At 44.5% G+C, this 71,716-nt stretch overlaps 2 protein-coding genes across 2 annotated transcripts; both read right to left on the bottom strand.

The window, feature by feature from the left end:
* Nucleotides 1-30,510: 30,510 nt before the first annotated feature.
* Nucleotides 30,511-40,247, bottom strand: RSPH3 (radial spoke head 3). Its single transcript, XM_075707704.1, has 8 exons — nt 40,120-40,247; nt 39,527-39,614; nt 38,219-38,351; nt 36,164-36,309; nt 35,385-35,588; nt 34,231-34,393; nt 33,056-33,142; nt 30,511-30,773 (listed from the first exon to the last, which is right to left on the bottom strand). Exons 1-8 carry the CDS (start codon nt 40,245-40,247, stop codon nt 30,511-30,513), a joined length of 1,212 nt encoding a protein of 403 aa, XP_075563819.1.
* A 12,466-nt stretch (nt 40,248-52,713) lies between these two features.
* Nucleotides 52,714-60,845, bottom strand: TAGAP (T cell activation RhoGTPase activating protein). Its single transcript, XM_075707417.1, has 10 exons — nt 60,804-60,845; nt 60,280-60,364; nt 60,117-60,170; nt 59,461-59,527; nt 57,818-57,990; nt 56,864-57,025; nt 56,275-56,384; nt 55,368-55,560; nt 54,652-54,769; nt 52,714-54,450 (listed from the first exon to the last, which is right to left on the bottom strand). The coding sequence occupies exons 2-10, from the start codon at nt 60,304-60,306 to the stop codon at nt 53,273-53,275; spliced, it is 2,082 nt and encodes a 693-aa protein (XP_075563532.1). The 5' UTR covers nt 60,307-60,364; nt 60,804-60,845; the 3' UTR covers nt 52,714-53,272.
* Between the last annotated feature and the right edge of the window lie 10,871 nt (nt 60,846-71,716).

The raw sequence follows: 71,716 nt of genomic DNA, 5'->3' as shown, positions 1-71,716 counted from the left end.
TCGTTAAGTTGGCCACACCTGAAAGTTGTAGCTACTTGAGCTCAGAAACCTTTTTTTTTTTTTCAGTCACCACAGAAACTAATATAGAAACTCCGGCGATTTGTTCTCCTGTTTTCAGTAGAAAATTTACATATGAATTACACACCAAATTCCTTTGGTCTGATAAACTGTTCTGGACTCGCATGAAGAAAATACTGATTCTTCATTATCATCCTCCTCTAGCTATTCTTTGCTGTCTTTACAAAAAAAATGTACATCTAAAACCAGCAAGCGTAGTGTAAGTCCATCTCTCACCTTGAGTCTATGCATAGAAACAGAGGTTTGGAAAGATATCGTTACATTTCAAGGGCTTTTAGATTCCCAGATTTTGTGCCAGACAGGCCCGCTTGTTAGTCACTGCCTTGTGCATATTAGCACAGCAATTTGTACCAGTCAAGAAATCATCTGATGCAATTCGGCTGATTCTCAAAGACATAAAGAACTGCATATTATAGCCTACATAAATGACTGATGTTCAGGACCTGACTGCAAGACCCAAATACCAAATTATTTGCTATTACTTTTCATATTAATTAATCACCACTAGATAAAGAACAAATGAACACACACAGAGGCTAGAAACAGGACAAGAGTCACTTAGGTGTTTCCCATGACATAATACAATTCAAACATTGTTTTTGCACTCGAGAACACAAGTGCAAACATTTCATAATCACACTACGTATGTGAAATCAAAACAATCCTTACCTTATTTAAAATGGCACTTTTAGTAAAAACTCAGGCTATGCTAGTACAAGGTGGCAGGAACCATGCCATCTTCCTTCTGCAGACTTTTCCAAATGCCCCTGTGTTCAACTAAGTCTAACTCCACTTTGTTTTGTTTCCCCAGGAGGACCCATTCAGCACCATGTGCTCCTTTTCAGCTGTCAATAAACAGAAGCGGTGAATTCCCGGCGCTTCACAAAGCTAGTTAGGCATAGCCATTCATTTCTTCAGGAAAACAGGGCATTGATTTCAGCAAATTCCCAGGGAGCAGCTACAACAAAGAGATCAAAGACCCACCTCCTTTCCTGCTCGGCTTTGGCTGGTCGGGCCGAGAAGAGCAGCGACAGGTTTCCCGAAGAGCGGGCTCGAGCCCCGCCGACCACCGCGTGCTCCATTCACGCCCGTTGCCTTCCTATGTTCCCGGGACAGCCCCTGGCACTAACCGTGACAAACCCCTACATTCAGGCAGCATAATATACTGCACGCTAGTTCATCCAAGGATAAAAAGAAAAACAAGCTCCAAAGGAAGTCCGTTGCTTCCCTGAGCGGCCGAGCCTCAGTAGCCGCCAGACATTTTATAAACTTCTCTTTTTTTTCCCTTAGCTTCTCCATCTAAAACAGAGAAACACTTGCTACCTCAAATTCATCATGCCAAAACTTCACTGGGATGTTGGCTTTTTTGGTTTATTTCCACAGGTTTGAAGACTTAACTGCTGGAGTTTGAGGTCTAGCTGCAGCAGCCCTTGTATTGTGCAGCCATGACATTTTCTTTGTGCAATATGCCCCAGACTACAGCATTTTTTTTCCTAGGAATCTAAGGGGTTTTGTGATTGTTTGGTTAGATTTTTTTCTTTTTAATTATACATCTAGTCTTCATTAAGTGACCTGGAACAAGATGCTTAATCCTACAATGTGACCTTGTATTGAACCGAGCGTTAGTGAAAGACGATGCTGTGGTCAGGCTTAGGGACTGGGTGGTTAGGCTATATGTCTACTACTAAACAGCAAGAGCCAGAGACTGTTTCCTGGTGCTGAGATCACCCGGCATCAGCTCCATTTGTCTAAACACTCCTCACCTCCTTCCTTTCCCCCCCCACAAACAGTTTGGTTACATCCAAATAGCTTACCTGGAACAGAGCCTGGTAGATGTTATCCCCAAAAGATGCCTTGGTGTTGCTTGTTAGCATAGGCCAGTACTAAGCTCATGGGCTGGCTCTATACTATTTATTTATATAAAAACAGACATAAAGATCTAGAGTCACTTCACATCTGCACAGATTTGCCATGTTATTCTTTAGCGTTCTCCTGTGCGCTGACATTTTTCCAAGGCACCACCTGGCTGTCACAAACCCCACATGCATGTGTACTCCCACCAGCTGGAACCTGGAAAGTCCCTCAGCACTGGTACTGCCTCAAGGCTATTCACACGTCTCCATGTGAGAAAACAATGTCTATCCCTCTAGCATGACTGCGTATCACAGGACCTGCCACAGCACAAGCGGTACAATACTGGGAAGATCAGGGACAGGTGGTAGGGATGACTGATCATTACACAGAAGACAGCTGAGGACACAAGGAAATACAGAACTGCAGAATTACCAAAGTTGCAAAAGACCTGTGGAGATCAACAAGTCCAGCCTCTTGTTGAAAGCAGGCTGTTAGATTAGCGTTACCCAGGGTCTTGTCAAGCCATATCTCAAATATTTCCAGTGTGGGAAATTCCACCACTTCCCTAGGCAGCTCCAATATTTAATCGATCCCACGGTGAAAATGCCCCTTACACCCAGGAGCATCTCCCCTGAAGCAACTTGTGGCCATCGCCTCTTGCCTGTCACAGTGCATGCTTGGGGAAAGAGTGCTTCTACCACCTTCTCCATAACCACCATTTTTGTACTGGAAGACCATGACTAGATCCCCTTGAGCCTTCTATTCTCCAGGCTGAACACACCCAACTCCTTCAACCTCTACTCAGGTGACAACTTCTCTAACCCACTGACTATTAGGAAAAGCGTGAGAGAGATGTTGACGCTGAGCTGAAGAGAGAAAAATGAAACTGCCACGGCATAAATTAGTTAAAACAGTCAAACCAGCTTAAACATCTGAGTAGAGTTGAGGAGTCTTAAGTGATTTTGACCAGGACCACTGTGCAGTCACCCTGCCCTCTCTCCAGTATTTCACTCCTGACAGTAGTTTTCCCTGTTGTATACAATACAGTCAGGCATATTACATTCCTCATTTTAGAGTTCTCCCTGTATCTAAATGGCACTTAAGCATGCCCCAAAATTGCCCATTAGCAGATAAAGCTCAAAAAATGCACTTTCACAAATAACTTGATCTTGTAGTACAGATATCGCTGGCACAGATAGCTGCTATCTGCCAGCAAGCCACTGATGTTTTTATATTTATTAACTGATTACAGTTATTGACAAAAAAAAAATAATTTTCTTTGTTCCTCTGAGGAAGTATTGGAGACTGATAAAACGGGTTTCTGAAACTCCCCTCTCTTATACTGCACAGTGTGCAGCTGGGCAGCCCTCGGAGGCAACGATAAAAAATGGCAGCTGAGGCACTGGAGGGACTCCAAAAGAAAGCATGTAGATTAGATCAACAAGCACAGAAAATGTCCTTAATACTGCAGATAGCTTAGGCTGGAGCGAGAGAGTGCGAGTACCAGGGAGACCCAAGCAGTAGCTTTTTGTGGTAGTTACGACAGCAAAATATAAGGATATGCCACTCGTATATTCTTTGCTGTTGAAAAAGAAGGATAGGTAACAGTGATGAGGCAAGAGATTTGGATGTGACTTGGATAATGATGCCTCGAAAACACAGGAGTTAAATTCACAAAGTGATTAAAAAATCCCAAGCACATCACTCAGTAGTAATCTGGGATGGTATTTGTGCCAAAGATAGATAAAACATTTTAGACAGAATTGTAATTTTAAGTCTCAATGAACTAGTCTGTTCTTATACATGGGCCAGATTTTTACAATTTTACTCATATTAAGTCATGCTTTGCTCGAAGAATAATCCCATTGATTATAATGGCAATATTGTTCCACAGATGTCTCAGAAGAAACGCAAATGTAAAAGCAGACTTTATACTTAAGATAAAAGACATCAATCATGAGCACATCTGGGAATCTGACAAAAACATACGGTACAAAAAAATCACTGTGGGATGACGGAAATGTACTTACATAGCAGGTCTGTGGACATGTTTACAGATCAGGCAAAGGAAACCTACATAAAATAAATGAAAAAAGAATGATCAGTTTTCTGAACTAGCACTATTCATGTTTAAGCCTCATGCTAGTTATCACATGCATAGATTTTTAGTTCTTTAGGAAATGAGGAGAACGTGTCTAGGGAAATCTAACAAGGAAGAATTTCAATTTGTAGAGGAAAAGAGTAAATCCATCTGTTTTTTACTCCTTAATAAATGATTCTTCTTCATTTCACAAACAACGTGAACTGACAATATTAATGTAATGCATTTTAATTAAGAGCAGTTCACTGTATCCCACATCTTCATTAACATTTATTATTAAAACAAAATTTTCAGGCAACATACATTTTACCCCATTGCATGCCATTCTGTGTTTAAGCCTGCTATTTCTGGTATTCATCTTAAGAGTCCTCACCCTTGCAAAATCAAAGGGAATATTAACTAGGTATAGGACAAGACATTTTATTTGCTCTCTTGAAAGACTTCTGGAGACTTTTAGCTTTCTGTTGAACTCTGTTCATCTTGTTCCCTTCCCATTCATCTGCTGGTTTTTGACTGAAATTTTACTATAAGCACACAGGAGCAGAGTCTGAGTTTTCCGTAGCTGTCTGAGCAGTCTCCAACACAGTGGGATCCCAATGTGTGCATAAGGCTACTTGGAGCAACAGAAATAATAAGGCACATAATAATACAGAGGCATGCAAATAGCAGTACGAATCACATCAGCTTATGCCATTTTTTTGTGTCCTGTACCAATCTTGAAAACTTCAGGCGTGTTTGAAGGTGTAGGTATATGATTTAGGGTGAAAACGTGACTCTGATGAAGACAACAGTATTTTGTTGCTGACTGAAATGGGTCAAAGAAAACATCTTCATTAGTAAGACACTTTCAAATTAATTTGAGCTGGTTGGGAGAACTGAGGGAAGAGGAGTATGGAAGAAGGCAATAAATATGACAGGAAAAATGGATGGCAAAGAATAATGAGAACTGAGGAGGTAACAGACTCAAGGAGAGTAAAGAAGTGGTAAGATAAGGTGAATGCAGAGCACGATGAGGCAGAGAGGAGTCAGTGGCCTGCTGATGAGAATTTGCCAAGGAAGAAGCTGTGACTCCACCAGGTTGTCCATAAGCAGGATGAGGTAGCTGAGATCCAACTATCTGCTGAAATCTATGAGCACACTGTAGTGCCATTTTCAAGTTTGAGAAGATTAAGATAACACTTCTAGTGATCCACTGGAAACACTTAAGTTGCCATATTAGCTTGAGGACATGCCATTTATCTCTGCATACAAAACCAGCCATGCTGAGCATTCCCCCCAGCATTTACTCAACAATGATATACATACAGACCATCATTACTGGGCAACATAACAAGAATGCTGATTACATTAGCAAGTTAACAACTGATAAACTTACAGAGTTCAAAGAGTGTCTGCACAACGCTCTTAGTCATATGGTTTAGTTTTAGGTAGTCCTGCGAGGAGCAGGGAGTTGGACTCGATGATCCTTATGGGTCCCTTCCAACTTGAGACATTCTATGATTCTATATCCTCATTTAAGTGCTCACAGACCAAGACCAAGACACGCAAAGTTAGTAAATCAGACTTGCTATCTCACCATGTGTCTCATTACAATCAAACCCCCAAGGATTTAAATTGTCAATCCTAGCATAAAAGACAATATGTAAAGAAAATACCTTTTATAGATGCTCTGCACTCTGGAATTTGGAAGAGTTCTGATGTCGAAATATAAAGAGCTGCCTGGTCTTTCCGTCCCACATGCTTAAACATGTCTTTCAAGCCTATGCTGCCTTCACCAAACAAGATAAATACAAGCTTTGTGTTTTAAAGACTGATTTGCAGTGGTGGGTGGTGAGAGGTAATTGACAGGTATACTGTAGCCTTTATTACAGAAAATTCATATTTTCAACACAAAACCAAAAAGACTCCTCCCACCTTTGGGCTGCACTCATTCCCTAACATCAGTGGGATAAAACTGACAGGGAGCAGCTCAGAGACCTTCAGCAGGGAAGACGCTACACAGAAAGGCGCTTCAATTGCCCACACACAAGCATCCTGTGTCTTTTGAGGTGCCCTAGGACATGTGAAGCACCCACATGAGGCTGACAGCTATAACATTGGTTATACAGGAAAGAGAGTCCCTCCTGGACCAGGAGCTAGAAGCCAGGCACGGCTACCCAGGGCATCTCAGACAGCACTAGACACTTACATTTCAGCAAATTAATCAAGTCCTACAGTATCGCAGTTTGTCTGGTTTTACAAGAAGCCAGGCAGAGAACAGGCAGGCTTCGGGTACATCACTTCTGTCTGAGATCAAGGGGACTGTGGATGAGGCACAAAACAAGTGCCAGCACATCAACTTCTTTTCTGTAACCTCTGTCCTCTGCCAAAAAAGCTGCCTCTGGCGAACATACAGCTTATAAACTGGCTTTTGTCTCTGACTGGGACTGTGTGTACATGTGAGAGAGAAGCAGTAAAGGGGCCCACAGGCTAAAAGGACATCAGCGAGTCCTCTTTCCAGGTGAAAACAGCCATGCTAGGAGCAGGCTTTCTAAGCAGCAAGTGTCCTAGCCTGACTTCCATCATCCAGAAAACACTTGCTTCCTGCAAAAAAACTACTCTGCAGTTTGACTCCATTCTGAGAGCAAGGCACTTGTCTGTAGTGTTAATTTCTAAGAATTTAGGCCTTGCAGAGGGAACAGCAGACTTTAATGGCATCCATATGTGACTGTACACATGCCAACCTTTGTCATCCCCAGAAACAGCAGGCTACATGTTGTCACTGTCAAAGCAGTGCCACCAACTAATAAAGATTTCATCCCCCCACTGAATTACTAGGCAAAATGTTTTAATTTTGCTGGCATTCAATCAGCAGGGCAATTACCTGGTAAACCACCACAACACAACAAGCTCTCCCCTTCCATACGGTTTGAGTCAGTAGTGTACCTTCATCCTCCCACATCTGGTCTGCAGCAGTCTCCTGTCATGAGAAAGTCCAGCCTCAGTCCATCCTCGCCCCGTCCCCCGCACCTCTGCCATCCAGCCATGTTCCAGTGACACTGGTCCATGAACACCCCAGTTAAGGTTTGGTTGAATTGTTCTGTGGTGTCACTTTGGTGGTAGGGGAGGGGGCATGGAGAAGAAGGAGCATATACACTAGCTGGGACAGAAGACCATGCCTCTTGACACAGAGACTGTGACAGGTCAGAATGACATCAGAGGGACTCAGACGAAGAGTAGCATGGTCCAAAGCAACACAAACACCTAGGAGACACTTCTGCTGCAATCAAAAGGCTAATCTGCTGCTGGGGTGTGGGGAGCTATCAGAAGCATGAGGAGGTTCTCCATTCACTCAGAAGCAGCTACAAAAACCACAGCACAGAAGTACTATTGCACAGGTTGGCTCTTCCCTCCCATCCCTTTTGCCCATGCCAACAGGGCCACCTTCTCCTGCGGTCTGGAGCCAGGAAGGAATCAGTCCTGTGTTTTCCTCCACAGGCCATCAAATCCTGGGAAACTTTATCTTTTTTTCCCCCTGTACAGTCCTCTGAGGAAGCAGCATTAGCAGCAGCAACCCTGTAGTGGCCAAGTCCAGCCCTTGGGGAGGACACAGATACACCTCCTCACAGGGAACACCTCCGTGAGGGCATCCCAGTCACTGCAACACAAGCCACTTGCAGAACAGAGCAGAGGTGCACCAACACAAGGAACTGCTCCTCTTCTAGAAGTCCGTCAGGATGTTATCTCTGACAGGGTGAGGATAAGCACAGCAAGGTGTTTTTGCAGAGGCAAGGGAGAGTAAGCAGAACTACAAGTTCCTTCATAAGCTGTGCCAGCTCCTCCCCAGTCACCTTCAACATGGACCCAGAACTGCCTGTCCTCCTAGTTGCAGAAAACCACCACCATAAATCCCTCTCCTGCTTCAAGGTCAGCTCTCTGGTGCATGAGGGCAGCTCTTGCCCAGTGTACTGCCCCCAACCAAGGGGGCTCCGACATGAGCAGAGTCATGGCAGCCACTCACACTGTGCCAACCAGGCACAGGGCCTGGTGGTTTCTGGCCACAACAGTCACTTGTCAATCTAAACCTGGGTGGCTGGCCAGTGGCCACGCTGGCCTCAGTTTAACAGACCCATTGGCCAATCTTCTGTGTTTTTACTCCTTGTAAACCACACTGATGTACCACATTGACCTTTATAAGAAGCGTTGCAGGTGTATTGGCCAAATTTGCTGTGCTGCCCACATAGCCAAAAGAGACGTTGTTTGCAGATTGCTCTTAAATACTGTCCTTTCTCATCAATGAATGGGCAGAATAGGAGGAGGAGCAGAGTGGGGGATGTTTTCCATGCATGAAAATTGCAGCCTTGAAAACTTGAGGCAAAGCCTTATGAGGTTCTTACAGGCTTTCAGGTATCAGAAAATTAGCTTGTGCATTTAGGTTGAATAGGACTTGATGGGTTAAGTATAATAGATGGTTAACAGTCTACAGATAGCAAGACAGTGATTACAAGGCACACTGGATGATTAAAAGTTCAATGCTTTGTCGTGGTGAAAAGTGGTTATGCAGTAGTTAGAGGAAGTGAGGATGGATTCTGCGCTCCCTATCAAGGAGAAGGATGTGTTGCAGAGTACATTTGTGTAGGAGCCAGGATTTTAGGGTTTATTTTTCTTAGTTTTTCCACCATTGCCACAATTTTACAGACTATGCTTTTTGTGTTTCAGAAGTGACTGTAGTGCGCACACTGTGGGCATGTGTGACTTGGGATGGGTACACATTATGGTGGTGGGATTGCCCTGGGACATCCAGGGTCCACAGTGGGAAAGGCAATGCCTGTTACCCCTTCTGTTCTGATGCAGAGGATGTGGGAGTAATGAAATCAGACAGCCAGTTTCCAGATATGGCCCATGAGGAGGGCCTACATGAGGATCGGGGTCACTGCTGCACCAAAGGAAAGGTGACTCCCACAAGGAAATGCACAGCAAGGGAAACCAGCCCTCACAGGACCTCTGTGGCTGTTCATGATGCACGTGAGACATCCGTGAAGGCTGCCAACAACGGCCTTGATAACTACCTTGCCTACTAGTGGTTCACATTGAGAGGCAGCAAGAGGGGCAGCAAAGGCTCCACTTTCTCTCCTCCTATGCCTGGAAAACACTACGATGACACCTGGCTGAAGTTTCTGAATGCAGGTCTCACCCGAAGTCTTGTATTCACTGCAGGTCACTGCAGATTTCTAGGAGGATGACACACTTTTACCAACCAGTGCTTGTTTCACTGGCCCTGAGGCTCATCTTCACCAGAGACTACAAACTCCACAGCAAGAGAGGCCAGGAAACCACTCTGCGAGGGACCTTCGCAACATAAGACTACAACTAGCTGTTCAAGACAGCTGTCCTGCAGGTAACGCCACAGCATTCTCCGTGTGATGGAGCTCTTGTGCTGACCTGACTCTCTTCCAGAAGAATACATCTACCTTCCCTGGCATCATGCCCCGGAAAGCCAGAGGAAAAGCAGACACTGATGTGGGAAGAGACGTAAGTGGCAGCAACAGGAAAACCTTTCATACTGCCACACTGACGTTGTGGGTGATACCCTTATGGTTACATCATGATGCCATCTGTAGATGACAAGATAACATGCTGTCTGCAAAAGAGACCTATGCCATACAGAGATAAAGACCTGGATCGTAGCTTTTGAATTATGAACCCACTGTGAGCAGAAACACAGCTGTCCTGAACCAGTCAGCATCTGCCCCCTCAAGCCCCCAGAGGTTGTTACAGAATTCTTTACATTGCTTTCTGCACAAAAACAATGTCAAAACCCAATGACAACTGTCAACACAGGCATACTCTTTCTAATGATCTGACATTATACAACTCAAAAATGCACCTCAGTTTCATGCTGTGTGCCAAAGAGATGCATTAGTTAACCAGTCACCAGAAGACTCTTCTCCTGATGCTGTGAAAGTCATCTGTCCACCTTACTCGTGCAGCTGAAAAGGGGCTGCTGCTATACTTCAGATACTCAAAAGAACGTCTAGGACAACCCATTTAAAGATTCACAACAGCCCCACGTAGATGACATTGTTATCTAAGTACCTTTTATCACATTTTAACTGAGCAAAGGTAAAATGCAAGTAAAAGCATTTTTTCCAAGACATCTATGGTAAGTAATATGGTGGCAGATGTCTTTAAAACACACAAGCAAAGACATGACAGGAAAACCACACTTAACCTACTTACACTGAGATTAAATCAGGAAGGACTCTCTTCCTCCATTACAGAAATCCGTTGCTCAGGTTTAACTTTCAGCATACCTTACGCCTCAGGTTGCATCCATCAGAAAAAAAAAAACCCATACCTTCAGGAGACAGCACATCTATTACACAGCATTAGCATTCCACTGGTGTCTCTTCTTGTTCTCTTTTGGCTATTGCTAGTGCTTGTGCTGGGCTAACCGCATTTCTGCTGACATAGTTTCTCTTCTCCCATATTCATTAACAAGAAGGAAAATCATAATGATATAGAAATGATTTAAGTATTAACGGAGTACTAACAGGGAAAAATGGATACGCTGGGCCAAAATCTCCATTCAGAGAAATCTATGTAGATTCTTTGAAGTTTGTGTTAGTTCCACATGGGCATCCACAATCAGGATTTGGCACATGCTAAGTACAACCCAAACATGTCTAGCAGTGAAATACCATGCATTTTGTATCTACCACATGTAGAGTCTCTCACTGGAGAAAACATGAAATTATAAATCACTTTATAATTTATCATATAAAATAGCATATACTTGTACTTCTACAAAATTATTTTTTTTTTCAAATAATGGAATTATTTTGTAACTATAAAACAGAATAACTCTTTTGCCATCATAATGTTTTTCTTTACGTACAGGATTCTGCATCTTTCCCTTGATTAAGCAAAGAATTTGAGCAGTACAACACATAAACACTTGGGTCCCTGATGGAAGGAATTTTTTACAATGAAGGTGGTGAAGCACTGGAACAGGTTGCCCAGAGAGGTAGTGGAGGCCCCATCCCTGGAAACCTTCAAGGTCAGGTTGGATGGGTTCTGAGCAACCTGATCCAGTTAAAGATGTCCCTGCTCACTGCAGGGGGTTGGGCTGGGTGACCTCTAAAGGTCCCTTCCAACCCAAAGCATTCTGTGATTCTATGATTCTGTGATGCAGAAATCTGGCTCACTGATATTGCAGAAGTTGTTCAAACATAAGTCTTATTTGTGAATTTAAAAAATAATGAAACTCCAAAGTTATATATGGAACATCTCTCTCTTTTACAAGGGACTACGCAGAGGTAAAGAACGGTGCACAAATCATAAGGCAGACTGTGGGTGGATAAAGTCATGCACTCAAGGATATGTTTTCTCTAATGTGTTTACTAAGAATATTTTGTATCCCTTCATGATAATTGTTTTAAAGTGTGTATACACACACACAAATACTACACAAATATATAAACTAGCCCTGCTGCTGAAGGAAACTTTGTAACTATATACATTCTCTACAGATTAAATGCCTTGGTATACAAGCAGCCAAAAGCACTGTCAGTCTCCAGTGCCTTCAAGAAGTCACGCAGTAAGACATCCTATTGACTCTGATAATTTTTTGATCAGTTGGCTATTATTTTGCCAAAGCTATATTGAGTGTAAAATCTGGATACATAAAAATGTCCTGCCTTTCCACTCCCAGCACCAACCAATCAATACTCTAAGCTGGTTATGATCACCTCAACATGTAGCATCATCAAACACGGTCCACGTATGTACCGAATCTATCCAAGTCTATTTTCAGTTTAAAACAAAACAACAAAAAAACCCAATTTTCATTAGAAGTAAATCCATTTTATATCCTGTGTCCTGATGCCAGACCAACAAATCCCACTCCTCATTTCTAAGCAAGTTTTTCCTGTTCTGAAATAGGGCACTGGCTCTCGTCACAATTTTCCTAGCCTTGCATCACTTGATGTTGGTCTGCTTTGGTTAGCAAAAGACCTATGGCAGACAATGCATCAAGTACAAGTCTTTACCATCTCCAGTGCCCTGATAACAGAAAAAATGCTATTAAATAGTATTTTTAAGAAGCCATAGTAACAAGAGAGACAAATCCCTAGGGAATGATACCAAGTGGCATCTCATGCCAGCTGCCTTACTGAGGGCTGCTCTTGTTGTTTGGCTTTGCAAAGCACTCAGGATTTTGATTGCGATCCAGCACACCATTTCTGCATTTCCCATGTCTTTTCACCACTGACTTGCAGGGAACTATTTGTACATGTGAAGGCAAACCTGCACTTCATATTTTGCTGGGTCAGGGTCAAGACACCAATCATCTTTCTGGATCCTTGATTTGTTATGAGAATCAGTTAAAATAAGCTTTTAAAAAAAAAAAATCTTAGAAGTGTGAGTTTTAAAAAGCCTCAAGACCCAGGAACATTCCTAAAATAATTTGCATTCCACAGCAAAACCATTTCCATTTCAATGAGCCTGTGGAGAGGACTCTGGTCTACTCGCTGAAACTCAGGACTGAACTGGCACAAAGCAAACACCGAACCCACTTGTACGGTGTCACGTGAAAAAGCACTTTTTCCTGTTCTCCCTCAATACGTTGGCTAAACTCTTTTCATCGCTTCAGGCCTGCATCCTAACACTCATTTCAGGAAGGGCACTGCCACTTCTCTTCGCTGGACTGGCTGGTGGCAGGGACGTTTACTTTCCCTTCCCTGCATCCTCCTCAGGCAGCCTACCGCAAAGAGTCAACAAGTCTCCTGCGGCTTCAGAAAAGGTTTTACAAAAACTTTGGCTTTAACACTCTCTCCTTTCATAAGCTCACTACAAATAAAACTCATTAGCAGCTGCCAGCTTTCCAAATGCAGTGAGCGAAACCCACAGTGGAGACAGAGGGACCGACGAGTTCCCGCATGGTGCGACAGCCATTCCTGTGACTAGGAAAGGGGGATACATACTTAGCCAGTACTTCAGCAACACCAGTAAATTTCAGGAAATCATAAAAACAGATTGGTCACCTGGAAGCCAACACCTTACCTCACACTCCTTGCTCAGATTATGGTAATCTAAAACCTCTCAGCCTCAGATGCTCACAAACTTTGCACATACCTACAACATCAGACAGATGCGTCCTACAACGCTATTGCAATAATGTAATGCAGTGTGTAATGTTGCTGCTGTACTATGTAAATATTAATATTCAAATTATTTGGTCAAATTTCACTTTCAGAGTCTTGCTCTCACTCTTTAGCAGCTTTAAATTTCAACACTGTGAAATGACCATTTCATTCAGAAACTAGTAAAATCAAGGAAGTTTTACCTGAAAAAGGATTTCAGGTCAAGAATATTGGTATTTTTACAGGTATTTTAGATGCAACATAAGATCTTAACAGTGATTTCAACAGGTTTAGCAGCTTTGTCTCTTTAGCTGCTTCATAAAAGCTGGATGTGTCTATACATAAATTAAGTATCAAAGCATAATTAATGCTCTTCCATAATATGCCCCACTGTTTGTTAACAGCACCTTGGCTACTACAAATGTTTTCTTTCCTCTGTCCACTCCTAAAGGCCTCAGACTTAGAGAATTGCTTAAGCCATCTGAAGGAAGCAATGATAACACTAATACATCCTCAAAACTCAAACTAAAGCATAAGCAAAGAGTTTTTTCACTAAGAACTTAATACTCAAGGTAGATAGACAACAGTAGCTGATTTGTTTAATTAAACGCCATAAGCTGTGTACTGGATAACAGCTGCCTGTCACACCCCTGAATTTGTTTGCTGCAACCTGCACACTCAGATTTTCTGCCAACAGCAGCTGGATTTACCAACAGCAAACTCAGCAGCAAAACCACCCATGTCCTTTCACTCCCGTTTGCACACGTGGACTGGCTGGGGTGGGATACTGCGTGAAAAATGCAATCTACCACTTCATATGGTACAGATGCAAGGGGCAATTATTAAAACCAATTTACTGAAGCAGAGCGATTACATTAAATCATCAGGGACTAATTCTGTTGGAATTAAACTGTAACTTGAGGAGTGATTTCTTATTGCCTTTTCTTAAAGGGTATATTAGTTCTAGGGGTTGTATTTTCATAGTAATGCTTAGAATGCCTACGGTGCACAACTCTAAAAATATCCAAGGTCTCCAAATACTGCATATATTTCATTGATTAATGAAAGCTACACATGTTCCCAAATATTACTTAGCTGTTTCCTTAATTTTTCCTTTGGTTGTGAAGCCATATGACAATTCCAAAAATCCACAAATTGTGGCTCACAGGTTACTGTTGAATAAATGTAGATATAGATGCAGATTCAACACAATGAATCACCATTCATATTCAGCACAGTAACCTGTTTCTCAGATAAAGGAGAGAGAAGAAGTTCCTCCCCACTGCCAACTAAAGATCAGTTGAACCTCTTGTTCTCCCATACTGACAGTAACACAGAGTTATAATTAGACTCCTGCCTTTCCGAGGTCTGGACTGGAAGCCTTCTCAGTAATTGTACAGCATACAAACCTTCTTGGGATCCTGTGCCACTTCTTGCACATTACTCAAACAAGAAGCCAAAAAATGTGGCATTACATACACAATGTTCATGCTTGTTTAAAATTTCATCCCGTGCAGTAACGTAGTTCTACCCTTTTCTCCAGCAAAACTGAAACTTGAATAAATTAAAGGAGACTGGCTCTTGTCTACGCAAGTTTCTTTTTTCAGCGTAAGAGAATGCGAAAGGAATTACGAAACCAGAATAACAAGGCCAATGCTGAAGAGCCCTGGAGAGACTGGGAAAGGAAGAGTTCAGCCACTACCTCCACAGAATGAAAAAACCCACTTAAAAGTAAGTGACCATTAACTCCCATATCAGTACTAAACTAGGAACTTGAAATTCGGTTCACTATGGATTAATGAATGCAAAGTACAGGCAGATATAAAATATACCTAGTATTTCAGCAGTTCAGCATTTTTACTACAGTCACTTGTCTGTATGTCATTTTTTCAGAGACAGTCTTGGAATCTGTTTAACTTCTCCAAGGGCTCTAGCAACAAAGGCAAAGAACACCATTTCTTCATTTAAAAGTTATCCTGATATAGAAGAACTTGTTACAATAAGGTAGGAAAAAATCCTGTGATCTCTAACCTTTCATGAAAAGTTCACCAAGAGGTCATTTGTCCATGACCTCTTCAACTCCAACTGACATCTGAAGCATCCATTCAGTATGGTTCAGTGAGTTAATGAAAAAATAACCCCAAAAACCTCAGACGTTGGACATTTGCACCCTAAGTTACCAGAAGGTCATTGTAGTAATTTATAAAACGTACATGAACATATTCTGTCAGATGTTCATATGGGATGTGAGGGCTGCAAGTGGAAGAACTTACGGTTATCTAAAAGTGTCTGCTATCTAATACTTAGATGGTTTCAGTCAACAAACTACTGAAGTGTATTTTACTTGTTGCAGCATGACATTCTAGTCTCCAACATCTACTACAATGTTAATAAAAAAACCCAATGGATTTCTAACAAACGGTCACTGACGACATGCTAACCAGATTTGCATTGGGAGAATCAGTATTATTCAAGAGTCAGTACTCTGCTGGGACAAACTGAAGGCACAGGTCACACTTTCCACAAAGATGCTGTTTTAAGTTGTCCTGTAAACTCCATGGATTCAACTTGTGAAGAATATCCTTGCCAAAATAAATGAAATTAAAATTACAATTTAATGCAATTTAAGGTCCTGGGACCCAAATACATTATTAGAAGTATGACAGCAACCTTAGCACCTTAGCAGATGCATGACAATTTTTGCTCTCAGGTTGGAATTTAATTTTTAAAATTATAACCTGACTATAGGCTTTTCTAAATTAGATGATTAATAAAGTAATCAGTGCAAATCACTGACCATAAAGCCAATTCAGAGACTTACATAGTCTAAAAAATGAGCAAATTTGACAAGAAAAAAGTTTTAAAGTAATATATGCTGCTAATATTTTTACAGATCAAAAAAGACACTCATTCTACATTGTCTTCAACTATTTTGTGAACCGTTTTACTGATTGGGGTACAAAATATTTAAAATAACCTTATTTTCATACTCTGTTTTCCATTAGTTTAAGAAGTCTATACTCATTTTTGTAATGTCCTATTTTAAAATTATTTTTAAATGTTGGTATTTTTAATGCTGATAAAAGTGATATAAAAAACTTAAAAAAAATCAGATTTTTGCTAAAGGACTGAGACCCACAACCCCTTCTCCACCGAGTCACTTTGATGACCTCTAATATCCTCTTATACACTCTGTAACTCAGTACCTCATCTTTGCTACGGGTCCAGAGATTTGTCAGTATTTGCCCATATCGGTGCCAAGGCCTGCAAAGACTGAAGCATTCTGAGATTCAGGCTTCAACGTTGACTAATCACTGAAACTATAAGAACAACTTACAGGAGAAAGGAAAAAAAAAAAAAAAATCACTCACAGTCTTCTCTTTTCTTTTAGAATAAGATAAAGAATGAAAATCAATCTACTCTCCCGTTTATCCTTGTTTTGTTTTCTTCCTTGTCAATCTCTCTGTTTTGGTCAGGGCAGCCTCTCTTCATTTTATCCAATAAACACTTGAAAACTACGATACATTTTTATTAACCAAAAACCTCCACATACCTTAGCAGACTCCGTGAAAAAGCTGTATAACAAATTTATGCATTAAAAAGGGAGATAATTCTAGGTATCACTCACACTAAGAATATTTTAGAGAGAAGAACAGCACGTAAATGTGCACAGGTCAAGTAAAGACAATTTCCAAGCGTGAAAATTATTCTTGTCACTGGCAGCTGTTACGCGAGAAGTAATAAGGTCCAGAAGCCTTGCTGGGCACAATCAGTGATAAGAGTATCATTACAATCCATCTGCCACCTCCAAGAGACCCAAAATGCTTCTGCAACCTTTTGTTCTAAGCAAAAGTAAAAATCCAAAGCAACAGGTTTCCAAACCAGGACATTGTGAGTGTCACCACTGTGGTAAGAAACTTCTTCACAAACAACCCCCCGCAAAGTGGTTCACAGAAGGGAAAGCAGAGAATACTTTTCAGAACTACAGAATTTCAAGATCACTGATTTTATAGAAAACGTGCTTGTTTTGCCTGCTTATTTGCTTGTTTTGTGGGGAAAGGAGTATTAGGTTTGTAAAAACAAGCGAGTCATGAGCAAGTCAAAATATTTCCAGTAAAACGTATTTTTGTCTGAATACGCTGAGTTAACTGAAACCAAAACATTTTGCAGAAATGTATCAGTTTCACTGGCTTTGCCATGAATCAGTGCTACAGGCTGTGTTATATTTCACTGAAATTGTTGGTTTCATCCTCCATTTGGGATATAACAGTCTCCTCCCCCACAACCGTGGAAATCCTCACCTGACATGATTTTTCTTACTTTCATTGGCACCCACCACTGAAAACCAACCACCGAGCGATACCTTTTCCAGCGCTTGGCACCACTGGAATGAGGAAGGGCTACTTGGCTGCCAGGTTTACAATAAGCAAATGATGTATCCACTCAGGATACCTCACATGCTAGTTTTCAAATTTCTCTTCCACCAAAAGAGGGAGGAGTGGCTTTATCCTAGTGCATTTGGATTCATTCTGGCCAGCGGCCCTGGTCTTTTCTTGGATGAGAATACAAAAAGATAGTGTTTCAACAGGTATATCACCTGCTGCCATTTCACTGTGAGAGGTATTAAGTCACTTGTTCAATTAACATGCGTGATTGCTGAGATATCTAAGTGCAGTTGAAGCAGAAAAGAGTTACGTTACTTATTCTTAGCTTGTCTTAATTGCTTTAAAAGGGTTTAATGCCTTTTACTTACTCAATGATGCAAGTGAGCCATGACTCCCACCAAGATAAAGTGGGAAGAAAAAAGAAATCAGAAGCCAGAAAGCATCCTGGACCACATATGTAGAGTCTTTTTGCTTTCTAGAACATTGCAAAGGTTCCCTCTCTGCACAGAAAGTTGAGCTGGTTGCCAAGACTAAATGAAAATTGAATTAAAATAGAACTCCATATGTTGACAAAACAAACCTCTGGGTTTTTTGCACTGTTCTTCCATCTAAGAGTTTCTCTTTTGTTTCTTCAATCCAACTTCAGTTACATTTTTAGTGACTTCTCCCCTTTAGCTAATACTTTCCAGTATTTCATTATCTTTCCTTTGCCTTCCGCTTACCGCCTCTTTCCAGATCTTTGCTCAGCATCGCTGCTTCCCTTCCTTTCACACTCCCTTTGGTTCTCTGTATGCCGCATCTGTGGCGACGACTCTGGAGATAATTCCACCTGACAAAGAAGGAACATCCACCTCTGTGGAGACAAAATAAACTTTGAACTTGCTTAGCTATGTCTTTAACATGTGCTTCGCTGGTCCTTCCACTGTTTATTATTGCAGGACAATATAATGATTAGATACTTGGTGTTTCTTTGGGCACCAATCTGTCAAGGCACTGGCAAAGCACAATTTTAATGCTTTATAAATCACCTGTTTATTGCTCAGCCCTGCAGCACTTTTAATTGTAATCTTTAAAAAAGACGTATTGATTCTAACGTTACTTATTTCCGTAGGACAGGACAAACCAATGCTGTTGACCACATTATACAGCTGCAGTGATTGAAATAACATTCTAGCTGAAGCAAACCAATAAAATAGCAGTGACAGTTTACGGCCAAAAAAGCACATGGGACTTTTGCTGTTGCAGTTCTCTCTGAAAGATACACGTGACACTCCTGCAGAAGATATCCTTGCTTATCCTCAAGAGTCCCTCAACGCCACTCATAGCAACAGGAACCTGGAAACAAGAGTCCGAGTCGAGGAGCAAAGTATAATATTGCTCACTGCACTACATTTGCTTGCTATTGTATATGCTAGCACAGGTTAGATACTGCTACTCCAGCATTTTCCGAAGTGCAATTCTATCACATGCCCTGAAGAAAAGCAAAGCACACCTACACTGACTTTGTTACCTGTACCATGGTACAACACTTACAGCAAATGCTGTGCCCTGTCTTTGTCTGCTCTAGGTATCAGATGGACTGCACAGGGGCACAGTGGCTATCTCTGCACTCTCTGTGTATCTACGCTACAGGACTCCTTAGCTAACCTACACCACGCCCGTGACTTGTATGCCCAATGCACGCAGTTGACCACACTGGTGGCACCACCCTATGCACTCTACTAGCTGCTATTCTGCATTTACTGCAAACGCACTTCTTGCTACAGTTCTTCAGACAATCGTTTGAGAGGCGATGGCATCAGAAGGTTGACAGGGGAACAGTGCCTCCCAACAGGATGAACACAGCAAACTTACTAATTGTGGATGAATCTTGCCATTCTGGAGTGACTAGTGGTCCCAAACTGGCAGCACACAACTTTCCCCAACATGGTTAGCATCACTGTGAAGACAAAGCATGGTGCCATCTGCACAAAGAACACGGTGAGCCATGCCACATGGCATGTCTGGGTCATGCACATCATCTGCAACGCCCCTCAGCACACAGAGTTGGCATTTAGCACTGAAACAGCTCTGTGAGCAACGTGCAGGTCCAGGCAGCCAACAGCTGAACTACCTTAATCATGAACACAAGGTTTCCCTGTCAGGAGCCCCACTGCCCCACATAAGCCAAAAAGAATACTATCACTCGAGACATCCAGGAGATGACCGCTCTCCTATTGTATCTCAACACACAAAAGAGACAGCTCCCCTGCTCCTCCCCAAGATGCACATAAAATAGGCAATGAAGAAGCATCCTCCTAGAACAGACCCATTCCCACCTCCCTCAGAGCAGGGGAGGAGGCAGAGGAGAAAACCAGTGGGACAGGGAATCCATCCACACTACACAGAGGACTGGCTCCCAGCAGTTGGGCTGGGATGAACGTCAGCACTTACTCTGACTCCTATGGGTCAGACAAAGCTGTGAGGTCTTCTTCCCCAGCACTTAGTTGTTGGAGAGTCAGGACTAGGTACCACTCATGGCAGACCTTGGTGATATTCCTGAGATTCTCCCTACATCATCCTCTATACTCCAATAGCAGCACCTAAGTTAAGAATAACAATGAAACGCACACAGTTCTTCTGCACAGCTACTTTTTCAACCTCTTCACTGATACAGACAAGAACTAGAGTTTTCATTTATATTTGTCTTATATATTCAAGGATCTACTAGCAACTCAAAGAGCCAAATCCTTCTATACTTGAAACTTGAGGCTCTCCAGAGGAAAAAATGACAACAAACAAGGATGTTGAGTTACCAAGCCAGCATGACTGAGCTTACTTTAAACCCTTTTATGACCCAACATAAGGACTAGAAATGCATGCTTTTCTGCATTTTATTCCCACTGCAGTTTTTCACGGGTTTAAGCAAGGGAATATACAGTGTCAGTGTGTTCAGGGATGCCCTTGGAAAAAAATCACGGAAGCTGAATGGGAGAAAACACTGGGAGGTAATCAGTGTGATCAAGTTATCTCTCCAACTCATTAGAACTACAAATCAATGCCTTATGACACAATCTCCATTGTATCATCATTCCAGTTTGGAATTATGAGTAGTTAATGCTATTTGGAAAGCTTAAATTTTGTGCTCTCAAGTTGTTTGTGAAACAGCTTCTCCTAAAATAGAGCTCTAGGTGCAGGAAGGAGAAAGGTAAAAGCAGATCTACTCTGATCTCCACGACAGAATTAGTTCACTAAGGCATCCTTGATCCTGATTTAGCACTGCAACTCACACCATTTTACAGAAGATCAATCAGTACAGGTAGAAAAAGCAAGAAAAAAAAGAGGATATATGAGAAGCATACAGACAAAGACCACTGGAAAGAACTGTCGCTTCTAGATCGTCACGTCGAAGACATCCGGAACACTCTTTCACAGCAAATTCCAAATAGCCCATATTCAGAAGAATGCATGGAAGAAAGAGACAAGTCAGCAAAAAAGCAAAGCTGGAAGCAAAATACTTATTTGATTATCCTCAGAATGTGTGGAATTAAACTTTATGATCACCTTCCAAGATTCTCCCATACAGAATTCAAGTAGACTGACCTTCTTTCTGTCCTCTTGTTATTTCCTGCTAGTTATCATAAAATAGGAGTAACCTTGGCACCATTTAAAGATATTTCCTACTTCTTGCCACACACGCAAGAAAAGAACAGTTTCTTCTCGGTTTAGTGACAATTAAACGATGTGGCCAGTTGTACGGTGGCACGTGCTTCAGTAGAAGTGTGTGACCGCTGTTCCCTTGGCATTTGGAGCAGTCTCATTTGCTTCATGCTTATCTTTGAAAGCAGGAACATCTTAAAATAAAAACTCAGTGGAGCCGGTAGGGAACTAGTTGGCAACGCGTACTTTAAATATGCTTCCGTTCTGCAAACATCTTGTGAGCCAGATTGCTTTTACTGAAGAGGACTATTTAGGTTCGTAAAGTTAGGTGTAACCTCGAGAGCTCAAACACATGAAACTTACATCAAACACCAGCACAGACTGTCTTAAGTGAATACACACACACTGTACTTATGGGTAGGGTGGTGGTTGATGTTTTTTGGTTTTAATCATCAGCCAAGAAGTTAGGAGTTTGAGGGAAAGGGACAGCAGCTCAGGTCCCAGCCCCTGCAACACACTGTAGAATAAATGTGTCTCAGCAGTCGGAGGGGTGAGGAACTATCTTACGTTGTTTCCTTTCCACTGAGACCTGACAGAAGGGCAGGCAGGGAGAAATGTGTGTGCTCACAGAGCTTCACAACAAGGAGATTCCTGCTGCAGAGCAGATTATGGAATTGAAAGGAAATAGAAGTTAATGTCTTTAGTTAGAGAGCATGAATCTGTGACCTGCTGGCTTACGTGTCTGCAAAATGAATGCAAAACAAGTGCCCACGTTAAAAAGACTCAAAATGGTTTAACTCTTCATTTTTATCTTAAAAACTAAGCAATTTTAAATAAACTTGAGAATGCCAATCTAAGACTTCAACCTGGTTAAACTTAGAGAACTAGCCAGCTGATTTAATAGCTCCTTCTGCCTTTAAGAAATAATTATTTATGTGTTCAGGTGCTTTCTTGTATCAAACTCTCCAAACCTCCCAGTGCTGTTCTCACTCTGATGTGCAGGTCCAGAGAAACAGGTACAGTCCTTCTGATCTTATTTCTAGCTTTCATTCCCACTCATCCCATCTTCTACTTCTTACACAAATAATCCTATTATCAGTTTGCAGCATCTGCACGATCAGAACGATCAGGTCTTGTTTAAATGTCAGACATACACCTTGAGAGCACTCAACAATTCAAAATGCAGTGGCGATCAGCCTATTACGCAGTTATACTACTCCAGGATCTATACCGGCTCCCATTACTTTTGCAAATGAGATTTTGAGTGCTTTGACTTACAATGCAAGGCAAGTAAGTGCACACTAACGGTGGAAAATATACTGCACATATAGCAGCACCACAGCAGCAAACACACACAATATCAAATAATAATCACACAATTTGTCACTGTACCCATACTTCTGTTTAGCAGAACTATCCGTGTTCCACCCAGAGCCACCTGCCTGCCAGAGCGCCATTTCATGTTGCACAGTATGACCACTCCCTGCGCACAGAGGTTGAGCGGTGCTCCATGTTCTGCTTCTCCAAACCAACAACAGGGACCTGAAGGACTGGAGAAGGGGAATTCCCAATGACAGCAATTTTTATTTCTCCCCAGCGAAGGGTCAGAGCACAACAGAGGTGCTGCACGTGCGGGGTCAGTGGAGTACTGCAGACCTCAGAAGAAAAAGAGATGCTCTTGTCTTGCAGGAGAAGTTGCCAAGTCAGGACAGCACCGCTTGACACTTTGTGCCGCTGCACGCGATTAGATATCTCACACTTAAACAGCCAGATTTTCCGCTAAGCACCAGGACAACCAAGAATCAGGTCGCACATGTTGATGTTAATTTTACAACTGCAATACCGAGAGATGCGAGTGCTCGGATCGGGAACCTCTTCTGTCAGCTATCTGTCAGAGCTGGATTTGCTAATCTTCTGGCAATAATGCCAAGCACATCCTCTCCTACCATTTCTTGGAAAGAGAATGTATGTACCATTTGTATTTATTAAGACCTTCGTCATCAAGGCCATACAAATAATCCGATATGCCGGACAAAGTTGCCATACATGAATATGTATGTAGATATATCATGTACCCCAAAAACATAGCTTGGATTTTGTCCTATACAGTCCTTTATAAATTAAAAGTAACAGCTGAGGAGAGAAGATTATATTTAAACTCACATTTTAAAGACAGCTACTACTTTGTGCACTTCATCAAGCACTTTAAGTATCTTCTACAAAAGCAGTTCGCCTTATTGGCCCTCCTTTGTAAGGGGGAACGTACTTGTTATGCTCAAGTCACACATGGAAAGCAACAGCCCTCGGAGAAGAGTCTGGCTGTCCCAAATTCACCTTTCTAGAAAAACGAAGTCACTTCGCTACAGGACGCGGACTTTTAATGGGGAAATAAAAAACAACTGCAAGTTAAATTTTAACAAAGTTATGTACTTTAAGAAAAAATAAATCATATAATGTGGTAAATCCCTCTTCCCAACAGGAAGGAAAGGAAAAAAAAAAAAGAAGTCCCATCTCCTGCAGGAGGCAATGACAGCTCAAGCCTTGACTGCAGCAGGCTGTCACCCCGCCGAAGAGGGGCGAAATCCCGATGTAAACCCACTGCGGCCGCTTCTGCCGGCCAGGATTTTGAGGCAGGCGTCGAGACCCGTTCGCGAGTGGCGGGTGCACGTTTGGGCCCGCAGGGGAGCAAACCCCCCCCCCGGAGCACGGCCCCAGCTCCACGCCGGAGGGGTGGCCTCGCCCCACGCGCCTCGGGGCGCCGCCCGCTGCCCCACGCTCTGCCGCGGAAGCCCCGTGAGCGCCGCGGGGCTGAAGGGAGACACGAAAGAATGATGGGGAGATGTATCCCCCCCCAAAGCTGAGGCCTTCCTCTTCCCGGCGGCGAGAGGGGCCGGGGTGGGCCCGGGGGCGTTAGCGCGTCCTGGGGCGCTGGCGTGAGGCTCAGCGCGACGGACGAGCCTGCGCAGCGGCCGGGGCTCGGGCAAAGTTGAGGGGGAGAAGGGATAACTCGATAAATAACAAAACAAACTCTCCTCCTGAAGGCGGACGCATGTGGCGCAATTCCCGGTGCTCGGCGCTGCCGCCCGCCTGGCCCCCGCCCCTCAGCGCCCCGCCGCCGCCCGCCCCCCGCTCCCCGGGCGGCCCGGCCCCGCTGCGGAGCGCCCCCGGCCCGGCCCCGCACGCCGCCGCCGCCGCTCACCTGCCGCCCCCGGCGCGGCGCGGCCCTGCTCACCTCATGGCGCAGCTCGGCGGGCGCCGCCCGCTCCCCCAGCGCCGGGCCGGGGAGCGCAGCGGCAGCGGCGGCGGCGGCGGCGGCTCCTCCCGTCCCCGCGGCGGTGCCCGGCCCCGGGGAGACGCCTGGCGGCGGGGCGGCAGCGGGCGGGGCGGAGGAGGGCCGGGCCGGGCCGAGCCGAGGGGCGGGCGGGCCGCGTCCCGTCCCCTCCCCACCCCGCCGCTCCGCTGCGCTCCGGCGGGGCCGCGGCGGGACGGCCGGGGGGAGCCGTGCTCGGGGGCCGCCGCTGGGCCGGGCCGGGCCGGGCCGGGCCGGGCGGGGCGGGCCGGGGTGCAGTGCAGCCCTGTGCCGCCGGTGCCCGGGGGCTTGCTCCGCAACAACGCTGCCGGCAAACCTGTTGAAAAGGAAGCGTAAGGATCCCGGGCCGCGGCTCTCCGACCGCCGGCATTGCCGCTGCTGCGGCCGTACGGAGTTGTCCGTTCTTGCGAGGATCCACACAACCCCCCCCCCACCCGCGCTGGTGGTAGTTAATTACTTCCAAGAAGGGCACCTCACAGCATTAAGAATTTCCTGCACAGATAGCGATTTTGCTTCGTTATCTTGGGGTTTCATTGCAGACTCGCACCCTGGCAGGCTGTGGGGCACAGGAAGGGAGTGTGTGCACGTCGCCAGCCCCTGTCGCGACTTGCGGCTGTTGCTTCTTGTCCTGTCACGGGTCATCCTTGTGGAGATGCTTCCACCTTCCCCACAACCACCCTTTCGGTGCTGGAAACCACGATCAGATCCAGCTGAGCCTTCTCTGCTCCAGGCTGAACACCCAGTTCCTTCAGTCTTGCTTCCTGTGGCAAGTTCTCCACATTTAACCATCTCTGTGGTCCTCCACAGGACCCTCTCCAATTTTTGAGCGTCTCTCTTGAACTGGGGAAGACCACAGCTGGGCTTAGTCCTCCAGGTGTGGACCAACAAGTGCCAAATAGAGTGGAATAATGGCATCCCTCGATCTGTTTCCTATGCTCTTGCGGACACAAGCTGGGACATGGTTTGCCGTCACGGCCGCAAGGGGCATGGCTGCCCCACTGCTCAGCTTGCAGGCCATCAGGCCCCCCCAAATCCGTTTCAGCAGCTCTACACCCCAGCCAGTCAAAGTCCAGCCTAATCTAAGGCCCTGCTTTTAGAGAAGGTTGGACCAGATGACCAGGGATCCAGAGATCCCTGCTAATCTAGCTAGACCTTTCAGTGATCCTATGATTCAGCGTGTTGTGTTTTGGGGAACTGTAGGTAACTTTATTATGTCCCCTGTTTGAAACAAATGTATTTGTTTAAATATGCATATTTGTTTAAATATGCTTTAAATATTACCATTAATTAACACCTGCTGGTGTTTGCCCATTAAATAATCTTTTAGATGTACTCTGTAACCCATCATACATGTGAATACTTTCCAACATGATCATCTTCAAAAAAGCTATGTTTAAAGTAGATACAATTTCAATTGCCAAAGCATGATTGAATCACGATTCCTGTTGAGTCAAATCCCACTGTTAGGTCATTTTTATCAGTATACGTTGTCTCAACAGTGGCTGTTAAGATCCAGCTAGGACTCTGATAGATAAAAGTAATCTTTCTGGGGCAGCTTCAAGCATTATTGCATCATCCCAGCCAGACTTTTTCCCAGAAATCACAAACCCCATGGCAGTCAGCAGCATGGGATATGCCACTATCACGGCTGCTACAGTTTGCTGTCAAGTTTATTAACTTAAACTGCCAGTAACAATATATGTATGCTAATATTATCGTATGTATGCTAATATTATCATATGTTAATAACCAAGGCCTGGGCAACTTGAGAGGACCAAATGATCGTGGTGGGGCTGAGGGTGAGGAGTGAGGCGACGTAAGGCAGTTTATAACCATAATGATGCTGCAATAAACCCGCATCACAGCTAGACCACTGAAATGTACCCCGGGCCATGTCTAGCTTCTGGTACATCCCAGTAAAGCAACCCTGGCAGTGAGAAACCATGCTGAAATGGTTTCACTATTTCACTGTGATAGTTACTGTCCTACTGGTCTCAGGGCGTCTCCTGCAGGAGGGCGGGACAGGAGTCTTCATGGCTTTGTGAACACCACAGGGCTGTCGCTGTGTAGTGCCGTGTACTGCTGTTGTTAAACAGCTTCCATGGGCTCCCAAGGCTGTAGCCATTAACGATGGATAAGGTGAGGTTCATGTTTAACACATGCATATAAGCAAGCAAGCAAACACTTTCATAGGTGTATTCTTTTTATCCATTCTCTCCCCAGCTCTTTGAAACCCATGATTTCTGCCAGCAGCAAACCGGCCATGAATTTTAGTCTCAGCAAAATGCTCCCATTCTGTCAGTGTGCAATGGAGAAATGTGGAGAGTCCAGTTTGGTCCCTCAGTATCAAGAGGATTGCCAAACTGAATTAGGGCCAGGCAGTAAGTCTCAATGTCTTTGCCACTTCTCAAGCAGGTGTTGAAGTAAACATGGAGCTAAACTGCTGAGCTGGCTGTTGGAGTAATGCTTTGGCTCTTTGCAGAGAAATCAATAGATGGAAACCACGTGGATACAGTCGTATTTTAACCAGCTGGTTTTGATAAAAACACACAAAGATAGGAAGCCTCACTGTGCACACACGCTGCTGTTTGAGGCTTTTACTGACAGGTACCCAGCCTAGGCATGACTAGAAGGGGTAGCAGCTCAACTCCTCTGTGCTACAAGTGGTCCTTTGGACACAGTTCACTCCCAAAATGAGCTTTGTGTCCAGTTTCTGATGGTTCTGGGAGAAAATGCCTGGAAGTCTGCATCCTGGGTCCAACACACAGATGTGTTAAGAGTTGCTTATCAAATTGCTTATAATCTGAAAAAATGGTTGTATTTTTCCTCCAATCTCATTGAAAGGACAGACTGAAACAGTTCTGCTGAACTTTTTGCAATGGTTCAGCCCAGGTCTGAGACGTGACATGGAAACACTCAGCAGCTGCAGTTAGAAAGCCCTGAAACCCACGATGCCCAGAGAAGTTGTGGATGCTCCGTCCCTGGAAGCATTCAAGGTCAGGTTGGACGGGGCTTTGAGCAACCTGACTGAGTGAAAGATGTCTCTGTCCATGGCAGGGGAGTTGGACTAGGTGATCTTTAAAGATCCCTTCCTACCCAAACCATTCTGTGATTCTATGATCTTAGCGTGGACTATGTTGGGTGACCCTACATAGTAGCTCCTCATGGTATAAGATTTTGCAAAAGGTCGATGTCTTTGCAGTTTATCAAAGGACAGAAGTCCAGACGGGTGTCACTAGCGCAGGGTGTGCAATAGGTGACATCAGTGTCTTGCTACGTCTCTCCGCAGCTGGATTGCTGTGGCCTGTCCTGCCCTCTAGTGCCTGCAGTGCCATCTCCCTCTGTCCCCTCTCTGCTCCCCCTTGCACCCACAGCCACTCAAGGGGTGCTGCCCTGGTTCTGAGCAGGGAGCCGGAGCTGCAAACCCCCAGGCCTCCCCCAGCCCACTGTGGGTGCAGAGCTGGCCACCCCGCAGCCTTACCTGCCTACGGGGACAGCTGATGCTGGGGACACAGACCAGAGAAAGGGGATTTGGAGGGGAAGGGCATCAGGAGCGGGGGTCCCTGTGGGAAGGTGGTGTGAGGGATGTGGTGCTCACACCCAGAAGCGGCTCCTCCAGCCACCTGAGTAGCAGCCCCTGAGGCCCCCCACCATCAGCAAGGCCTGTGCAGCACAGCCTGCGTGTCTGCCAGCATCGCCCCAAACAGGTGACTGCTGCGCCATTACCCCATATCCCTCTTCCCCTCCTTACTGTTGCTTATGGTTTTCCGCTTCTCCAGCAGCTGACAGGATGCGAGCGGTCCCCTCCTCTGCCAACCTGCCCATGTCTGGGGCTGAATTCAGGTACCAGGCTAATAATGGAAAACTGCCAGTACAGCCAGCATAAAGCTTCATGGCCCCATAAAAGCGTAACCCATTTAAGCAAACTCTACCACAATACACAATGCTTGAGTTGTATCTATACCTTCTAATGAAGTAAAAATGCAGGGCATACAATTCATTATTTTTTTATAATTTAAGAATACATAATAATACCACAACCTATTTAAATAGGATAAATCAACACTTCAAGTAAATTTTCTAGCAATCAAACACAAAGCAGGAGTGACAAAAATGAAAACATTCCAGGTGATCACTTTCCTCTTGTAACATTCCGAAACCAAATATTCAAGTCAGCATTTATTTGAATTTTTTCAGGAATGATCTATGGCAGTCCTCTAGGTTATGCTAAGTCTCCTGTAAATACATGACAAAACAATCGTTCAGTAATGAGGAAACCTTAAAACTGACATACAGTGTTCCAAAAATGAGCTGAAACATGTACAGTTCTCACGAATCATGTCATGAAGCCTTTTTATTTCTCTAGATAAAATTAGCCTGAAGTTATTTACCTGACTTACCTGAAGTCATGATAGGAGTCTCTGTCATCATGGAAAAAAAACAATGCAAAATCTTGGTCCTACTGAAATTGATGTAAACCTCCCACTGACTTCAATGCCTAAACCAGAGTTTCATTTCAAGCCTTCAATTCCAGTCATATGCATAAAAATAAATTCTTCTTAGAAACTTACAGACAGATGTAGGTAGTGAGCACCAACTACCTTAATTTCATACATGTAACACATTTTGCTGGATGCTTTGAGGAATCAATCATAAATGAAAAAACAAGCACACCTTATTGAAATACTGTCAACTTAGCAAACAGAGGAGGAGTTTATAGGGGAATATTCCAGCTTTGAAAAGCATCCATGGGTGTGTCTGTCTACAATCTGTACTATGTGACTCCAAACACTCAGTTTTAACACATTCGTATTACATGAAACCACTGAGTGGATTTGTTGGTGGTTACATCTCATTACTTCTGATTTTCAACTACCTACAGAGAGAGGTAAATACCTGACACCTTCCCAGGGAGCTTTTCCATGTAAGCAAGAGCTGCCCTGATTATCACTGGACATCCTAGCCCAGGATGGAGGGAAGGCAGGGTCTGCCTGTGAAGCCACACACACAGGTGGTCCAGTGAAAAGTCTGGACGTCCCTTTTGAGGGTATGAGATGTGGAGCAGGTATGTGTCTCTTCAGGTGTCATTTCTGAAATCCCACTCTCAGACTGGGATCTGGCCTGCTGGGTTAGCACACATCTCCTCTGACCTGCAGAGAGGAGGTAGCACAAAGCAGTCTGGACAAGGTGGGACTTTTCCCACAGGTGCACCTAGCAAGGAAACGGGTTGCTGCGATAGAGGGCAGATGTACTTTTATGAGGGGGAATTCCCCACTTGTGGAGTTGGCCTGTGAACAGACAGATACACGTGGCATTGCAGGTGCATTTTGTCAGTCATGTCTGGTACTGCTTCCAGTGAACCAGCAGGAAAGGACAATTACAAAGAAAACTGAGGCTGGACTCAGCACATGGCTCCAGCCCCTCACCAGTGCTCTGGGAGTCAGGAGGCTGAGGAGGATTTTGCACTGGCAGAAATTCCCAGTGGCAGATAACTCTTTGAACCCGAAGAGCTTCAGGAACAACAGCCTTTGCTCTGTTACCTGTTGAGATGCCCATCCAAGTTTGTCAGGAAAGTAGAGACTACCATGAGTGAAAATAAATTTATCTAAGCGCCATAGCAGCTACCTTTCAAAATAAGGCAATTAAGGAAATTCTGTTCTGAGAACATTATCAAAGCACTTGCAAAGGTTATTAGGATGCTCTCAATGTCCTTCTCATGACCTTCTAGCACAGGGTGTGGGAGAGCGTTACTTTTCACTTGTAAATGTCCCAGGTTTTTGATGGATTGGATTGTGTAGAAGGGTATAGAATTTCACTGCTATTCATGGCACTAGTAACCTCTCGATTCTTGCAGCCTGAAATCAGCAATGTTGGCATATGGAAAACACGCTTTAATGCTCTACTATTGCTAAGGCTCATCCTTCAGCATGGCTAGGGCACAATACTTGTAAATAGATAGGAATTCATTTCTTCTTTCAGCTAAGCCACTCATCTCGGTTTACTTGGTGACTTGCCTGCCTGTTACTCAGTTTCCAAATCCTCTGTTCCTTCTCGATCTGATTCTTCTAACTGGAAAGAGATGCGACGTGAAGGCTGTTCCTCAGCGACAGGTTGATCAGTCTCTTCTTTCTCTGTGACAGGTCGGTCAGCAGCGTCTGTCTCATGGGCCACCTGGGGCACTGCATCTGTTGGCCTGGGCTCTTCAGCAGGTGCCTCTGTCAGATCAGTCAGAGGTTTATGGCTGAATGCATCTAAGCGTTTTTCAACCACTGTACAAATTAAGGCTGAAACAGAGAAAGCCACCATTAACAAACATGGAAGAAAAAAGCTATATTTGAGATTATTTTATGTATTACTGACCTATAACTTCTTAAACAGGGAAAAGGCCCCAAAATAACACTAAAAATGAAAGAATACTTGAATGAGAAAAAACATCCCTGCTGCTGTAGCCTAGTTCCAGCCAAATGAGCGGTTTACACTGAAAGCAGTGATTTGAAAGGGTTCACCTGGATTGTTTTGTTGTTTTCCTCACAGTTGTTCCTCACTTCCAGAGTGGGTCACCCCACCAGGAACAAGGACTAGCCAGGTTGCACACAGCATGATGGTTCTAGCAGTGGGAAATACTAGAACTATGGGAGTCATCAGAAGAATTTCTCTTTCCAAAAAACATCTGTAAAGCGCCTATTCTTTATTATTGTTTGCTGTTTAGCCTTCATAAATTTTTCTAAAGAGTATGCCCCTTCGAAATCAAAGAACACAACAAAAAAAAAAATCACTCACTTTGATTTTACATGTGAAAAATAAAGGCCAACAATGAAAGAAGAGAGGTTTAACACAGAAAATAGGACAATGTACAGGTACTAAAAAGAGCTTCATTGTTAATTCATGGGTTGACTTTAGCAAGTAAAAGAAGGAATGGTCATCTCTGAGAGGACAAACATAGCCCCCTTACACTGTGGGTGCTTCCCTTGTAGTTCACAGCTCTTTTATTGGACAGTGACAAAATGAATTCTTTAAGTAGCATCTTCATTCAAATAGGTTAAAAATGGATCCTTAGAGATTTTTCCTATGCTTCTCCGTAATGGGGGAAGAAGCCACAACCTATCTCAGCTGAGGCTGTGTCTGCCTCTACAAAACTTGGAGAATCTAATTTGCAGAGATCATGTTTTCTCAGCAGTGGGTGATTGGGTATAAGTCAGGAAATACAGAGGGTAAACAGCAAAACAGGGGCTGCTGGTATTACTTATTGGCCTGCTCCAGCTGTTCTGTGTATCTTAGAACTGGTGCAAGACCATGATATCTGGTTAAAAAATTAAACAGAAAGATTTAACAGGAATATGATAGATGTTTTCAGCAATAGTGTATCCTGCAGCAACATCCTCCTTGGGTTGTTTATTCAGTAGTCACATACCATACTCCTTTCTTAAAAGGAGAGAAAATTCCCTTCCTCCTGTGAGCTATATGAAGAAGTGATCCTTGAGTGCACATACCAGCACATATATCATAGGATAAAATACTTAACAAACCAGCTGTAATTATCCAAATTATACACTAACAAAAGATCCTGGTTAAACTGAAAATAAACCCAAAGGAAGGAAACAAAATTATAATTCAAACACAAAATCACAGCAGGAGGAAAACCATAGGAATGAAAGATGTAACACAAGTGTAAAAAGTGGTTTGATCTTGGACCACCACAGTGGACACGCATTCATCATAATTTTGTGTTTCTACACAAGACGGAGTTTACATTGTTCAGGTATTTCAACTACAGCCTCTGAAGGCTGACTAATAAAAGAACTTGAATACTTTGCTTGAACTAGCTCAAAAGACGACTGGTGTTTTAATCTATTTCAAAAGCAAGGACATGATTATTGACTGCTGAGGAGGTAAGCCCTTGTTTTGATGAAAAGTGTTGGTCACCTGACTTCTCACTAAACCATGGCCTACAATTATCCCTCTCTTCTCCTTTTATGAAGGATGAACATATTAGGATGAATGTCCATAGCTCAGGGAGCTTACACAAATGAGTTAAGAGACTTTTGTGGTATACACATGGCTATAGACAGGATAGGCTTTTCTGTGCCCACTGGCACAATCAGGCACACCACAGAGAACAGCACAGCAATAACGGCTGTGCAACACATGAGAAATAAAAGTTTTATAGCAAAGAAAAGAATTGGTGCTCTTTAACCATTCTGCTCCTCCTGAATGTATTCATCTCCCAGCATCAATACATCTCAAAACGTGTAAAGCCAGCAGAGAGAGGGTAGTGCAGCATGACTGACACTTCTATTATTTCAGCTGAAAATCAATTACCTAGATGTATGTAGTAGTTTCCAACATTAAAAATGTTTTAATATAGTAAAAAAAAACCCAAAAACCCAAACAACCCAAACCATAAAACACCCACAAAAAGCCACGGGTACTTGGAGTTCTTGCTAAAATGACACCTGCTACCTTAACCCACAATGACCCTGTAAATGTGATATTTGTTCTGACGGGGGGGGGGGGACACCAAGAACATCAAGCAGCCCAGATTACATTCCAGGATTTGGTAACTTACAGTCAAGCATTGTCCTCCCCAGAACCTTCTTCTCTAGTGTTTCTTCCACTTCTGTCATCAGCCATGGAAGGAATTCTGTCTCAATATCTGTAAGCATTTAGCAGGAAGAAAGAAAAAATGTCTTTTTATTAAGGATGAGCAACAGGATCTTGGGGCTGTTTTTCATTTGCTATGATCATTAAAGGATGAACATCCTTGCCAAAAGACACTTGCTTTGCAAGAGCCAGATGAAATCTCTCAGGTGTTGTTGGGTTTCTTATCTCCACCTCTCTTACTGAGGTTCCTCATTGTTATGGACCCAGACCAGAGTCCTCTCAATCCTGCAGTGATTTTCAAAGCGGTCTGGCACCCTTGAAGGGCTAGCACAGATGAGATACACAGTAATGTTCTAGTGAGATGAAAATAACTATCCTGAACAAGTCAGGAGAATAACATTTCCTGCCTTGCTTTCCAAAGACGTCTGGCTTCTGGTCTGCTGAAAGCATTTGTTCCCTCTGACTAAAGAGCTCTTGCTTACGCATTTATTTCTCAGATCATGCTCTTTGTATGCCGTGGTCCCAAAGCCTGACCTGTTTGCAAAATACACTCAGTTTCTGCATATACCACATAACTCATTCTGGAGAGAGCGTATCCACTCCCAAGCTGCGGTGTGGGCACCTGCGCAGGGCCTGGGGAAGTGAGGTGCAGCAAAGCAGCCCATAAGAAATGGTGCTGATTCTAAAAGTTTGGAAGTCACTGATGTACAACTCCGAAATTATTTTCAGGGCCTACTTATAATTGACTAATTTCTCCATTGCTCTGATAATCATTAACAAAGATTCAGAATAACATACAGATTTCTTTGCCTGTCCTATCAAAATATATTTACTTCAATTTGGATCACGCTCTCTCTCTGCTCTACCAATCCTAGCCACCCATTTATTTCTCTCCAGTTCAAAAGCAGCTCTTCTCATTGTAACACTGTCAGCTCTTGCTTAACCCTTGACTACTTGTAAACAATGTTTGTTTTAAAAATTTGAGTTTGGAAACTATCTCTTCAGCCACAAAGGTAAATTAATAAAGTCTTGTGACATTATTGTAAATCATAGGACAATAAGCTATGTTTTATGGTTGTTCTGACCTTTATATTACTCTGTTCACATATTTAAAAAAAAAAAAAAAAAACCACCACAAACCTCTTTCTATAGGGTCATAAAAAAACCCACTCTCACGAAGATTGTTGAAGACCGAGGGAATGAGATCAGCCAGGTAACGCTTAGCGAATGCCCGAGCTGCAATTTTCTCTGTGGTCTCTTTCTGTTTCTGCAGCATTTGCATGTGCTGGAGTTTGCGACGTTCCTGTCAAGACAATATTGCGTGTAAAACTTTCAAGACCTTTAGCTGTTACTCCTTTGATCTAGACTTTGAAGAATGATCGGAGTCATAAATAGCAAAGATAATCAAGCGTACTGATACTTATGGCCTCTGACTTTCACAAAAACTGCTCATGTGAACAAGTGCTTGAAAGCAAGCTTGTACTCAATCTATGGAGTAATAAAATCTACAAGGACTAGAGGGAAACACATTCCTTTGGTATACCTTTTCTGATTTTGGCAAGTCTGTAAAATAAGGGCCTTGTAGCTGGCTGAATGAAACCCTTCTCTGACACCTTAGTATGCATTGATCTCATGACTCTATGCTTTATTACTGCAGATAAAGCTGATCATTGGTCTTGGAATGAGATGAAGTTGGGTCAGGTTTTCCTGAACTTTTCATCTTTCCAATTTTATATCCCATTTGATGTAATTAAAGATTAAAACTCAAATTGGTCCAGGAAGACATGGAAAAAAAAATGAAACATATGAGGCTGGTGAATAATGTCCTTTCTATTTACTAGATAGTACTAATATAGCTTAATACTTGGAGATCTTGAGAGGTATGTGTGCACATACGGTAGGTGCATGCATTGAGTGTGAAAGACTAGGAGGTGCCTCTCTTACTTTCAAGCTCTGTGACTATTCATTTAGTGGTTATTATAATGAAAAGGCTTGAGTAACAGCTGCATCGGGTACAAAGGGTACTGTTGCGTTTGGCCTCTTGATCAGGTGTCTGAGTACACCAGGTCAGTGGAGCATGACTGCTCCGAATAAACACAACAGCATGGTGCTGGTGCATGAGAGCAGATGGCAGAGTGCAGCTGTATGGCACCAAAATGCTTTGAGGAATATAAAACTTGACAATAACCTTTTGGGCACATCCAGCTTATTTCACAACTTGTCTTTACTGGAAATGGTTTTCTCTCTTCTGTTGAGCATTCAGACAGGCCTGTTCTGCTCTTAGGAAATCCTACCTTCTCCTCTCTGTATCGCCTGTCCTGCTCTTCCAAGCGCTGTACTTCAGCAAGCTCTGCATTACGCAGCTCTGCATAGGCACGCTGATGTGCCCACAGCTGGGCCAGCTCTTCTTCTTCCATGACTTCCAGCAAAGCTTGCTCAACCGTTTTCCCAATCAACACTTCCAGGATTGGCTTGACTTCAACATCAAAGTCAAACAACTGAGGATGGGAGTCAGTGAAACAGAGATAAATGTCCCTTGATCACAATCACTCTTAGCATCTTGGCAAGGAGAAAAGGAGGATGAACAAAGCCCTTGTGCTGAAGGCAGGCCTGAGAAGGGCGGGGAGGGGGGGGGTGGGGGCGGGGGGCAGTATCAGCTAAGGCATGAAGCATGAATGCAGCTGGGGACTAAACGATGAGTGGGCTGAAGTGAGACACCACACACCCTGCCACAGCTGCTGTGGGGGCTGCCAGGGAGAAGCAGAGCACTCACCTGGACCCTATTTCTGTGTTCCCAACCCCTTCTTGGGCTGGACACTGTTTCTACAGGGAAGGGCATTTCTCAACATTGTAGTTCTTAGCTGGAAGCAGCAGAACCAGTGCACGTGGAGAAGCACCTTCCTCAATTTTGCACTTAACCTCACAGCAGACATTGGGGACTTTTTTTTTTTTTTTTTGACATTTTCTGTGAGGATAAGTTCCTTTCTGCTTCTGCCTCAATTTTGCATCAGAAATGTGTTTTGTATGGGAGACATGTTTTGACAGCACTTGCGGACCTGACTTCGCTTCATACCTCTCCTTCTTCTATTTGCGTGGCCACATCTTTTCCTGTTTTGGCTGGTATGAAGAGTGGAGTGGGTGGTCTGTCCAAAAATGCATCTGTTTGACACTCTGTATCAACCTCTATTATCCGGTCACTGATCTCTTCCAAATACAGTTCTAGAAATAAAAGCACAATGAATGCTGTAAGTTGCATTCTTTTTATTTCAACTCGCAACTATTTTTGATGACTCTACAGGGTGAATTATATCCAAAGAGTGCAATAAAATGTCTTCTATAAAGTTAAAGAAAAAAAAAAAAAGAGACCTCAACTTAAAACATAGATCAGTTTGCTGCATAGTCCATCTGATGCCACATTCTCTGTAATGTCTGGTGCACTTCCTAAAAGAGCATTTCACTTAGCAGGTTTCAAAAGAGTAAGAGTCTAGATCATTTCAGCCCACCTTGCAGAATAAACAGTTCTTGACAGCATCAACGGGGTAGGACAATTTCAAAAAGGGATAGTGACTGCCTATCTACTAACGAGTAATATTGAAAACACACATTTTTCTCCATTGTATGCAGCAAACCAGAACACTGGATCTGTTGGGTTTAAAGAATGATATTCTACTTCTGACCCCACCAGAAGTGGCTTTGAGGTTGTTGTGGTTTAGCCCCAACCAGCAACTAAGCACCACGCAGCCGCTCACTCACTCCCCCTACCTCGATGGGATGGGGGAGAGATTCGGAGGAGTAAGAGTGAGAAACACTCCTGGGTTGAGATAAGAATAGTTTAATAATGGAAATAAAGTAAAGTAGTAATGATAATAATAACAGTATAATAATGATAATAATAATAATGATACACGAAGCAAGTGATGCACAATGCAGTTGCTCACCACCTGCCGACCAATACCCAGACAGTTCCCAAGCAGCGATCGCTGCTCCCCGGCCAACCCCCACCCAGCTTATATACTGAGCATGATGTCACATGGTATGGAATAGCCCTTTGGTCAGTTTGGATCAACTATTCTGGCTGTGCCCCCTCCCAGCTTCTTGTGCACCTGGCAGAGCATGGGAAGCTGAAAAGTCCTTGACTAGCATAAGCAGGACTTAGCAACAACTAAAAACATCAGTGTGTTATCAACATTCTTCTCATACTAAGTCCAAAACACAGCACTGTGCCTGCTACTAGGAAGAAAATTGACTCTATTCCAGCCGAAACCAGGACAGAGGTAACCACACATCTGTAACAACATGTGCTTGATTTGAGTTATAACTGTCTGTCTCCTACTGCAGAGATAAATAGCATGGCTCAGATTATAAGGTCTGTGGAGTACTTAAAATTATCCACACTAGTCAGTGGGAAGGATATGAGACCAAGACTTCCACACCAGATAGCCTCCTTCTGCGTCCAACCGTATTTGAATGGTGAAAAGCCGCTGTGTGCACTGGAGGTGGTGTAGGAGGTTTGGTGGGGCTGGGGCAGAGGGAACCTTCAGAAGCCAAAGACCATGTCTGATTAGCATGTAACGCAGCTGTTTTCCCAGTTTGTAAGTCAATCCAATCTGAAATGATTTGCAGAGGGCACAGCAATACATTACACTGACCTCATGATTACCCCACTGCGAAATTTTGGTTTTCCTACAAATAAAATTGTTTTCCCACAAATAGGGCAGTTTCCTATTCTAAATTAGGGTGTGTCCCCCAATTTTTAATAGTAGTTTTATTCTTACCTATGACTGCACTCTTAAGCAAAATTTTTAAAAGCCCTCGATTTTAAGCATATACCAAACTTCTCTGATGATACTGGAAAAGGAAAGAATAAATGAAGAAGTCTTGACTAGTGTTCAAAAATGTGCACTGAAAACTGAAGAACAGAGCCTCTGGGAAAATGTCACTAATTAGCCAAGTTTATTAGATACAGCTGAAACTAAGGGATTATAATAGAAAGGATTAGAGAACCTCTGATTATGGTTCTGACTTTAACCCTATGTGATTCTACCAACTGCATCATCAATTTAGTAAGTCAATATAAATCAGCAAGTTTTTCTTTTCCAATGAATTTTAAAAAGATTCAGCCTTTTACCTGTCTGCACATGAATATGCTCTCTGCCTTCCACAGGCTCAGGTGTTCTCAGTTGCATTTGCTCTTTCGCACGCTTTCTAGCCAGGGCTCTTCTCCGTGCTTCCTTCTGCCTTTCAATGTCAAGGGGACTGGGCTGGGTACTCTGAGCAGGGATGAAGAAGAAAAAAAAACCATAAAAGAGAACACACTTTCTACTTGGAAATTATACTAATTTCTCTCTACAGGAAAAAGCAGGTGGTGGTTTGATTTTAATGCTACAAATCTAGCATTTCAGATTTACTTTTCTGGGTCCTGACCCTAAATTTTCAGTTACCTTAAAGACTGTAGGGCATGAAATTAATAAGGTATGCTAGCTGCCTACAGGCACATACTAATGGCATCTCACACTAAGAGCAATCAGTAGCTATTTGGAAGTGGATATTATCTACAGAACTTGGTTTTGCAAGATAAAGTATATTAAAATGTCACATTGTTGCTGACAAGTGAAAGTTTCTAGGTAAAGCTTTAAGAAGGTCAAATGGACTTAAATCCAGTTATCATATTATCATCAGAATTGTTTGCTAGGTAAAAATTATAGGTTCTTTATCGCTGATGCAACAAAAGAAACCCACAGTAACTTTTATATTCAGTACTGTGTTTGTGGATTGAAATGAGCATCACTTTTGAACTTCTTAAACAGAACATATGTGAAATTCTCTCTAAGAAAAAGCTACTGAACAACACGAAGTTATTTCCACAAAGTAGCTTTTAAAAATACAGGTTGCTTTAATCTCTTACATGATCAAAGTATCTGTATAGAAATATTCTCTGAAAATGAAGGATCACTAAAACATTTACTACTCTGTCAGGATAAATAAAATACTTTTGCCTCCATACAAGCAGCTTTTGTATACAGCTGGACCGACTAGCTCTGCTTCTTTAGTAGGGTAAGCTAAAGTCTGCCCCAAGACTTAATCTCCCCAAGAGCTACTAGTCTCACTGATAACACCTGTGGATGCATATGGTAACAGATGATGAAGTGATGGCTTATGCTCAGTATCATTACACTAAAGAAACGGGGGGAAAGATAATCAAGTACTTAATGGGAAAAAAAATAATCAGAACTACAGAAGTTCATGGGAAGCCAAGTGCTTTAAAGAAAGGCTGAAAACAGTCGCATGCTAGTTTAGCTGGAGAGCTTGTGACTGTGTGAAATATTTTAAGTAAAATTACAACCTCAGTAGTTAAAATTAGTACTGAGGAACAGTTTTCCTGCCGTACCTAGTACTTTCCAACAAAGCTGTAGTATGATCTACACGAAAAACGTACCGCAGGTATGACCTGAAGGGCATAAGTGTTGCCACGCACCACTCTCCTGTCATACATGAGGTTGGTGTAACGAACAGGTTCCTTCTCTCTGCAACATCAAGCACAGACAGTTGTGGCGACAGCGCTGCAAGCTGCTGCTGCACCAGGGGAGGTTTAGGTTGGAAATTAGGAAAAATTTCTTTACAGAAAGGGTGGTCAAGAATTGGAACAGGCTGCCCAGAGAGGTGGTGGAGTCCCCATCCCTGGAAGTGTTCAGAAAACGGGTAGATGTGGCACTTCAGGACATGGTTTAGTCTAGTTTACCCTTGATTGGCTTAGAGTAGACTTGGTAGTGTAGGTTAATGGTTGGACTGGATGATCTTGAAGGTCTTTTCCAACCTAAATGATTCTATGATTCTATACGCCAACGCCTCAGCAAGCCAGAAGGACTTTGAGAGGCCAGAGGTGCAAGTTCCCCCCAGGGATTCCCCTCCCCCGGGAAGGGCGGCGAGGGACCCGGGGTGAGGGCGAAGGGCAGGAGGGGCAGCGGTGCCCATTCGGGGCGCGTAGGCCGCGGGGCTGGACGGCGCGGCCCGCCGGACACCGGCACTCACGGCTCGGCGGCCTCCAGCGGCGCTCGATACTTGGGGCGGGCGGGCAGGGCGCGGGGCCGGCTGCAGTAGCTGTAGGGGACGGCGGGGGCCACCGCCGCCGCCACCTCCGTCTCTCTGGCGGGCAGCATGGCGGGGTCCGGCCGGGGCGCGGCGGGTCCGGCCCGCAGCAGCCAGGCGCCGGGTGAAGGAGCGGGAGCGGCCGCCGGCGCCGCGGCAGCCGTCTCCAGGGCAACGCGCACGCGCGGGGCGGGCGGGGTGGCGGCCGTTGGTGCCGCTCGCGCAGGTTCTCCCGGCAGGAAGGAGCTGCAGCCCGAGGGAGCGGGAAACGATCGCTTTAACTGCTCAGGGGCCTGCGCTCGGCAGCGCTGCCGGCCCCTCCCGGGCGGAGGTAATGAGGGTGGTTCACCGCGAGGTGTCACCGTCCTTCTTCCGCCTCTGCACCAGCCGCCCCGGCGCTGGGAGGTGTCCGGTTCGACTGGCGGTGCCTTAACTCCATCTGCAGTGCCGCCGGGGGTGCAAAAATTGGCTGGGGGATCGCAAAAAGCTGCCGGATGGTGTGCTGGTGGCTTAAGTACCGGTGTCCAGAAAGGCAGCCCAAACCGCGGCACTCCTAATTCTGTTTTTTCCACAGGAGTAGGGGATTTGCACACCGTAAAAGTGGTGTACAGTGGGAGATAGGAGAGTGAGGTGGGCCCTCAGTACACCATCCCGTGTCCGTAGTGTGCTGCGCTCCCTGTCATGACAAATCATGAGGATGCGTGTTCAGATTCTCTGAAAAATTTCCATTAAGAGAAACATAAAGCAATTAAGGGTTACTGATACAGTGATAGCTCTTTTTTTTTCTTTTTTTTTTACCGTATGTGGGTAGTCATACGAAGGCTTGATTACTTTGGCAAGACTGAGTATATGAAATAATCCATGCCCTTTGTTTCTGAAATCTTTGGTTCAAATGTAATTCACGGGTGAAATGCTATTTATTTCAGCTCAGTTGTGTTACTCAGCTGTGCTCCAGGACAGCCCTGTGTAGACAGTCACAGAGAAGAGAACTGGAAGTAGCGCTTGTTACTTGTGCTTCATAGGAGGCCCACAAGGCACAGGGGAAGCTGTATAGCAAGTGAAACTTTTGGAAAAAGAAGTAAAAAAAACCCACCCCAAACCAGAAAAACTCTGCCAAAACCCAAGGCCAAGTGTGTGAGGCAAGAGAAAAGAGGAATATATGGTTTTGTAATTAATTAACAGGCAGCTGGCAGAGTCAATACAGAAATGGGAGTTGTGTTGACTACATGGTTACCAGCTGGGTGGTGGGACACGAGAATATGGGGCTGCAGGAGCACAGTGCAAATGTCACTGGGGTGGGAGGGGAGAGCCATCCTTCAGTATTTGCTTGTGTCTGGGCAAGCAAAGTTAATGAATGAGCAGCTTGGCCCAGCCAAGCCAGAGCACTACAGCCCTTAAATTTGACCAGAACTTTGATTTTGGGGACCTGACTCATATTTTCTGAAAATTTTAGTTGGGCTATATGCCTATTTCTACTTTTGGCCTAGGGACTTGAAATCTGGGGAGACATTTCTGAGCTGTTAGGGACACGGAGTTTTCTGTTTGCATGAAAAAATTGCCACAGTATAGCCTTCAAAAACGTCAGTCTGTACATGTCCGGTAAGGAATTGTTTGAGTGTGCTTGCTGAACAGCCCTAGAAATCTGGCTGGAATGGACTAGGCAGGGAGGTGGTGAGAGAAGAGCCTGTAACCACCTGAGCAAGAATTCCTGAGGAGTTGCCCGTTACACACGTGCTGCCCACAAATCTTGTGAAGATGAAGGTGTTGTGTTGCAGGTTCATGCTGTTAAGATGGCCCCAGCCTGGTGTCTCACCTGTTGGGTGAATTTCTCATTCACCTAATATGTGCATTGATTGAATGGCAGCGACTCTCCTACTCACCTCTGTGAAACACTGATAACGCTGAAGTTACCAGTTTAGTGCAAAAGTGCTACAAGTACTCTGTAGGAGAGGCAAAGGTCTCTGGCTTTGCAGGTTAGCCGACCTTTGTAAGTGACAAAGTCACGTCCAGGAAAAACCTCTGCTCTTCTCCCTTGCCCCCTTTTATGTTGTCTTTTGCCAAAAATACCCCATGAGTTTTGGAACATTTTGTGTCATCACAAGACCGCCTGCAGCAGGAGCCAAAACCACGTTGATTGTAATCAGATGGCTAGGCTGCCATTAGTACCCGTAGCTGCACTCCAGATCTTACAGTCACAGTGGCTGTTTCACATAATCTTTGGAGGATTGTCTGGGACATGCACAGATCTCAGCACAGGAGGTACTGCCTGGGAAGTGGGCCTGCCTAGCGAGGAATGAATCAGCTCCCATATGGCAGCTAAGAAAGGTCTTTTGAGGTGCCTTCAGCTGACTTGAAAGCTGCAGAGCAAGGGCTTTGTCTCCTTCCAGGCTTGCTGTGGGTCTGTTAAAATGCTTTGGAGCCACAAACAGACTATGTTTTTTTTATTTTCATGAGAATTTCTTGGTATTGTACCATGCCTTATTGAATGCTCCTTGGCAGTGGGCTTTCTGGATGTGAAATGAGTTTACTGACAGCAAAGCAAGTGTGAAGGTGACAGCATCTAGTAATAAAAGATGTGCATCCACCATTTCCTCCAGCACCTGGGATGCATTCTGTAACTACTGAATGACATCTTGAAATACAATATAAGGGATCTCCAGTGCTGAGACTGGGTTTTGCTGGGGCTGTAGCTTGGATGTTACTAGCTTGGGAGACCCTGTGCCACAGTGCATTGAATAATACAATGCTGAACAGACTAGCTGTGTCCAGTTTCCACTCTTAACTTTCTGCAGCATTGCATAATTAGGAAGGGAAGGAGGTTTGGATTTGGAGTCATTTTGGGTATAGACAACGCTTAATTATCAAGAAAGGGCATGGAGGGGCATATTGCCTTCCCAGAGCATTGCCTTCTGGCTGGAGAGGACCATGGCTGCTTTTAAAATTACAGGAATGCTTCCCTGATTTAATACTGTGTAATTACCTGAAATTTGGGTTAGATTTGGCTCTCCATGGTCCTGCGACAGAATTCTAAGCTGTGGTTCTTAGCCCTCTGGGCCTGCAGATAAAGAGATGGAGCTCCCTGTCTTGGAAGTGACTTTACTTGAGGCCAAAATGCCATTGCCTTCAAGTACATATCACAGAATCACAGACCAGTCTAGGTTGAAAGGGACTCTGGAGGTCTCTAGTGTAACCCCCTTGCCTAAGTAGGGACAAATTCAAAGATAGATCAGATTGGCCAGGGCTTTCTCCTGACAGATTTTTAAAATCTCCAGGGATGGAGATGCTTGGGGTAGCCTTGAAAATCCCAGGAAGCATCATGCTGATGCTAATCAATGCCATGAGATGTCCGACAGAAATACGAAAAACACAGTACAAACATGGAGGGCCATCAGTGTGACTGCAAGGACGAAAAAATTGCAGAGCCCAAATGAGGTGCAAGTGTACGGTTTACCTCAATGCTGTTGGAAAACAAGTAATAGAAGTGCACTGAAACGTGCTTTTAACTTGCTGCAGTGACATGATCAAAGAGAATCAGCAATATTGCACCAGTATTGTATCACTGGTGTCTGCCAGCCCTCAGATGGTGTCTTTGCTCTTCCTCATAGGCACTAGGTTCAATGCATCCGTGATATACAGACATTGCCTATGTATAGGCCTGGTCCTAATAGTGAGATGATGATTTTTTAAAAATATGTGCCAGCCTGAGAGTTTTGACAGATGAGAGACATAGAATGAAAAATAAATAAATACCTGAGCTAAACTTGAGTCCCTATGGTGATATCAGTATTTTTTAAGTAGGGTTGTTAATCTTACTATGTAATTGTGAATCAAAAAAAAATGCAGATCCTATCACTCATGTCTTCAAACCAAAATTATTAAACTTCCTTTTCTCTCTAGCAGTGCAGCTTTGTCTTGACCCCAGTCCTGACCTCGTGGGGGACTGGAAAATTCCACTTCTGAAGGCCTTCATTTCTCCAACACTAGTCAAAAACCAGGTTTTATTATTCATGATTTCCAGCCAAAATTAACAATCCTGCTTCCCCCTACCACTTGATGTCTGACTCTCAGCACCATTTTCACTAGGTTCCCTTCCCTCCCTGTCCCCCACAAGCTTTGTTTTTCAGCGTGACAAGCCTGCTCTCAGGGTTGCCCTACACCACTGTGGGACTTCAAAGCCAGTGACAGGAAAGAATTGTAAAGGGGTGAGAGAGCAGCTTAGAGTGTGCAACAGTGCACACTTAATTTTGAACTACCATTCATTAAACTGCTAATTGGAAAATCAGTTGTTGGTGACCTTCCTTAAATAAGTTCAAATAGGCTGTGTGCTGCTAATCCCTCTCCATCCCCTTCTTACCTCTCCCTTCCTTGCACAGGGCTCTCCCAGTTGTCTTCCTTTGGCCCAGGATGCTCTGCCTTGTTTGCCATCACCCTGTATTGAGGGCAGTTGTTCAACTGCACTAAACTTGCAGAGTCAGAAACAAGACTGATCTGCTGCTGTTGTCCTTTCACTGTAGCTTCTGTGTTTGTCCATCTGGAAATAAATTGCCCTTCATCACATCTCTGGATCTCTGGGAGGCAGAGCAGTGTCCTCTGTGCTTTACTGGAGTTAAACTGCACAGTGCAAGAACTGCACTGGGCAGGAGGCATGTGGAGAAAGCAGATCCCAACACTGAATAACCTAACTACAAACCTCCAGTCTTTATCTCAAGACCATCCTCCCTGATCACCTATGGAGAACTAGTGACTGCTCTGGTCTTTCACACATGCAAAGACTTCTCAAATGCCTTGTCTTCTGGTGTAAATGCCTTGCCTTCTGGTGTCTGTAGCTCTTAAGATGGGTGTGCATCTGTATATCGTATCATGTAACATTATGTACTCCTCAGAGTAGAGCAGTCTGTGAAGTTCTTGAGTAATGCTGTGATTACTTTCTCACCTCATGGCCAGTTGTGCTAAAGAGAACTGATTGGTGAATTGCAGGCAAAGCTGTCCAGCTGCACTTGCTGTGTGAAGTTACAGCTTTATGACGGGGAGACAGAATTCACACCTGGAGGCATGGGGGAAAGGTGACTGCAAAACCTCTTCCTCAGTACACAGAGGAAGTAGACAGGGCTATGCCCTATATATGATGAGGTTGAATTGCACGGCCCAAGACTGTGCAGCAAGCATGTGGAAAAGCAAGACAAATCTGTAATCTTTATCATAAGAGCATCTTCTCTGATCATCTCTCTTGGAATCTGCTTGGGTTTGGCCTTAAAATTTTTCAAAAATACATTTTTATATTTTTCAGTTTGGCCTATGTGATACTGAAGGTGCAAGGTTTGAATTCGGACTGTAGCATCTGCCAAGGAAGTTGATGGGAGGCTTGTGGGTGGTAGGAAGGAAGAGTTTCAAGCAGCCGTTGGATCAGTTCTGTAAATAGCTGGTTGGCTAAAGAGCATGTTTTGTTTAGAAAGTATGAAACCCTCTGTAGAAACCTTTTCATATTATTACCCAGCAGAGGAAACAGAGCTCAATGGAGTCAAACCCTGTTTGAGATTTGTGAACCATTTGTTCAGACTTATGTGCTGGCACCTCAGGTTAGAAACAGAAAATAATCTGTGGTTTCCTCTCCCCTTGTAGAAGAACATGAAGAATTTGGAATGGGCTTCACTCAGAAGTGAGATTTAAATTGGTGTATTTATCACAACAAGTGGAAAAGACTGATTTAAAACAATAAAAGTGGTATATTCTATAGGAAAAAAAAAGGGTTCGATAATTAGCATTTCTGAGTAACAGAGAGACAGAAAAAACAATTGTTCAGCCAACATCCACGGAGACTTGCATTGGCTATGTATATGAGAGTCAGCTGTCCAAATGAGGATTATATCACTTCTCCAACAGTGCCTGCCCTTTTCCCCATGGATTTTTCTCTCTATTATCATCAGACTTTTATTTTAAAAGTTGCTTCCTCTTCTGAATTTTTAGCATTCAGAAGTTCCTCTCTTTTCACTCTGTTCTGATGACACATGCGATAAGGACTGACTGCTAACAAAATTCAGAGAAAAATGTAACCAGAGCGCCTAACCAAGGTGGATTTCCTTTTCCTGTAGTCAGAAATTGTCCTCGTGGAGACACACAATAGCCACAGTAGCTGCTATCTGGCTAATGCTAGCAGAGTAGCAGCATGTTTTAATCACCTGAATTTTGCAGCTGAACATGACCAGTTATGGACATGAAATGCTTGCAGGGTCAGCCAGACAGCCAAGCCAACTTCAAAGTGAACTTGGTTAACTTCATGGCTGAGTTTCCAAGTTAACTTGGTGAATGAGTTTCTATGCTGCTTTCCATCTGAGACAGGCATATTCTGCCATGCAGAGGGAATGCGTACCAAGGAAACAGCTTTCCACACCTGCTCCACACAGCTCTTCATGCCCCTTGAGCAAGCAGAGCAGCAGAGAAGCAGGCCTGCTGCCTTGAACATGTCTTAGTAGGCAGGTGAAATGGCTCGTGCACCCATTATCAAAGACATGATTTACATTGAACAGAAATGCAGGATTGCATGAATGACACTTGAAAACATCCTCTTTTCCTGAGAGAGAAAATAAATTAATGGATTTAAGGGAAGAAAGATAATGTTACTCTCATGGAGTTTTTGGCAGTGAGCCACTGGTGGTTTTTCTTGGCCTTTTTTATGGAGGGGTTCCCTTTGTAGGAATCCTGTGGGAAGAAGTGTCTCTGGACACATTCAGGTGGCAGAAGGATAAAATTCCTGACAACCATAATCCCATCTTCCTCTAGGGAACCCTTGAGCTTGGAGGTCCTGGAAAGGAGGCACTGGAAATCAGTGGCTCCTTAACTTGAGAAGTCTTTTATCTGCTGTAGGCTATCATTCAGGATCCTGGGCTGCCTACCTATATTTGTTCAAAGCTCACCCCTGTGATAGCCAAGTGCTGTGATCTCTTGGCCTCACTATGGCAAAAATTTTGGTCTCTGGGTCAAGAGACCTGCCTGGGTGCAATGGGAAGCTGAAATTGTCACTTGCAGTGTATGGGTGAGGAATGAGTCAGCCTGGGAATAAGCAGTGCTGGTATGGTGCTGCAACAAACCACCTGCTCTCCTGTGGTGGATCAGCACCAACACCAGAACAGGCAGTTGAGAGATAAGAACTCCCATTCCCGGACTAAAAATAACACAGACGGGATTTTTGTCTGCTGTAATACTTCTTCCTGTTGTAGTTGGAGACATTTGATAGCAGTGTTACAAGAGGGAACATTATGGTTCAATATGTAACTGAGTTATGAGGCACGAATTTTATCATTAGCTTTTAATATTAGTATTAGCTTTTTAACATTAAAGTACACATAGTCCAGTCAAGAATCCCAAAGCCATCCATTTTGGCTTTAGTGCTACAGGAAAATATAGAGATCTATTTCTAAGCAAAAGGCTGAAGAGATACAATCCCATCACAAAAAGTTTCCCAAGTTCTTGGCTTTTTTTTTAGGTGTCAGCATTGTGGAGAGCAGTCACATCCTACAGAGTGGTTCAGTCCCAACAGAAACAGAGTTCTGGGTGACAAACAGGATGCCCTACCTTCCCTAATGCTAGCTGTTGAACTCCAAGTGATGTTTGTCAAGGCAGGGCATGCAGTCTTGTCCTCCATTTACATAAGGTACAAAGAAGAAGATTGCAAATCCTGTTTCATCAAACAAGATACAGCATAAGAAACACTGAAGAGCCAAGTGCACCTGAAAAAACAAAGCCAAGTGTCTGTGTTGTAAAGAAGTAAATGCCAAACACAAAGTGTGGGCAGTAATGCTCCAAGATACTAGTTAGTATAAAGTTGGTGGAATTCCTTCCATTAGTATCTTTGCCACAGGTTTGTACCAGCAAGCTCAGTGTTGCATCTTGTGCCTGGGGTATACAGGTAGCAATCATGGGAGGAAAATACAGAAGAACTTATGTAGAGAAGTGGTTCTGTTCTGTGACTATGTCCAGTGAAGAGCTTTCTTGTGCTATGTTGCAGTAGATATTACAGAAGTTGTGCATGGTAGTAACAATTCTCTTGTGCATCATTGTTAAGTGGGCAGCTGTTGTTCTTCCTGAGGTGTGAAAGATTCATGACCTCTTTAGCTTTCACAGAAAGAGATGCCCTTCAGATAATAGCTTTGAGAGGAGGTCAGACAGGTGAGGAAGCTTCTTCCCCAACACCTTGGATGTAGAGGCAGCAAAAATTAACGCACTGACAATGCCTTTTCTCAGAGAACATAAGCAAATTACCAAAAATATCCCCGACATCATAGCTTGTGAATTGCTTTGGTGAGGCACGGGGAAAATGGCTTATTTTGACTTGTTATTTTACCTTAACCTAGCTCCAAATCTCCTTCCAAAGTAGCTGGCAGCCCATACTTCCCCACAGCAAGAGATATGCAGACACCTTCCTGAAGTCCCATAAAGTCAAGGACCTCTGTCCATGGAAGTTTCATCCTAGAGGCTTTCCATAGTTATAGCTGTGAATTGAGGTCATCACTGGACTTTATGAATTGTGTATTTTCTCCTGTAGCTTGCAGAGATGTTTCCTTCTCTTATTCTAATTCTCTGCATATGCAGAGACTAAAATGAGGGGGGCGTGTGTGTGGAACTGGGATTAGATGTGTGTTGGTGGGTCTTATCGCAATAATAACCGGTGCAGATATGAGGGAAAAATAGGGAAGAAGTGGAAGACGAAAACAAACTGGCTAACTGAGAGAAGCGGGTCTGGGGATGGAGAGCACAGAAATGAAATTGGGACTTGGACAGCAAGTCCACAGGGATAGATTGGGTTTGGTTCAATTAAAAGATGAAGAACAGGGTGAGGTGATGAATGCAGGCTGGGAATGGGGAGGCAATGAAAATGAGGCAGAGATGAGGAGTTAGGAGCAGAGAAGAGGAAGGTCTCAGTCAGGGTTGTCTGTGGTAGGATGGAGCAGAAGGACCCAAGATCTGGAGGAGGGCAAGCAGGAGGGCCTATACCTGCTCAAGAATGCTTCCTTTGAAGGCTTGGATGGAGCCCAAAATCCCAAGGTTTACTGTTACTCTGCTGTCAGTAAAGGTAAGTGTCAGCCATAGACTATAGAGATCTACATTCAAGGTATCTAAACATGGCATCAACGTGTGAGGTGGGAGTCTAAGCTCCCATCGCAGTCAGAGAAGATTTTAGGGCAGGATTCAGCTGTCTAAGTATCCAGACCTGCATCCACTTTTGATACCTTAGAAAATTCCTAAAGGTGCCCTAAGATACCCAAATGACTGTAGACACCTACTTTCAGGCAACTGTGCTTCACTTGCACTCAACTCAGTCCCAGGAGTCCAGAGAGATACTCAAATGCAGACTGTGCAGAAGATGAGACACTGGCTCACATAAATGCTTGCACATGGATAACTATATCTAAGTGTCTATGTCTGCAGCCTGCACCTGAGTGCCAGTCCAAATGTTTGTGAAACCTGCAGGCATAGTATTTCTCTCAGCCTTCACTAATGTTTGGCCATAGAGTTGATGACAATGTCCTTTTGCTGTAAGTTGCTGTCCTAATTCAAGTGGCAGAGAAAAAGAGTTTGCAACTACCTGGTGCACAACATGGGGAAGGAAGGAGAGGAGCATGTTGCTCCATGAGGGACTCCTTTGCTGCACAACCTTGGTTCCTCCCCAGAGCAGGTGCATCCTGTGGGGAAGAATAGAGTGCATCATGTGACTGAAAACAACAGCAGGATGCAAACACAAGGAACTGAATTTGGGCTGCACCAATAGCTTTAATTCCAGCATTGCCTTACATACCAATGGCTTGGATCTTCTGCTTTGATACTGCTTTTTTCCTTCTTTCAGTCTTATATGCTGTGTATGTTTAGAGTGTTTTCATGAAATTTAATTAGAAAATTGGATGTGTGAAGCAAGTGATGCAATACCGGTGGTGGAGTAACCTGTGGAGAATAGGAGGCCTGCTGTCATTATTCAGCTCTTGTGCCAAATAAGTCAGCTCCAGCTGACCCAGCTGTAAATGGGTATTTGATCTTTCTGGCTAAGGAGCCAAAGACAGCTTTGACAAAGGCACTTAGGTAATTCACTTGTTGGATATAGCAGTTAAAGGGCCTTACTCTTGGAGGTCAAGATAATTGGGCTGGATACTTGAATGTGGTAGGTGGGCTGGTAGCATGATAAAGCTGTTCTTTGAGCTGAAGGTAGATGAGTAAGTGCTAAAGCAAAGCTCTCTGCTTTCTGTCATTCTAGTCTTTTGAGGCCTCCTTAGTGCTTATATAGAAGAGAAATCCTTTGTGTGAAGGGACATGACATGAAAATACCGCTGACTGAACAGGCAAGCCTTAAGAGATGGAGGAAGACAGAAGTTATCTGTTGTCAGGGAGTAAATCTCTTTTGGGGTCCGTTCACATTCAGATTTTGTTTAATCATAGTGTTTCCTGGACTTGAAGAAATGCAAGAGCAAGGTGAGGGGGATTGGGCCACTCTTTCACCTTACCCCTTGTTTGTTAACAATGTGTAGAGCTCCTTTCTGTTATGCTCATCTTCCTTTTTCTCCCTCTACTGACGTGCCTTAAAAGAAATTCCAAATGGACTTTCTTATCCAGGAGCCAGAAGGTTTAGGCTCATCTATATTGAATATGTAGAACCCAAGTAAGCTTTCTGAGTGTGATTATCATGTCTGCTTTAGGACACCTTGGACCTAAAGAGAGACTCTCCTCATCTCTGGTGAAGTGACCATGCTTATTGTCCATGGGTTTTCTGGTGTGGTTACAGGACAGGAAACAAGCAGTTCCTCTTCTTGGGATCCTTAGTCTTGTCACAGTCAAAAAAAATCAGTCACCAAAGAAGTATCCATGTTGGTTTTTGAGTACATTTTGGAGTTAATGTTTTCTGTTCTGTGGCTTCTGAGCCTTTCCACTGCATGTGGATTATCTCTTCACATTCATTCTGCCATGAGGGCAAGACTCTTGTGTTTTTTACAAAAGAAAGCTGTCATTCCAACTTGACACAGGACAAGAGGCAATGGGAACAAATTAAAACACACGGAATTCCATTCAAATGTAAGGAGACACTTTTTCACTGTGAGGGTGGTCAAACGCAGGAACAGGTTGCCCAGAGATGTTGCAGAGTCCCCATCTGTGGAAATATTCGGAAACTGTGTAGACATCGTCCTGGGCAACCTGCTCTAGCTGACCCTGCTTGAGCAGGGGGGGTTGGACAGGAGGATCTCAAGCCTCACCTGTTCTGTGATTCTGGGACTCAGGAGTTGCAGATTCCAGAAAATGGCAAATGCCTTTTGCAGCTTGCAGCAGAGCCCTCTCATTCACATGGTTTAGTAGGCATGGTGGTGTTGGGTTGATGGTTGGACTGATGACCTTAGAGGTCCTTTCCAACCTTAATGATTCCTAGTTTTACTTCCATTAAAAAATAATCCAGCTACCAAGCCAGGAAATTAAATTCATTATTACTCTACCCTTTAAATGGTTTAGTGGTGGACTTGGTAGTGTTAGGTTAATGGTTGGACTGGATGATCTTAAAGGTCTTTTCCAATGTAAATGATTATATGATTCTATGATTCAGCTTGCTTGGAAGCAGAGTGCCACTGCTTAGGGTACTGAGTGAAGTGCCATTTTCTCTAGTTGCAGCCTACCAGTATGTTCCTTGTCACATCATTTCTCCTGTCAGGCCAGGTACTCTCCTTCTCCTTTCTCTGTGTCCTGTGAACACCTACACCTGGAAAACATCATGCATGAGATGCTGGTATGCTATTTTCTAATCTGCTCCACCTTTGGAGCAGCATCACCTCTTTGCAGCTCCCTCTCCACCTCACTGATAACTGCTGTTACATGGCAGTGTAACTGGTTTGCCTGACAGAAAGGGATTTGTTCCCAAAATCTAGCCTGCATCCTCTTACAACAACAGTAGTAGTGATAGTGCTGGTCAATTACTTTCCTTCCTGCTACTTAGATACGTATGCCATGTCATTCAAGCAGACCTGCAGTATCTGTAGAATAGTATAAAAGTAGGTACAGTACATGTAGGGCCTAGACATTTTAAAGACAGACAATGGACAGTTTAGCATTCATGCAGAAAAATGTTTTATTGTAGTGAAGTTACACAGGAGAAAAAAAAAAGTCTCCCTGCTCCTGGTTCAAGGCTATGCTAAGCCATAACACGGGAGGTAAGTGCTAACCAAAACAAATTCCTACACGTAAAAACACATTGCACTTCCAGTCATTTTTACAAGGTTATAAGGATACCACCTGGTATTTTATTTTTTGTCTTTTTTCTTTCTTTTTTTTTTTTTCAATGAGCTGCAGCTTTAACTATTTAAAGCTGGAATCCCGAACATTTCCTTACAGGAGTTTTTGTTATCTGGGGTTTTTTTTCCCTCATAAAAGCAAATCTGAAGATTTGATTTCTGCTTAGCCCGTCCAGGCCACATGAGGTTTACTTCATACATTCCCATAATGACCTTGTAGGTCTTTGGTGGCTCTAAACCCAGGCTCGGTGTACAACACTAATGCTGGTTAGTGGTCAGACCATTCTCATGACCAGCAAACAGGAAGAGGGAATGGCAGCAGGTACAGGGGGTTTATGGAACAGTGCTGAAGTGGCCTTGATGACAGAACAGCTCCTCATCAGTTGGGGTAACTGCCAGCCCACTTCTTAATGGAGAAAATCAGCAAAGCATTGCATCAGCCTGGCACACACACACGACAAATGGCATGGAGTCTGTGACCAAACAGAAAAGAAAAGGAAGGTGGGACAGGTTTTGGACCTGTCAACCTTTTAATTGTCCTTTCAGGGATACAAAAACAACACTGTTTATCAAGTACTAACTAGTTTTCCCACACAACAAGTTATGTACAGCACACTCACATTTTTACATAATAATACACAGGTCTTCCCCACTACCACTTCTTGTGAAACAATGTGACATGTCAAGCTGACAGACACTTCAGAAGAGCCTCAAGGAAAAAAAAGTTCATGCAGAGCTAGCTTATTCTTGGTATCTTGAAAGTAAAATCTTACAAAGGATGAGCAAGATGTCTATTTTTACAATATTTACTTTGTACAGTGCGAAAAGGAGGGATAGGCTTTTTAAACATAGGACTCCTTAGCATACTGGATCTGGTCTACCTCAAAAACTGGCTGGCTGCACCTCCGAGCCACATACTCAAGTTTGTTCTTTTGACAGGACTCAGACATGGCTCTCAATCGGTAGACTCCCGGGGTCACGGGTAAACTCACACGGGAGTTTATTCCTACAGTGACGCTGAGGGTTTCAGTTTCCACATCAGAATCCTTCACTGCAGAAACTCTGCCACTGGGTAGATCCCTTATAGCCATATACACTGCGTCCTGTGCACAGCTGCTGCATGGATGAGGTGGCAAAGCTTCCTGGTTTGACACCTTTAATCTCATAGTTTGAACTGTGAGATTGTGGGAAGGAACTTCAGGGGCCAGGCAGTTTTTGGTAGCCTCTTCATAAGAGGGTGGTCTTCCAGGATTCCTCTGGTCCACTTCTCTGAACACTTCATCAGCTGACCTGAAACGGGGCCTTTGCTGATATGCCACAGGCAATGGTTTGTCATCATCAAGGCTGTTCTCCTGGACAACTCTGCAGGAGAACTGATCTTCTTTCTTTGTGAAACTGTCTCTCTGAAAACCCATGTTTTTTCCAGGCCCCCAACTCTGGGTTTTTATTAGTGTTTTCCTGCGATTTGCAAAAGAGAACGACATGGAATGCTTTTTGATCTCTCTGGTAGGCGTATTGTAGTCTATGGTGGCCTTGGTGGAAAAGGACTGGGGCCTATTTAAAAAGCTTTTTTTGGGACTAGAGGGCGAAACTACTGGGGAGCTGGTGAAGACCGAGCCATCAGAGCTCTCCAGGGAGCAACTGGAGGATGTTTTGGGTAGAGAGTCAGTTGATAATTGTGAAGGTAAAATTGCAAGCTGTTTCTCCAATGCCTCCAACCCTAGCTGTTTCTGCTGAACTTGAAAATTATCCTCACTTTTGTTTAGCTTCTGTTTCCTTATCCTGCCTTCAAGGCAGTTCTGGAAGGACAGGTCTGGCTCTGAGTACCTCCTGTCCATCACGCTGATGTCATTTCTGCAATTAGTCAGTGAAATGGCAGAGATGCATGTTGGATATCTTCTGCTCACACTAGTGCTTCTCCCTTTGGGCTGCTCCATCTGAGAGGTATGGGGGCTGCCTTCAGCTTCAGGATCTGGGCTGTCATAGGCAGAGTCATTCTGTTGAGCACCACATAGATGTTCTGTGGGGAGAAAGCACCTGTTAGTTTTTATTGACCATCTAAGGATGAAAGAGTTCCTGCAGAAAACCACTGCAATAACATATTGAACCCTCTGCAACTCTGTTTCCACAGATGTATTCCCACATCACATTAAAGAATTTGGGCCAGCAGCCCTGGTCTGTGGCATCCCCAGTCTGTGGCATCCCCAGTCCATTCTCATACCTGTGGAGCTGTCTGTGTGCTCTGGTGACTCCTCAGCTGAAGAACAGACAGACAAGGCAATGTCCTCCCCAAATATTTCTGAGCAGTTGTTTATGAGGAACTCCACCAAAACTGTCACCTGCACACAGAAACCAGTTTATTTTAGTCAAAAGGGCTGAAAACATATTAAACAGTCTTTCCTGCTCCTGCCTGCTGTCTTCGTATAAAAGGCAGCACAGAGCAGGGTGGGTTCTGCCAAAATCATAGAATCATAGAATACCAGGTTGGAAGGGACCTCAAGGATCATCTGGTCCAATCTTTCTTGGCAAAAAATGCTAGCTTAAAGTCAGAGGGTTAGTCCACTCTGGAGGATGAGGCCTGATGCTGCAGACTAATTGATCTGCCCCGATACAAACAAAACACCATCAGCCACAGCTTCAGCCTCACTGTCCAGAGGGTCTGTGGGTGACAATGCCCATCGGGTGCCCCTTGCTGTCTGCATGCAAAGTATTCAGGAGCTGTGATACAACGTAGGGGACTGCAAGGCATCTGCTACTTTTGCTCAGAGGCGGTGAGATGAGGGGCAGCCTTGCCCGTCACACTGCAGGCACCTGAGCTGAGGGCACCCCCAGTGTCCAGGGGCACTGTCTTGTTCAGCTTTTGCAATGGCAGTGGGATCCCCATGGATGGCTCTGAGCTGCCCCGAAAAGAGTGGCTGCTTGGTGAGTTCAACACACCTTGTCATTCATCTCCTTCTGCGCTTCCAATGGGAGCGTGTCCATGTCTGGGCTCAGCATATTTGGGCCAATGCAGATGGCCAGATTGCTGGAGTCCATCCTGTTGGTCTCGGCGTTCTGGCTGATGTGGTGGAGCAGAGACAGCAAGTGCTTGAGCAAGACAAGGTTTGGTCTAGGCAGTTTGTCAGACACCCTGCATGAACACAAACAAAATGTGATGTTAATTCATGGTGCAGCAGCCGCTGCTTCTTTATTTGAGCAAGTCGCAATTAAACTCAGACAGATGATGCTTCCTCCAGAGAGAGGCATGCGTGTGCTTTTTTTCAGTGCTTAGCAGAAGTATCATTCAGAAATCCCCAATGGCAGCTGAGCATGTGGTTAATTATAAGATCTTGAATGGCAAGGCCTTGACTGCATGGCAAGCATTACAGCAGTCCATGTCCTTGAGTAGATGAGATGGTGTCAGGAGATGTCACTGGAGGCTTCCCAAAGGCACGTGAAAGCCTGCGGTTGTGCTGTGCATCTTTCAAAGCACTCCCAGTCAGCCTCCACATCTGCTCTTTCTAAAGAGCAAAACACAGTCGTAGTCTCCACGTGCCCAGCTCCACCGCCAGCAGATGTGAAGGCTCCCTGTCAGTGCCTGTCCCACGGCACAGTGACTATGTTAGCTGAGACAGTGCAGCCTCTATCCTCTTCCTATGCTAACCGTTTCATAGAGCAATCTCAAATAACTTGAGGAAGTGCTGCTGCTAGAGCCCTCTAGACCAAACCCCATGGAGCAATAGCAAGCTGATAGAAATGACAGGCTTTTTAGTGAGATTCTCAATTTCAGGAGACATCATTGGCCTCTGCCAGCCACTCCATCACATTGGGGCTGATTGCAATACTTCCTGGTTGCAAAACTTACTCTTTCAATTCTTCAATTTTTTCCTGCTTGCTTGGCTTCTCCAGAGCTTGCATCCACTTCTCATAGAGGTCAGCCGACAGGAGTTTGGAGGGAATATTTCGGAGGAAGTCCTGCAAGGCCAAGAGATTTAGATGAGATTTTGGATACTACCCCTGAGCACACAGAGGGAGCATCACTGTAACATGGGCTCCCTAGGAGGAAAGCTGGCTTGAGCTACCTGACCATCAGCACTGGCAGAGCAGTGGGATCCACAAGAACATGCCAAGTACACTCACACTGGTGTAGTAACAGGACCCAGGTCTTAGCTGCTTTTTATTCACCCATAAATCTCAGTATTCCTCCCTGGGGAGGATGCTGAGGAGGGGGATGAAGTGAGTTTCCTGTGGGTGTGCAGGAAATCAGCAGCACAACAAGTGGGACTGAAAATCAGGCGGAAAAGGAAAATGGCAAACTTGCCTAAGCCTGAAACATTTAGTCTGGCTTTGCTCTGGCTTTAGCTTGGAGTCCCACCTAGGTCAGCTCTGGGTGCTGAAGTGGGCCTGTGCAGATTAGCAATGTCCTCCCACCACTGCAGGTCAGAAGAGCTCACCTTCAAGACCACTGCCAGCAGGTGCACAGATTTGCTTTTCAAATCAACATTCCCGCCTTTGTTTAGGTCCTCCTTCAACTCTTTTCGTGCTTTCTCATTGGCAGCTTTTCTGAATATCCCTTCAGTGGAAGGTCCTTTCTTATACAATATAGCTAGGAGATCCTGCAGGGAAAAAAAACCAGACGGGAATGGGAGAACAGTTATGTGGGTGAAGGAAGGTCCTTTAGCAAGTGAACATTTCTTTAGACACAGAAGAAAAATTGTCTGGAGGTACACTGTGCTCTAATTAGGTCAGTATCTAGTTCTTGCTCCGAGTAGATTACATGGGCAATAACCTGATATTCCCCCAACCCACCCTCTTTTTGGAGTGGTGAATTCCACTGACTTCAGTGGAGTCATCCCTGCTTCCTTCCAGAAGGAACCAAGGGATGGTTTAAGTCTTGGTTCAGATCCCCTCCCTCCCTCCCAAGCCAGGCAAATATTGCTTAGATGAGACAAAAGCCTGTCTATTGGAAAAGCCAACTCAGTGGGAGAACTGTCACAAGACTGTTTTTATCCAGAAGATAGTGTTTAGGTATTTGTCGGTGGCAGTCCATAGCTGAACATTTTTTTCAGGGAAATACAGAAATTCTTGGAAGTTTATGCTGCTGAAAGATTCATTTAAATGACTTCTGAAGAATCACAGGTGTTTATACTAAGGAGCCAATCTTCTCCTATTCCTGGTCCTGGGTTGTCTCCACCCAAAGTTACTTCCAGTGAAATTTGGGTGGGCTGGACAAAACCCACAGACCTGACCCTTTCTACATCTGGGATGGGCCCTGAGCTTATCAGAAGTGTGTGTGGAGGGGAAATGCCAAAATCATGCATCTTCTGGATGCTGCAGCACAAGTACCGGGGATCCTGCCTCACACTGGAAGCCAGAGGTATGATAACTGTATTGCCAGGCTTGCTTACCTGGACCGGCTGGGGCAATGTGTCATCTTCCCCACAGATAATTGCCAGAGGCTGGCCAAACAGAGCGATCTTGGCACCCGAGTCTAGCTGCCCTGGGGAATTCCCATTGGTAGAGCTTCGTCTCAGAGTAAATGACTGCAATATCACCTTCTTTCTTTTCTTTGTTCCATCTGCTGCAAGTAAAAAGAAAGGAAAAAATCAAATTTTAAAAAAACCCAGAACGTGCTATGTGGCCATTCATCTGTGTGCAGTGCAGAGATGCATGCTGAAACAACTCAAACTAAACAGGGAGAAACTGAAAGACAACTAAGTGGTTACTAAGGAAACAAACTGCCTAAACTGTAAAACTGTGACCATCCCTTTAAGGACACCACCTTTCCTGTTTTGGGTTTTTTTTTTTACATTCTAGTCACTGTTTCTTCTTAGAGAGTAGGAACATACAAGGCACAGAAATAACAGCATTTATAGAGATTTTTGATATTGCAGTGGTTTCTGTGATAACTAAGGCAGATATGTCACTTGGGCAACTGGCAATGATAATTTTCACTGTGCGGTCTGACTGTGCCCCAGCCTTAGAGCAAGAGCAGAACTAGGGGCTCCTGCTTTTCAGCCTCTTTCACAGGCTGAAATGAAAACACACGGCTCCAGCTCTGCCAGCTTTGGAGCCAGCTCTAATGATAGTGGTCCTGCTAGAGCTAGTGCTTGCCCCTTGCCAGCCAGTCGGTGTAAAGATACTTGCTCCAGAGGATGGGAGCATCACAGTAGGGCCTCATTGGCTTCAGGATCAGAAATCTCTTAGCATGGATTTTGCATCTGCATCTTAAAGAGGAGGTCATGCTAGGAATTTGGAGATGATGGTTGTATTGGGATGAAGTGTGGCTTTTTTTTGCTTTCAGAAACAGTGAAAAAAGGATCCTTTTGCTAGAAAGCTTCCTACAGGAGTTGCCTTTGCAAATTTCCTATAAAGGATTTGCCTTGTACTCCAAAATTAAGTTGCCTTATGCAGATGAGAAGTTCTCAGGACCTGTATTTGTGGCTGAGCACAAGTCCTTGGTAGGGAGGGGTTAAAAGCTATGAGAAAGTCACCTAACATTATAGTGTCATATAAAATGTTTGCTTCTGATACTCGTGAAAAATGATCTGATATGATGGTCTGCTCCAAATCTAACCCTGCCCTGCTAGTGGTCTCCTCTGGGTTGTTTACAGGTGCTGAGGTTTTGCATGGTGAGAGAAAACAAGTGCTGTTGTTGCTGCCAAGAGGGTTTATTTGCTCTGGTGTGCAACCGCTGGTAGCTGTACTCGTTTGCAGTGCCACACCTCAGTGGCGATGCTCGTGTGAGAAAGGAGCACATTTACTTCCCATCGCTGCCAGGGAACACAATGAAACATGGCTCTGAGGACCAGGGAACCGGGATACAAGATCTCTGGTACTCAGCACTGTCACCTCTGCCACTGAGCGTAAGGTGAAGAGGTCATTTGCAAGTGAGTGGCACTCCAGGAGTTAAGCCATCTCCTAGGTGGGGCTGAGGGCTGTGGATTGCTCTCAGGGAGGTGAAGCAGGCAGTTTCGGGTGGTTTTGCAGAGGCGCCAGCTTGCAAGCATTATACAAGAAAGCAGTTCCTCAGTTAGTTTTTAAAACTCACCAGCTGAGTGGCAGAGTCCATCTTCAGTGTCTGCTGGGACCAGCGGGGGGCATTTCTTGGCATCAGCCTGCAAGAAGGGTGTTGGAGTTACAGAGGTGCCACCAGCAGCGAGGGCCACCAGCAAGTTGCTGCAGCTACTCCGAAATCTGTGGGAAGCTCCGGGGAATAACCAGAGCAAACCTAACACCTGCTGAAGAGGTGCCTCGGTCCGGGAGTGACACTGCCTCGCTGCCCAGTAGAGGGGTTTGTGGTAAACCCTGCAGCCAGCCACCCTAGACCTGCCTGGCAGGTCACAACCCCATGCTCTTTCAGGCTGCTCTTTTGATCCAGAGAAGCCACAGCCAGACACAGCCTGCCCTTTTGTGTCCTCCCCTGGCACTGGAGGTTTCGTCCTAAACTCTGGGGAGCCTTGATGGCTTTGGAGCCTGCCAGCTTCCTGAGCAAAGCTCTCCAAGGAGCCTGGGGAACACACTGGCTGCTCACAGCGATGCCCAGCTCCATCTGCACGGTGCTGCACGGAGTTGCCTTCAAGGGGCTCTGCCCGCTCGCGGGTAATGGTAGGCAGCGGGCAGCTCCTACAGGGGCCACCCCCACTTTGCTAAGATATCTCACATCGGTACCCAACAAGGATCGGGGGAAATGTAGCGGCTGCTTACCTCCAGCTGGCACTCAATCACACTCTCCATGTTCACAGCATTTAGTGTCTTTGACTAGGCAAGAAAACAAAGACACTATGTGAGTAATTGAATGCTATGGTTTAGAAAGCAGAGCTTTTCAAAATCACTCTGGTGACAGAGCTGAAACACTGAAGACACTCACAGTATTACAGCTGCTTAACACTTTCATTAGGAGTTTGATCGGGGGAGCTCTGGACACTCTGGTTTCCTTCGGTCCTTTTGTTTGCCTGTTTATTGAAAAGGCAATGGACAAAGAAAGAGCTTTGTAAAACTGCACCCTTCTTGTCCTTCTCCCCTGCAAGCCAGTCTAGCATTTAAGTATGACCCTGAACCAGCAAGATATCCCACAGGAGTCAGTCATAAAGCCCTTCTCTGGAAGGCGCTCAGCCCTGCTGCTTTATCTGCTTCTTGATTAAAACAGAAAAAAAGCAGCTTTCCATTTTTAATCCATGCAAAAAATGAGCAAGTGGTGACAGCTATTTGAGCTTGTTGTTAATCTGCAAACACAAGGCTAAGCAATTCAGTCAGCTCTGCCCATGAGCTACGCTTAGCAGTGGGCACACCTCTCCCCCGTCTAAATTTTTGTACATCTCTGTACAGCTGTGTCTGGAGCACTCCACCGACTTCAACCGCGATGCCACAGATTTAATCCCGGGGAGTACTTACCCAAGGACTGAGTCCAGCCAGAGCTCCTTCACCTCCCGCGAACTGCAGAGGAAAGGAGAAATGGCATCACTCCCCGCTGCTACTAATCCTTTGGACAGAGGCAGGCAACTAAACAGTTCTACCCCACGTGTGCTGCTTATATACCAAAGGGGCAGGTGGAAATTCACAGACAGGAAGAAGCATCATGGGGCAGGACTGAGATGCTACGAAATTTCTGGCTTCCTCTTTCCTTTTAGAGGAGCTACTTTTTTTTTTTTTCCTTAAAGAAAAAAAAAAAAGCCCTTGTAGCTGTTATGGATGGAAAAGATGAGACACTCACCAGGTAAAGGTTCCATCTAGCATCACCAGCGTGAGGTGGGATGTGCAGAGGGGGCTGCAGTGTGGGCAGCTTCTCCTTACTGTTAAAGGGCAGTGGGTAGGTACAGTCTGTCCCCTGACTGCTCAGAGACCTTATATTTTGCAGTTTAAAGATGCACCACCAGATCAAGTTACACTAAGAACAGTTAAAAAGATGGGGGAGTGGACTAGCCGAGATTCAGGGAAATGTTTTTGTATATTTTTTGAAAAGCTAATGGCAACAGTTTACTGTCTGCAAGCAGATGTAGACACACACTTTGACAGTGCCAACTAGTTCTTGAGAAGCTAAGCATTGGACTTCTGCAGAAGAAGTGGTGTTATGTAATCATTTAGTAGTGTTTGACAATATGTAATAAAAAGTCTTGCTTAAAATATGTTTTAGTAAGAATTATGTGTCCAAGCAATAAAGTTTAATTCAACTGAAGAGATAAAAAAAATCCAGGAGAAATCTACCTCTGCTCTCCCTGTACCTCTTCAGGGTCTGTTTCTGACCCCCCCCAACCTGGGCACATCAAGAATGTAAAGACAACAGTGCTCACTCTACCCGGCCATTATGAAAATTCACCAACGTTTGATGTTAAATGCATGATAGTTCTACTGATTCATTGACAGAGGCAAATTACAACCTGGTATTCTGGGTACCAGCCTTTTGATCTAGTGAAAAAGAGGGCCTAAGGCTGAGAATCAAAGGGTTGGGAATATTTCAGCAGTGGATTTAGGTGGAAAGCACGCTTGTAAAACCGTGGTCTTTCTGCTGCTTCCCCCCTCATGGATGCTCCATTTCACGTGTGCAGGGGACAAGGCTGTGTCAGCGCAGCTCCTTGCAGATGTACATTACGGCTACATCCGCTGCTGAATTCACCCTGAAAGCTGTTCTTTGCTTAACCACATCAGTCCTGGCCCATGTAGTATTGACCCCGGGTTGTCATGCAAAAGAGACAGGCAGTCTCAGCTCAACTCTGGCAGAAATCCAAGGTGCAAAATTCACTTTTGGTTAGAGAGAGATGTATCCAGATGGGCAAAAAGAGAGTTGCCCTGCATTTGCAGGGGAAGATGGTGTAGATGACCTTTCAAGTCCTCCTGAGGCTCGTCATTTCCATGCTCCTGTAGAGACACCGGTCTGTAGACTTGTTTAGGGCTGAAGCTTACAGGGATCTAAATCAATTACCCTGCAGGCCTGTGCATTTAACACTGATCTTTTACTCACTGCTGTAACTGATTTTTTGTTAATTAGCGTTCCCGTGACATCTGTCATTTCCCTACTAAATTCCATGGGTTGATGCATGTTTTTGCAGAAATATTGTCATCCTGCATTGTGTTCTCCGAAGAATTTCTTCCGAGGCTCACTGGCAGCTGCAGCACCCCTGGTGATAGTCCCAGCAGGATTTCTGGGACAAGGGGCATCTATTTTTCAGTACGTCTTTTAAATGTGTATCTAAAAATATCTGTCTGTTAAGTGTCTCGGAGGCTTAGGGGACATAGGCAGTTCGGTTCTGCCTTGCACTCACTTCCAGCACTGTACACGGACATATTTCTGAGCTCAGTCTGTTGCATGATTAAGACAAGGGGTTTGATCTGGAAAATGTGTGACTTGTGAAGAAAATGGGAATTTAATGGGTGGTGATTAGCCGAGCCAGAAGCTTAGATTACAAATAGGGAACAGCTGTACACAGTGCATAATGCTTTGAATTTCCCAGGAGGAAAAGATACAGTAATGGATGGTGCATTGATAGCACATCACCAGACTGTCCGTTGGCACATACTGCTGTATCTCTATCTAATTAGTTCCCATCTATTAACAGTTATGGGGATATAATGGCCACTGTATGTGGAAGGTATGTGCATAGGCCTGCCTGCCTGTATGGAAAACAATTTGGGGTTTTTTTTTTTTTACCCTCATGATAGCATTCATTTTTTATAGCTCTGGTATGGTGTGTATCACAAACAATTTGTGCCAAAATGTCTTTAAAGCAGCTTATTTTGTTACAAACAAACATGCCCCATATGAATAGCAGACATCCTAAAAACCTATGGTTTGGTGGAGTAACTGCATGGTCGCACAGAACGAAGCTTTGCTGTATTTGTGAAAAGCAGTAAGCGAGCATGTGCTGTCTCCTGTCGAGCAGTGCAGAGCTGCGTGCAGGGTCCCGAGGTCAGAAGAGCTGCTGCACCGGGTGGGTGAAGACAGGAGGACCAGCACAGCATGAGCTGCCCTCACACCTACCAGCCAGAGCAGCTTCACAGCTTCCTCCACCAGTGCGTAAAGGGTAACAAGAGATGTAGCTCCCAAAGCCAGTCTCCACAATGAATATTAACAGAGAAGGCCTTGCCATATGGGATATTTACAAATGAAGGTCCCTTACACAAACAGCTTCTCTCCCTGAAGAGACAGATTCCCTCTCTACCACCCAGCTCTGCTTTGCAGACTCAGAGCCTTTGCTACAGTCTGCCCCTCAGTTTGGTACAGATCTTATACCATGATGCATTAGAGTACAATGGTTTTTTTGGTACCACAGTGTACAGTACAATGTGGGTTTTGTACCACAGTGGTTACCCTAGAGCAGGCAGAGTAGATGGTGGATGGCTTGGGCACACCTGGAGCTATTTGCAAGATGATGTGTTTCTTCCACGCCATCCCTAAGTGAATGCACTCTCCTTCAAAGTCACCGGGACGTTTACACAGAGATTGGGGTGTGGGAGAGGGGGTGGAGTTAACACGGGTTTTGTAGGACTAGCCTGTGTATGAGCTCTTCCCCTCCTGTACATCAGGTTGCTTCCCTCAGTTCTGCTGAAGTGCTTTGCATTCACTGGAGGGAAAGCAGGAGCAGGGAAGTCCCACAGAGCAGCAGACCCTGGGTAAATCCAGGCCTCTTGGGACAGGGTTTGTTCCTCGAGGTGTGAAGGGTTTTTCTTGTAGAAGCCAGGACATCAGGTTGATGCCTCTGCTTCCCCCTGCACCCAGGCAGCCCCTCTCCCCTCCCAGGCCATGGCTGCTTTTGTGGTCCACTCCCAAGCACCTTGTCCAGCCAGGTTTTGGAGAGAAGGCTTATATAGCGCTTGCTGCCAACACAGACCAAATGGTGATTTTCCCCTTTCTGTGAGCTACAGTCAAGCTAGGCATTTTCTCCTCTTTTCTCCTCTGTCCTCTTACGCTGTGGCTCAGTGAAGGACCTCAAACCGTGGCAATGAGGGGGCAGCATCAGCTGGGAGGAGAAAGGAATCAGGAGCTGATAGTGAACAAAAGAACAAATCTGCTGTAGCAGGAAAGCATCTGTTTTTCTTCTCTCCTTATCAAACCACAAATGAGAAAATCCCAGCCACAGCTCACTTTTGTTTATTTCAACACTACTTTCACAAATGATTGACATGATGGCTCTTAGAAATGAGGGAGTATGTGAACGAATCCTGAAACCCGCCTTTGCCCTGTTGTCGTACCAGCAAGGATGCAGCAGGAGCATAGCTGTGAGAAGGGTACAGCAGGACGCGCCTGGAGCAGTGACTCTTTCAAGCCCATATAGAGCAGAAAGAGCCAAGTTCTGCACTGCTGCCTCTCCATGTGGAAAAGGGGTGGTATTCCAGTTTTGTCTTCACTGGCACAATTGTGGTCTCCTGGGGGACGATAGGAACATTTCCCAAAATAAGGAAAGTAATTATGCCAAAGTCAGAGAGTTGTTGGGATGGGTTTTTTGGAAAGGAAAGCTCTGCACAATCTGTCCACGGACTCAAAGAACAGGGTGGTGTGTGGATTGCTGAGAACAGGTCACATTTCTACCCAACTTCTGAAGGCAGCTCTAATTTCCTACCGCTTTCCAGAGTGCGTTGCAGATTGCATAGACACGGTTCAGGATTTGATCACAGAAAAGAGGGCACCCTGAGCTTTAATCAGGACCATCCCTACCCCCTCCCTGTAACAGTTCAGACCGAGATCCATCAACCCAGCTGGTGCTGAACTCCTACAGTTTTAGTCAGATGGGACCTGGGCTCATGTTAACACTGCCTTGGGAAGTGAAACCCACTGGCAGTTTTCCCCAGCTCTGCTCTGCTGATTTTTATCCTTACTCATATGTCAAAGTTAGATTGCAGTGTGAGGTAGATTGCACCACCCTTCTACACACTGAGTTGCTATTGCTCAGGAAAAAGTTACAAATCAAAAATATCGTAAATACTGCCCAAGGTGTATTCTGTGCCCTTCCCATGACACCCTTTTGGTTGCATTTGCTTTGCAGGATGGGTTGTTTATTCTTTCATGGGTGCTCCCCCCAAGACTAAGTTGGCAGCTCTAAAGTTTTTTACCACTCATCAGCTGACTGGTTCCAATGGGGTTTTTTTAGATGTGATGGGCGGGCATATGTCTACCATTTTTCCAAAGGGTCTGTGCTGGTGTTAAGTCATGTCTGAATTCAGCTTGCTGTTGTACCTCAGCAGCGCTTGGGAATCACTCATTCCTTGGGCTCCCCGAGGTGGCCAGCACAAAGGAGTCTGAGAGTTGAAGTTGCCCATCACTTCTGACTGAGCGGATGCAGATCTAAATCTTTGCTCACTTATAATAAACAACAAGATAATAGGGAATGTGTGTAATTAAGTCTGAATTCTATTCTTTTCAAGATTTCTGGTTGAAGGTACTCTAAAAGTATTGAAAAGTGGGATGCTATTCACTTTTTTTTGTTACTCTATCAGGTTTCTCACTTACTTTGTTTCTTTATGTTGTCCATTAGCAAATCAGAAACTGAGATGGCGCTTTTCTGCCAAGTTCATTTGCTCTCAGGGGCAAATTATATTTCTTACTGAATCCAGAGAGGTGTGAATCTTGATTTTTCTTTTCGGGATTAATACAAATGTTTTATTTTTTATTTTGGTTGATGTAGGCTTGTATTTCTTCTGCTTGCACCTTGTGTTTTGCTTTGAATTTCAGCATCAAAACAATCTCAGATCTCAAAATGAGAATCAGTGGAAACCAGAGGTAGCCTGGATTTCACATTGAATTCTAACCTGCATGTGATTTTCAGGTATAAGTCATCTCACTTTCACACAAAAGATGTTCTGCAGATTGCCAATGGCCTAGGAGCCAGTCCAGAATAAGACCAAGAAAACTTGGCCTGAGTGTAATTTTGGGTTTCATTGTGTATGTGTCCCATTGATACAAAATCTAGAAAAGAAAGCCATTCTCAGGAGTGGCAAGACCTTACAACTCCCCTGGCAGGGCAGGAGCTGCTCCAGGCATAGAAAACACCCATGGCCATGAACATAGCTGTCACCGTAAGCGCCCAGGAGGAACAACCAGAAGTAGTTGGCGTTTCCCCATTATTCACCTCCAGCTGGCCTCTTCTGAGCCCCAGTGGTATATCCCCAAACTCTTCATCATAATGATGCCCTTGTGAGTTGGTCATTCCTGTGTCATGCCTGCTTCCTAAGTAATAAGGAGAACTGCCAGTAACCAGATCCTCATCACCACTAAATTAACCATGAATGGGAACATTTATGACCATACAACTGGACTCCATCCTCCAGGCAAAAGCAATGTCAGGCAAGGAAAACCTTTCCAAGCACAACTCTGCTGGCTGCAGTTAAACTCCCCTGAGCATATTTGACCCCGTACTTTGGGAGAGTTATTTGCTGTCATGCCCTCTGTTCTTGTGCATGCACATCCACACACATCAAAATAAAATGTTCTTCTGCAAAGTTTTGGCCACCCATCAAAGTCAAGATGATAAATTTGAAACAAACATCTCCATATTAGCTGGTGATTGCCATATTGTTGCTACTAGCAACAGCTGCCATGTTAGTGTTTTATATAAACACTCCACTTTGGTATTGCTATCCCATTTTAAAGCAGGACTACCTTATGAGGATTTCAGAAAGCAAATGCTTCTTATGGCATGGGCTCTGCCTCCTGCTGCAGGGCACCACAAGGTCTCTGGGCAAACGGGACTGTCGCTACTGCTGCGGAGGGGACACGCAGAGGCTGGGGGTGCTCTGCGCCATAGCTGCCGTGGGGCAGGGCAAGCCGGCCTCAGGCACCAGCAATGATCAGCACAATTCAGGGGCAGCAAGAGCTGCCCCACTTGGAACCAGGGCAGCCAGGTCCTTGCCTCTTCATTTGCAAAAGCACAGTGACTCCTTCAGGCTGGGAATGAGAGGAATTCCCACCCTCCAGAGCAAGCAGGACCTGGAATCGCCTGCTAGCAAGAGTGGGGTGGGGAGAAGAAAAAAATGCTTTTGAGACTGAGTTCAGCTACATCAGCTCATTGCTGGAAAGGGCTCAGCTTGAAGGCCAGGCTGTTCTGTTCAGGCCTGCATTCCTGCAAAGTTGGCCATTAATTACTGCTGCTGCCATACAGACCAGGTGCTGCTAAAGCTGCTTTTGCTTATTCCATTCATGTGTGCCTGCTCTGAACCCTGCTTTTGCTTTCAGATCTGCAGTCATTGCACAGAGATGACAATAAGAAGTATGTAGAGAAGGTACCTGCATCCCACCATATTCATTTCCCCATTCAGTGGTGGCTGAGGCTTGAACAGATGATTTTGTTCTCCCTTTCCACTTCCTTTTAAAGGTTTGTTTGTAATTTGTTTGAGCTTTACCTTCTCTCCCATTTATCAGACGAGTATGTTTCTTTGGGATTTTTCTCTCTGAAAACAGTTGCTGTGTGTGGTCTTACAGTCATGAACTGCCTTATTTAGTATTAGCAAGAAAGTTTGTGAGGGGAGGACATATCTTTAACCAGGCCAACTGATATAGGTGCAAAACCCTTCCTCAGTTCTGAAAAGAAATGCCTGTCTTCAGTCTAAGGGCAAGTTGATAAGAAATGCTCTGAATTTTACTACATACATTAATCAGTTACATGGTTACTTGTTGAGGTAAGATAGGTACCCCAGAAGTACCTCAAGAAGGGTCTTTTCAAAGAGAGATTGCATCCTCTTACCTTTAGGCACCATAAGATATAAAAATGCTAAGCCAAAAGATGTACAGTCCAGCAACTGCTGTAACATTTGTGTAAACCAAAGACCATATTGCTACACAGAGTCTTAGTATTGCTCATGCAACAACGTGAACCAACCCCGTCCTTGTGTAACTTAATTGAACTTAGTATTCAGAGAGTAAAAATCAACACTCATTATCCTGTAAGTTATGCCAAACCTAAGGTGCTGGTACCTTTGCAAGGGGGTCCTACTTCCATTTGGTAGGTAACAAGGCAAAATGCTATCCTTACTGCATTATACATGGATCCCCAGAGTGTAGCTTTCAAACACAACCCCCTGGAATTATTATGGCTCTAAGTCAGTCACCTCCAATGCTATATTCAGCGAAAATGTTTGCTAAACTCAGGTGCTGACATACAACATATCACTGTAATTGACTCCTGTCTGTCCTCCTGTTACCAGATGTGCTAGAAGAGCAGTTTGAGAGGCCTGTGTTATGTCCCAGTGGTTGTCCCTCCTCCCTGCAACATTTCTGTTTGCTTCCAGAACGAAGCATTCCCGCAGTTTTCTTCAGACAAGAGTGTGCTGCAATGTAAACCTGTCATAACTGTGAGACTGACATGAATAAACAATGCAGATAATATTTCTGTACTGACCTTAAAGGAAAAATCCTAATGAACATCACAAGCATGGAAAAAGTCATTACTTTAACAATTGAACAGGCTTACTCATCAAACCTACAGTGCTCAGTAATCCCCCTATTAGGGAATTTTCAGACTAACCAAAAACTGTAATTGCATCTTTGTGTTGGGGTTTTGTGGGTGAACTCCAGGAGATGCTTTGTTTTGCCCTTTGATTTTCCATGTAACATCTGAAAGGTAGCTTGCCTTCTTTCTGCCTCAGTTTCTCATGAATAATGTGCCAAAAATAAAAGGTCACTGCACTGCATAAGGTGCTTTGATATCTTTTAGTGAAAAGTGGTACCTACAGGAGAACCCAGTAAAGAGTTTGGCAGCTGTTGCCTCTTCTGTCTCCTATGTGCCACGTAGCAAAGAGAAGACCTTAATTTTAGCCTTAGTGGCAAATCTTTGACAAATGAAGGCATTTTAAATGCATCATCTGTGACAACAATATGTTATTTTCTGGGCATTACTTGCGTCCCTCAAGGTCTCTGCAGTTCTACTTACCACATCGAAATAGGAAAGTCAGCTTCTGGTCAGATCTAATACTTATTTTAAGCATGCAGCTTATTCTCAGGAGGAAATATGACACTGTCACAATGAAATAACCATTCAATATGGTAACTGAACTAACCATTTTATCTAGATTCTGCAATAAAAATATTTCTGAGCATGAACTCCCCTCCCTTTGCCTGACCTCTAGGAAGGGATCTGACATGGGGGCTCCAGCACGGTCACAGCAGAGGCTATGCTTTAAACATCAGGCAGGTAGTGGGATATGGTGTCACATGATGCCTACATGATCCTTGAGGAGCTACTTCCTTCAAAGTGAGCTTTGGAAGGGCCATGTGGCACTGCAGTCATTGCAACCACTGTGTACCTTCAAGCTCCTAAGGAGGCTCTTAGCCTCCTTAGCAAGAAAGTTTGCAAGACCCCTTAGCAAAAAGGGTCTAATCCTGCATGGGGTTGAGGGGCCTCAGTGGCAGCTCCTCAGAAACCCCCAGCCCACAGCTATCCCCTCTAAGACATTGGTGTCTAACTTATCGCACGCAATACTCTTTGTCCTCTAATTTTAACTTTTCTATGCCAAATTCTTTATCTTTAGCCATGCAGAACTTTTACTAGATTTAACTGGATTTACTCCTTTTATAGTCTTGGGCTCCTAAGCTTGCAGGCAAGGCATACATGACTGCACTTTTTTCCCAGGTGTCTTTTACTCCTCTATCACCCCCAGTAACTTTTAGTCTCTACGTTAATTTCAGTCACAACAGGCAAGTGAGCAACTCTTCCCCAAGCCAGTGAATTTCTTACAAACATTTTGGAAATTAGTGGGTGGTGAGAATTTTTTTTCTCTAAGAAAAAGTCATTAAACAATCTTGGCTGGCTAATCAGCATGGGCATCACTGCCATTCAGTCACTGTGCCTATAGCTCTGGGCTGGCTGTGGTGTGCCTGATGGAAATGGCATGTAATCATGATGGAGATCAAGGTCTTTGCAGAGAGGTTGATCAGGGCACAAAGGACACAGCCTGCAGGAGATGTCACATGGTTGGTTCCACTGTTCCCAGAACAGCATATTCAGATTTTCAGATAAAACTTCAGTGACTGCATTCAGGTTTTGAGCTACAAAGATGAGGAAATGGAGGGTGGAAGGTGGTTAGAGGGACAGCCCATTCTATCTATCAGCAAGGCCTGTGCCAAGGTGTGCCTCGGTTATCAAATACGTGTCTGGAGACCTGTCAGAATATACAAGAACTTCTTGTATATTCAAGATACAAGAAGTGCTGAACGTAAAAGGTAGCTGCCAATTTTTGTAAACCTCACATTTAATCTTCTAAAAAAACACTGGGATGGTGACTGGAGGGATGTGTGTATGGAGGTAGACTTCTTGCTCTATATCCTAACCATAGATATAGATATATATAGATAAGCCACAGAACATCCCTTTCCATCAGTGTGATACCATCTGTGTGAACACTGAGATGTTCAGAGTGTATCAAAGCACTTGATTCAGTTCATCACATTTTAGCAAAGAGCACAAGACAAGTGCTTAGTTGAACACGGTGAGCTGGAGTGTGAACTGAATACATTTGGTACCAAGACAGAAATCACTGCTTTATCCCTGTAATTGATAGGTTTGTCCCTTTCCTCTACTCTCATCATAACCAAATTCAGCCAGGGGATCAGACCCAGCCAGCATGGGTTCATGAAAGGCAGGTCCTGCTTGACCAACCTGATCTCCTTCTATGACCTGGTGACCTGCCTAGTGGATGAGGGAAAGGCTGTGGATGTCATCGACCTGGACTTCAGTAAAGCCTTTGACACTGTCTCCCACAGCATTCTCCTAGAGAAGCTGGCTGCTCGTGGCTTGGACAGGCATACTCTTTGCTGGGTAAAAAACTGGCTGGATGGCCAAGCCCGGAGAGTTGCGGTGAACGGAGTTAAATCCAGTTGGTGACCAGTCACAAGCGGTGTTCACCAGGGTTAGGGCCAGTCTTGTTTAATATCTTTATCAATGATCTGGATGAGGGGATTGAGTGAGCCCTCAGTAACTTTGCAGACAACACCAAGTTGGGTGGGAGTGTTGATATGTTTGAGGGTAGCAAGGCTCTACAGAGGGATCTGGAGAGGCTGGAGTGATGGGCCGATGTCAATTGTATGAGATTTAAGAAAGCCAAGTGCTGGGTTCTCCACTTGGGTCACAACAACCCCATGCAACACTACAGGCTTGGGGAAGAGTGGCTGGAAAGCTGCCCGGTGGAAAAGGACCTAGGGGTGCTGGCTGACAGTCTGCTGAACATGAGCCAGCAGTGTGCCCAGGTGGCTGAGAAGTCCAACAGCATCCTGGCTTGTATCAGGAATAGTGTGGCAGCAGGACTAGGGAAGTGATCATGCCCCTGTACTCAGCACTGGTGAGGCCACAGCTTGAATACTGTGTTCAGTTTTGGGTCCCTCACAA

This window comes from Pelecanus crispus, chromosome 3 (genome assembly GCF_030463565.1).
Source record: "Pelecanus crispus isolate bPelCri1 chromosome 3, bPelCri1.pri, whole genome shotgun sequence".
Taxonomy (NCBI): Eukaryota; Metazoa; Chordata; class Aves; order Pelecaniformes; family Pelecanidae; genus Pelecanus; species Pelecanus crispus.
The sequence above is the reverse complement of the archived record's forward strand: the minus strand, read 5'-3'. Positions and strand labels throughout refer to the sequence as shown.

Coding starts and splice junctions, on each gene's coding strand:
- RSPH3 (XM_075707704.1), bottom strand. CDS start 40,247: ATGCTGCCCGCCAGAGAGACGGAGGTGGCGGCGGCGGTGGCCCCCGCC. Junction 39,615..40,119: donor CCGCTGGAGGCCGCCGAGCC/GTGAGTGCCGGT, acceptor TTGATGTTGCAG/AGAGAAGGAACCTGTTCGTT. Junction 36,310..38,218: donor GCATATTCATGTGCAGACAG/GTAAAAGGCTGA, acceptor TTTTATTTCTAG/AACTGTATTTGGAAGAGATC.
- TAGAP (XM_075707417.1), bottom strand. CDS start 60,306: ATGAAAGTGTTAAGCAGCTGTAATACT. Junction 60,171..60,279: donor TGTTAAGCAGCTGTAATACT/GTGAGTGTCTTC, acceptor TTTCTTGCCTAG/TCAAAGACACTAAATGCTGT. Junction 57,026..57,817: donor CATTGCCCCAGCCGGTCCAG/GTAAGCAAGCCT, acceptor TTTTCCCTGCAG/GATCTCCTAGCTATATTGTA.